The sequence below is a fragment of the Larimichthys crocea genome, chromosome X (assembly GCF_000972845.2).
Source record: "Larimichthys crocea isolate SSNF chromosome X, L_crocea_2.0, whole genome shotgun sequence".
NCBI classification, from domain to species: Eukaryota; Metazoa; Chordata; class Actinopteri; family Sciaenidae; genus Larimichthys; species Larimichthys crocea.
Window position 1 is genome coordinate 2,937,877 of NC_040020.1, and position 69,121 is coordinate 3,006,997.

Genomic DNA, 69,121 nt, shown 5'->3' on the forward strand with positions numbered 1-69,121 from the left:
AGAGAATACCCAACCGAGGACCTATATAGACCAACGGTTTTCACAGGCATTTCACCTCAAAGTTTCACATGAATCTTTATGCATTTCCTTGCCAAGAAACTTCTTACAACTCTCTTGTTAAAGGTTTTACATTCGGTCTTACTTAATGATGATTTTAGAGTAGGAATTTAACGGAAAAAAACCTTTTGCAAGCTCCTTATGATACAAATTTCTTGAGATATTGCTTCTTGCAGCAGTATCAGTTGGCTGCAACACTATGTTTGTGAAATCAAGTGTTTACTGTCATCCTCTTCAATTTTATTTCAGAATTAATAAGAAATGACACAGAGCAGAGAGAAAGTGTCTGCTCCTATCTCTATTTATATTCAATATTTTTCATATTTATAGAACTAACGTACGGAAATCATGCTGTTTTAATCAAAGGCTTTAAAGGCTTGTCTAGATTAATGTCTGACACCAAACAACATAACATTTAATTTTTCTATTCAGTGAATCACAACAGCAGTTTGTCCGATTGTTGTTTGAATGGATCCCAGCCCCGGAGAGTCACCCCCGACATTGGCATGATCGTAGGGAATGCTGCCAACTCTGCAGTGCAGCAGATACCTCCGAGTGATGCACTCTCAAGCCCTTGTTTGTTTTCCTAATGGGAATTAATGTCGGGCATAAAACAGCACTCCTTTGTGTGTTTGTTGGCTCTGATAGTGGGAGGAGGACTGGTTTTCTGCAGTGAAGCTATGTAAACAATATGAAAAAACGTTAGATAATAATAACTCATTAGAGTTCATGGTCTAATATTTAATTAGCTAATAAAGGATGAGACTGGGTAAAAGGTATGAAGCAGACCTTTAATTAAAGTGAATGAACTTTCCCACTCAAATGTGAAAAAAATAATGAATTAATACATTTACCTGCAAATATTTGGAGGAAGTCACTGATAGCAATATATGGGAAGTTTGTAAAATAATAAACTAAAATTTATATGAGCCGACACCGCCTGATAAATAAATCTAATCTGCATTATCTTCTATAATAGTTTATTGGCTATTTGGACATCAGGTTTTACAGAGCTACAGAGAAAGACAAAGTCAGATTTGAACTGCAGTATGTAGATAAACAGCAGAAATATGGGTTTTAAAAAAAACAAACATCATATTTCATGGCAAAACCTTTATTTGATACGGCATTCATGTGGTATGTTCATGTCAATCCTACAGCAAAACAGCGTTTCCTTTGATGAAAATAAACGGTAAAATATGGAATAAAACGGCAAACCTTAAACATGAAATCAACAGTACTAATATCCTTTAACCGTAATATTAGAGCAGTGTATGTGTAATAGAAATGATAACTCATTTTGATCCATTCGACATCTGTCAGTCTGTCAAAACCGAAACACTTAAACTCACGGCTTTCTGTGTCCTGAGAACGACACAAAGCTTTTCATCACTAACAAAATTTCAGAATCATGAGTGCACCCTGGTGGCCTGAGCAGTTTAATATCCACCTCATCAGTATGAGTCCCTCCCTCTCGCTTCTCATTTCCTGTCACCTCTCTACAGCTCTGTACTGCTCGCTACATAAAATGCCCAACAAATACTTTAAGATGTGTTTAAAAATACAGAATCCTGGAGAAATTCCTCAGTACTAAAACTGGCATCATGTATACTCTAACTTCTGAGACTATAGTAGAATATGTGTCTATAAATAAGGTTGTTTTTCTGGCAGCTCCGACTGTCTCATTTGATGAATGACTCGTGTTGATTCAGACTGATTTACTGCCTTATGTGCTTGTTCTTCCACAGACTGCAGCTTGTTCTCGGTGTTGGACATGGGTGCCCTGCTGTGAAGGTCACGCTGAGGTCAGTGAGGGTATGACATTGCTTCGCCCACCACCACGATGACCACTGCCATACACGACCAATCAAACGCTGTAAAAACCAAAGGAAACTCTTTAAATTTCTAATATTTTTTAAAAACTTGCTACCGTTTTCTCTCAGCCCTCTCTCCTCGTGTGTGAATGTGTTTCTTTGTCCCTCCCCCCTCTTTCAGTTAAATTAAAAGCATTCAACGGTCACACGAGAAAATGTATTTGTTGGATCTCATTCAGTTTGGCCGCATGCAGTCACTTGAGATGATGTCTTCCACCCTTATTTCTGCTTTATTTCTTTCTCTGGATTGGTTACTCAGATAGTGACCTCAGAGGGTGACCTGTGGAGCCCCGGGGTCCCCAGCTAGTTGGCCCTACGCTGGCCCCGGACGCAGCTAAACACAGAGAAGCGGCCGTCATCTCGCCGGACAAAAGGGCGAACATACCATGCTCGCCCCTCATGAGTCCAGCCAAGCGCACAGGGAGCACATTAGGACCTCTGGGTTTTATTTACCCTTTCTTTTTTGGCCCCAGCAAAGAGTCGACTGGGGCGTCAAGTTTGTCAGGTGCCTCAGCTGTGACCGTCTGACCACATCACACAGCCTTTCACATCCCCAAAGAGCTTCATGTTGCATTCTCCCGATTCACGTTGTCGGTTTTCATATTCTCCGCTCGCCACTGAAGCGTTATGTTCGAGAAAGATTTCTGTCTGGAATGAACCAGCCTCGGTACAACCTAAAGGCTTTCTCAATGAAACCTTCACACGTGAATGCAGCCTCACAAGCACGAGAGTGATTGAAGCTGAAAGGACGGCTCTCCTCATTGAATCACCAAGATGGGAATTCCAGTGCTGCTGAAGATCTTGAGCTCTTCTTGCAGAAAAGAGGAGAAAGGGGCCGAGTTAAGTGTGTGTGATGCAGGGGAATGAAAAGTGAGGTGACGACAGAAATGAGAGCAGATTTCAAACTCTGTTTCTAGTCAAGTCCTGCAGATTTTCACTCAAATTATGTTTATCAGGAACATTTGTATAATGTAACGGGCAGGTTCACCCAAATGACATAATACTCTAGTGGGATCCAGCTATGCTGATCCACTTTTTGAACAGATATAACCAAAGTAGTTAAACTATTCTCATTTTATTAAAGTAAAAGTTAGTGCCACATTGAGAATGAGAATGCAGAGTGTTCATTTATTGTTTTATTTATGTATTTTAAGTAGCTCATCTCATCAAACTGAAGCAAAATTAACGGCCATATACTTGTATATCATTTTTGTTTTGACATAATGTTTTATTAACTCATCAAATGTTTGGTTTAAAAAAATCTAAATCTCTCTCCCCACATTCCTGTCACTCTTCAGCTGTCTCTATCAAAATAAAGCTTGAAAATAAATAATCTTAAAATAAAATACGAATCTGTGAAGGAACTACAGCTGACAAATGAGTGCAGTGGAGTGAAAAGTACAATATTTCCTACCAGAATAAGTATAAGTAGCATAATAAATGTTGTACTGTGCTGAAAGTATTTAGTTATGTTACACTATTAGGGATTTCTGCTTCTGTGTACATTTCTGTTGTTGATCATCTTCATGGAGACTATCAAAATTATCAAAATTGTCGAAGTTTCTCTCTCAGATAGAGACGTCTAGTTCTCACACAGCGGTAATGTTCTGAGAACAACGGGACATTTATGGGTTAAGATCAGTCACAGACTGGCTTCTAATGAGAATTCATTAAGAAAAGAAAAATGATGCTGTGAACTGTGTTTTTAAAAATTAAGGTAGAAAGAGAAACAGAATGTGAATATGTCAATCATGGTAATGTTTCTCTGCTTTTATAGTTATCTATAAGTTACATGACATATTATAATAAATATAATAATAAAACTGTGCGACGTGTTTCAAAGAAATTAAGAATCTGAACTTTGACATCCCGACAGAAGCAAAATGTTACAAGGAAAATGTAGACATTGCACTTCCTGCTTTGTGTTTCTAAATGCAAAAAAAAGTGCAAAAATATTTAAATATCTTAATCAAGGCTTCTTTGATTTAATATATTCTTCCAAATCTGAATAATTTATTGATGTTGTCAGACTTAATGCCATTAGTCTTGAACAAAAAGGCCTTAAATCATAAATTATTCCAGTCTATTGGAGACATCTTGTGAAATGACTCACATGGTGTTCTTATTAGCCTCCTCTTTACACAAACTCCCTTTATAAACACACACAGGAACCGGAATGTATGGCGCTCTTTGTCTCAACTACCATGCAAAATTACCTGATTTATCTCGAGCACTTTCCGATGTCACACTGTCTGTGCTCGTGACAAAAGTGCCCCTTGTTGTGGCACACCAGATAACCAAACCCACCCTCCACGAAACTCACGGCACCGATCTTAAAAACAAGCTCTCTCAACCTTTTGTGTCCCCCCCTCCCCAGAAAACAAAGAACTGCACTTTCTCTTGGCAAATGATGCCTTAATTGTGCAAGTTAACAAGCTTGCTCTTTTTTTCCCATGAATAACAAAGAGTTTGGGTCCCAGTTTGTTTCTTTTTGTTTGTTGTTGTTTTGTGCTTCTTTACCTCGGAGCTTTTTTTTCTATAGTGTCGTTGCACGCCTGTTGGACTGTTCCCATGCTGCCTCCATATTTCTCAGATTGTCATGCACGCGAGAAAAAACACCAAAAAAAACAAAAAAAGACAAAAGTGAGAAAAGGCGAGGGCGTGACCCAAATGATGCTCCACAGTTGGATACACTGTACAGTGTTCATTATGTTTTCATTTCTATCAGATATATATGCTCTCGCTCCTTTAAAAACACTGCCTCTTTTATCACTCTATTCATTTTTTGGCTCAAATATCTCGGCGCTAAATGGCGGTGGTGTTGAATAGGACATCTCCATGGATTTGCATAATCTGATGGCATTGCTGGTGAGCACATGGAGGGTTGTGCCAAGTGCAAAAAGGTGAAGCCTTCATCTCTTGGCAGGGGACGGAGGAGACTGTAAAAAAATATCTTCGTCCTCCTTCTCCTCCAGAAATATTTCGCTTTCTCACTCATCCCATCAGATGCTGTCACTTTTTTATGTCGGGCTCAGCGATGCACTCTCACCAGACAATCAAAAGGCATTGATATGTGCTGTTTTTTTTCTTTCCTCCTCCTTACAGACTCCATTCATGTCTGCTCTCTTCTTACAGTGCCCGTCATTCTTCAGACGTCGCTGGTGCCAAGGCAGTAGGATGGCTGCCTCTCTCTCTCTCACTCTCTCTGATGGGAAACTGTTGCTCATGTTCTGGGTTGTCTGCCAAGTTTTGGCATTATTGGTAAGAAGAAGAGGAGGAGGGGGGGGGAGGGAAGGAGGGAGGAGGAGGAGGAGGGGTGGTGTACAGAAAGGGGGCCCTTTTAACCCTGTGAGATAGTGCTATCTGTTGTGGGAATGGTCTTCATCCTTTTCCCCCCTTTTTCTTAACACTCCCTCCATCTCTCACTGTTTCTCTCTTCTTCTTTCTCTCACCCCCCTCCTTCCCTCCCTCCTTCTCTCCTTCCCTCCCCCCTTCTGCCCTCTGTCTCTGTCCTTTCATGCTGGAGATCAGACGACCATCCTGAGGTGAACTGGCGGAGATCCGATGCCACCGGAGGACTTTGATTACCAACCAGCACCAACTGTTGGATTTCTCACAGCTTGTGTACTTCTTTGGCTTCGCTCCCAAAACTAGACTGTAACCCTCCTTCACACACACACACACACACACACACACACAAACACACACAGGCAACACAAACACACTACACCACGGTAAAGGAAAGGAGATTTGCTGTTGTGTTCTCAGAAGCTTAGCTGACCGTCTAAGCCTGACTTCAGTGCTCATCTGGGTGCAAAGATCAAAACAGGAGCGCTCAGACACTCATGGGTCTTTCAGTTCTTAAAGGAAATAAGAAACAAACTTAGAGAGACAGAGGAGAGGATTGATGCTGCTGTCATGTCTGTCCGTTAAAGCTAGTTTGCTTTCCTTGGCATATTGAGTTCAAACAGGGTGGAAAGCTCACTAATTAACACATTATATATTTTTTTTATTTATTTAATCTGTACAAAAACCAAAGTATAAGAATGATGATATGTTTTTTTAAAATGTATTGGGACAGAACCAGACCAGCTGTTTCCCCTGTCTTCAGTCTTTGTGCCAAGCTAATCAGCTTCATATTGAATGGACAGACATCAATCTCTTCATCTAAGTCTATTTCCAAAAAATATCAAACTATCCCTTTAAAGTGAAGCTATGACAGAGTGTTTCATTGGAAGGATTTTTAAGAAGATAGACGAAGTTAAAGAGTCCAGTCTTTTTTTAAAAAAATGTATTTAAGTGGCAGAAACAATAAACATAATTTTCTCTTTTATCATCACAGTTTTAAAAAATCCATCTTATAAAGTCATTTCTGTCTACAACTGAAAAACCTAATGAAATAGATCTGTGTCTGTAGAAAAAACAGTTTTGAAACAAGACAGAAGAAAGCAGGTCGCTGCACCAGCTGGAAAAACAATGAAACTAGTTAGAAACGAGTAAAAAATAAAGTCTTTATGACAGATAAATGTAATGAAGTAAAAGGTTTCATGCCTGAAATGTATCAGTTGAAAATAATATTAAACTAAAATGCTCCATAACAATACAAGAACGTGATAATCCTTATTACATCTGAAACTTGATTAACAAATTAAGTCCTGGAAAATGTATCAAAATGAATTAATTTCTCTTTTTAATTTCCTTTTTCTTTTCTTGAGAAGAAGCTTCAAAACCTTTTAAAATCAGATCTGCTGTGTTGATCCCTCACAGGGAAATTCAAGTGTCACAACAGCACAAGTAAAAGAACAGATTCATCAGTAAGTAACACAAAAACTAATAAAGAATTAAATACAAAAAGGAAGTGCAGTTTAAAAGAGTTTTCACGTGTGGATGTCTTACAATAGTGTAAAAGTCATATCACAATAAATCAACACAGAACAGTTCCCTAAAATAGTAGAATTTATTTAACAAAGCTGTTTTTTCTTGTACTTTATTGTCAAAACTCTCGTACATTTCTAAAATACAAAACTTCTTAGGGAACAATAATGTCCTGGACTTATTCCCATCATTGTCCCTCTTTCCGTTCCTCATAAACTCAACCGACACCGTGCATCATCAAAGTATAAGTTCTCCTTTGACGCTCCAAAGAGATTGTTAATGTTCAGCATGTGATATTAATGCGATAGACAAACATTCTCAAACTGAAGCTTTGCTGCTGCGGCTCAGTTTACATGACAATAAATAAAGATTTTTTTTTATCCGTGCTCAATTTATTATTATTCATGTGAGGTGCTGCGGCTAAATCTTTCTCATCTGGCTGAACATGAGTCTTTTTCTTTCCCTGTTTAGAGTCAGGATTTAAATCAATATTGGGGCTGCAGGGATCCATGTATTCCTTCAAAGCCTTCTCCCTTTTATCGTATTGTCACTTTTTTCCATCTGCATGGACACTGTCTTTCATTTCTTTCATTTGCTCTCTCTGTGCTTGTCTTTTTGGTCAGGGGCTGGTTAATGTGGGTTTATCCAACCATCCAGGCGATTAATGTGGGCTTATCCATGCATCTGTCATTGACCCAGCCACCCAGAAATGATTCTTCCATCCGTCATATCTGTCCACACATGTCAACACCTACAACACACCTGTGCATGTTGTCTTTTTTAGGAACATGCACATGCACAGGTATTACTGTCTGAAGAGAGATATGTGCGATGATTCCAGCTTTGCTTCTTGAAGGAAAACTGTCAGGGTAATGTGTTTTCTTGAACTCCTCTCGGGGAGAAACTTTGATTTCATGGTGTTGATTATTTTTCTTCGCAATCACTCAAGGATAAAGCACAAGGACGCAGAGATTGTTCCCCTTTCAGATGCACCACAATGGGGCTCCTTAGTTAAGAAAACAACAAGGAGTTCCCCCTCCCCACCTCTCCCTGCTCTCTCTCTCTCTCTTTTTTAACTTCTCTTTTTACAATCCAACACTATACAACTTACTTAAAGACAAACAGAAGGAGCCTGGAGGCAGTCTAATGCATTTATTGAAGGCTCTGTGGTTTGCATATAGCAGACACAAGCTTGGCAAAAACAATTCTCTTTTGATCAGAGTAATTCCTTCTTCTGTGGGAGGTAAAAAGGCCTTTTCTATCAGTAACTATCCCCAATATGGCTTTCCTTTAGAAAGAGGGAGAAAAGTTTAAAAAGGCTTAAGAGCTCACAGATCTGGCAGATTAATGCTGCTTTCTAGGTTCTCCGTCTGAATGAAGAAACAACAAATTTTACACATAAATAAAGCTCCAACTTTTACTTCTTTTAACACCGCTCTGAATAGTAATAACCTCATTTCCCTAAACATATGGAAATAGTCAAACTTGGCTAAAGTTCAGACAACTTTTATCCTGTTTTGACACTTTCTTCTGTAGAAAAGCAACTTTCTTTTTTTACAACAAAACACACCACAATCACTTTTGTTCGCCGTCATTATGACACTGTACACATTCAATGATGCCATGTATGACCTTTATTAGGTCCAAAAATAGTATATAGTGTATAGTGTATTGTATTCAATGAGAGATTTGAATTTTAAAGAAAGGGGGAGTGTTGGGTGCATCAATGGTTTTGTTAACAGGCAGGTTTGTTTAAGTCAGGAGCGGGTGGTCCAGTGTGAAGCAGATTCATGTGGGACCCACTCATCCCCTGGGACCCACTGTGCCACCCAATAAACCCAAAGATCAGCCTATGAACAAATCTGAATAAATATGGTGGTAAAACACCATAAATAGTGAAGTTTGAGCCCAGTCTGCCATCTCCAAATGATCCTCTCCTTCTTCTCCAAACTTTAGGAGGGTTATAATATATGTAAGCTTGTTTAACTGTTAGCTGCACACATCAATAATGTGTAGGACAGAATCACTAATAATTTACTTAAGATTTAAAACTCTAAAACGTCTTTTCACAAAGTTACACTTGATATTTTCCAAGCGCTTTATTCTCACATGGATTGTAATTTTGCTTTTCTGTGGATTTACGCACACAAACGATGATGAAACAAGCTGAGCTTTAGTCAGAAATATTTATTCACAACATTTACAGGATCTTTTTTTCCATCATTCACAAATATATAAATAAAAAACATAGCATATCTATTTACATGGCGTGTTGCGCACTGTGCAAACTAAACGTGTTTGCGTGCGTGTGACCGATGAAGTTGAAATAATGGTGATCGAGTCCCTGCACCGGTGACAAGTATCCACCGTGCTGCTGTGTGTGCGCAGAGAGAGGCACTGTTGGGTACGAGATGCCCGGGCTGCGGGTCGTGCTGTGCCAGAAGTGTCCCGGTGGACTCTGCTGGTACACGGACTCAGAGGGACTGTGGCTTTGGTGTTCCGGGGAGGAGTGCAGCTGGCTGAGGTAGTCAGACGGTTCTGGCATCGAACCGACGGAGCCGAACACAGGCTCGGTGACAACACGGGATTTCGATTGTAAGAAGGCGAGGATCCGTGCGTACTTGATGTCTTTGGTTTCAGCCCTGTCCTCTGTGGTCAAGTAGTGCACCAGGTTCTTCATACACTCGTGGTATCCGTAGTGAAAGTAGTTTGCAAACTCAGCCAGCAGTTCGCCTGAAATGAATCAAAGTAAGCAGCAGTTAGATGTGGTCTGATTCCAGTGCGTAAAGTTGGACACACGTGAGGTTAAACTAGAAACTACTGTAACACACAAATAACTCAGATGTATAGTTAATCGGCATTGTAGAGACTGTCACAATTTATGAACAGTGCCCTTTGGGCGCGTAAAGTGTCAGAGTTTACGCACCTTTTTCTCTCCCACGGGGGAAATCTGCTGAGTGGAGCGCTCGCAGGTACTGAACTGTCATTTCCAAGATTTCAGCCTTTTCCAGTTTTCCAGAATTCTGACAAAATATCAACAACAAAAATCCAACATTAGAAAATGTTTGACTGCAAATAATACATGACCAGATTATTTGATAAACTTATTCTCTCTAAGCCATAAACATTGTATCATAAACGAGACATGTTTAACACAAAATATACATGTATATTTGTTATTACCTGTTTTGCGAGTGCCATTGGTACCGTTTTTCCTAATTCGTTAAGGCAGCGATTAATGCGGTCCCGTCTCCGTTTCTCAATCACTTTGTGAGAGATGGGAGTTCTCTGTGGAAACAAGGAGAGACAGAACATGAGCACACAGTCATAAAAAAAAATCATATTTTACATCTCACTAACAATCATTTGCGTTTTTAATGAAGAGAAATTAAATGTATGACTTGAATATGAGATCTAAAACTCCGGAAGAGTTTTTGCGCGCTGCGCGCTCAGCTGCTCCAGAGCGCGCCGAGGACATCTGCGCTCTGGGCAGTTTCTATAACTCAGGAGCCTTATTGGGAATACTTGAAATCTATTTTAGTAAATTCCGTATACTATACATGTTAGTAATTAAATGAATTACTTAAATAATTTCCAAATATCCCGTCAGTGTCAGATAGGCTACTTTTAAATCAGTAGCGCTGTAGTTATCCTGGAACGCGCGCCACAGAGGCGGTGCACAATAGAGTTCCCTTCTCTAGCATGAAAGCGACTCCAAGTTGTAGTTAAACCAATATTAACTGAAAATACTGAAATGTGAAATTCCATAAAGTGACTCAAAATGTTGAAAAGTGCCGCGTTTCCAGAAATAGTTCAGTCCTCATCGTGCAGAGCGCACATGGAGCGCGTACCTTCCTGTCTTTCATTTTAGATGCCATCGACGAATTTATGTCAGACTTCTTGAGAAAAATCAGTTGAGCTGGAGGTTGGAGAGATGTGTTGCTCCGGCAGGAGATGAAGCAGACTGAAGTTTGAGGGGAAGGCTGATGCTTATAAAGGGATCATCCAAGGGACTCTCGCATTCATGGTGTAAATTATTCCATGGGATTAGAACCACGCATTGGGTAAATGTGTGCATTTAGGATCAGTTAAAGAAATAGTAAAAATCTAAAGCCATGGGCTAGCAGGGGGGCAAACCTGCTTTGTTAATCCACGTGGCTGTTCAAAAGACACGTGATTACTTTTGGAATATTATTTGCATAGTAACAACCCAGGCGGGAAATAAGAAGTGAGCGTTGGGATCGCCTGATCCGGCGGGGCGCACTGTGCGCACTGAAAACAAAGCCGGCAAAAAAAGAAACCCTCTTTCTTCCAAGTCGCGTTTCTCACACGATCGCCTGTTTACAAATCCCAGCAAGCGATCTTAACTCTCATCCAAGCCCGGTCTGAGTTTTAAGGCCTGTCCAGTGTCATTAGAGTAATTAAGTAAGCCTTTAATAGGCTGTTCCGCCAAGTTCAGGGGAGATCTTTTGGGGACGGAGTCCCCCCGTTTGTTCTCGGCGTTTCTCACACGACTTGGTGACACGTCCATCTTTTATGAGAGATGGCAAGCTTTTTGTTTACATTCTTTATTTTGTTGGACTCCTCGGCAGGTGTGTGATTAGCCCTGGCACACGAGCGTCGTCCGCGTCAGGGCCAGCGTCTCCAGCAGCCTCTGGCACACGAGGGTTACCCACCACTGGAGACTCTTTGGAGAGGCTCAATTTGTATCCTATTATCCTATAAGAAAATGTCTATTCACTCGAATGAATAGTTTCATTGGCCTAAATTTTAATAATGCTGTGAAAGAAAGGGAGAAATAAAGAAGAATGCAGCTGGTGTGAACGCGCATTATTCCCCGTCACCTGCAAGATGGGTAGCCTGGAGACCTCTATTCATTTGCCTAATTTCGGTCAACTTAACAAACTTTGGGAGAAATTATACTGCCATTGTTATGAAGGGTGAAGCTTTCTGATCGAATTAACAGCATGTTTTGATCCGGTAAATGTCATTAGAAAGAAAGAAACAATCGCGTTTAAAGGGGCCTGGGTAATGCGCCAAGTGGAGACGCCAAAGCGCAAACTGCACAAAGGGTGCTAGTAAATGCCACAGGGGACTTTTGTACCCTCACATTGCTCAAGTTTTTCCCCCCAAACAAAGGGCATTATTTTATACTTGAATACATTTCATACAACAATTGGCTGTTTTCTTCAAACATATTTTCACAGCAAGGTTAACAACAGGTTTATTGTGTGCGCTCCTCACAGATTCAAACCGCTCTCATGCGCCAAAACACTTTGCTCCGATGTTTTTTATTCCCACTGAGAACGTTTTAATCTCGAAACTTTCATCGTGTTTGGATATATTTGATCCTGTGAGCGACGTGGAAGAATTAAAAAAAAGAGAGAAAAAGAAGCAGCGGAGATCGAGGAAAGAAAGGCTCACAAGACATCTGAAGCGTTTTGGAGAGTTTTCAGAGCACCATGGAGAGAAAAGCGCAAGCGAGCGGGGACAGGGGCATAAAATCCAATTACTTGACTGTGCAGTTTTAACACTTTTTTATGTGTTTGTCCTTTGAAATATGGAGCCACTTTGTGTGCTGTTGCTTTTTCAAAAACTGAATTAAACACTGGAAGTTTTTATTTACCGACTTATTAACGTCCAAACTGTTGCGTCAGTACGAGGCCAAATGATGCGTCAGGATTTTCTTGCACTATTGTGATGTGAAAATTGTATTTCCGTGTTAAAATATTTAGTTAAATGGTCTGACAGCGATCTGATTTTATTCATAGAGCTTTAATATATTTATATCTCGGCTCTTCTGAGTAAAAAATATCTATCCAACCAAAACCTATCCACATTTTTACATGTATTTTTCGGCATGCATGAAATGGTGCCATCCTTTCTGTGATTTAAAAAAACAGCTTGTTGTTGTTTTATAAGCAACTGTATTCCTAATATGCATACATAAAATTATATTGCATTACTGCTCGTAGTGGAATTTTTTCAGAATGGCTGCATCTTTGCGCATTTGTAGGGAAAAATCATATTTGAGTTCCTTAACGATTTTCAATGTAAGTTCTGATTGCATTAATGTAATTGACCTTTATAGGGACTAATGTGTAGTGTGGTACAGTAGAATATTTAATAATATTTATTTTTTAAATGATCTTAATGGAACGACTAGAATAATTTACAGGTTACATTAAAAACAGAAATAACTACAAGAAAAATACATTTTAGTAACAATATAACAGAATTTCATTTCACTTTGAGGTTTAGGCTTTACTGATATGATGCAATATAGAAGGGCTGTGTGTATAAACGTTTATTTATTTGTCGTTTTTTGTCCCTGCTGTCCAAAACACAGACGCGATTCCATTTTTACTTTACTTTTTTGCTTCTTTTTTTTAACGCACTGTTCTGCTCTATATTACACATTGCTGCACATAAAGTCAGACTGCTCTGTGATGGATCAGTGTTTTGTGATTTCCCTGCAGCACAGAGCAAAAAACATTCATGTTAAAATAAAAGTAAAAATGCAAATTGAAAATGAGTGTAAACATAAAACTGTTGCACACTGTCAGATTGTCCTGCATGGAGAGACGTTTCGCAAAATTTGGGGAACATACTGTAATTCATAATATTAGAATAATTAACAGTACATGTTGTTGTTGTTGGTTCAGTGCAGAAACTTTTGGTGCATGCATGGAACAAACAAAACAAACAAACAATAATGTCTCGCTGCAGGCTCCCACACACTTGCACTGACGTCTGCACGCCGTCCCTTTACTGTCAAACATGAACAAGCCACCAGCCGAGCCTAATTTGTGACAGCAGCTCAGTGTGCAGCACCAGCAGCAGAAGCAGTCTGTGTAAACTGTGTGTGTGTGTGTGTGTGTGTGTGTGTGTGTTGTCAGGCGATGCGCTCTGACCCGTGGTGACCTCTGACGGTCCCGGACACAATCCTTTAGCTTGGTGCGCCACCCTCAGCCTGAACTGCAGCAGTTCACACGGTCCCCATTGAGCCTGTGAAGCTGATCTAAGCTCAGTTCAGACTGCATGGTTCAACAGCTACAGGCGCCTTTTGAATAAAACAAACACAGCAGCAATGGAGACTGAAGTTTTACTCATTAAAGCTCATAATCATGGAAGCAAAAGTATATTTCATTACTCTCAAGGAGTAAGTAAAATCACACCAACATGGAGAAGATACAACTAGCTCAACATGAACTGATCATTTACTTACAGGAATATAACAGTTTGTACTCTGGTGCAATATAAACTCACTTTTTATTACAAACTATTGGAATAATGATGCAACATTTAGATTTATATTCTTTAAAACTCACCATTTTACCACTGACTCATGATAATATAATGTTCATTGGAGGTATCTATAATCATGAAAATTGTCTGAAAGGATTTAAATTCATGAAAAGGTGAGATTATATTTAAAATGCAGGAGATATTTAAAGCTCTGATGTAATCTATTTTCAAAGTGAAAAACTGCTCCCTCCTGTGGTTCATTTTGGGAAACAAGATATTTCAGAGATGAGGAGCATCAGTCAGACTCCTTATAGCTTTATATAAAAGTCTTCACCAAACAATTAAAGCTTAAAATCTGAAACTCTCTCAAACTTGTGAACTATATTCATGCAAAAGAAAAAACAAACTTTCATATCAGAGAAAATCCATTCAATAATGCCATGTAACAGATAAAATAACAGCTGAGGATCAGGAGTTTTCTGCAAAGCCCTTAGTAACGTTGTTTTGAAAAGTGCTGTATACATAAAGTTGATTATTATTATAGTGACTGTACTGTCATTATTTTTCCCTGATGGTGAAAAATTAAGGCAGAGCAGAGATAAGGTGTACAACTCTATGAAGTAGAAAGAAGTAAGAGAAATACACCATTAGGCACAATCTCTAACAGTATCTATAATTCTGACTATAACTTTGTCTTTAAAAAACCTTTTTCTTCCTTTAAAACAAGTGAAATATCTGTCAGTGCACTCAGTTTAACTTGTTTTTCATTCAATTCAATCAAATAGAAAATGTTGGAAAGCATGTTGACACACAATTCTGAAAATTAAATATTATGAAGTGGTGAAAGAAGCAGAAGTTTTACAATTTTTACTGCTGTCCAGTAAATAAATATTTTTTTTTTTTGACAACCTGAAGGATGAAGTCCTTCTACTTAACTACTCTACTTAAGACAAATAAACGATTTAAACACTCCTGGATTAACTAGCTCATGAAAAGTTGACTTTTTAGGGATATGACAGTGACGCCACAAACATATGATGATCTTATAGGACAGGGTATAGACTTTATGGCCAAAAGTATTCACGATAATCAATATTATCTCAATATGTGTGTGAACAGAAAGTAACAGTAATAATTTAAGAGGTGCTGGTTTATTTACATAATATTATCAACATGATATCACTATTTCATTATTTTAACATATATATATACTAGTTATCAGCGACACCGCGTTGACTCCTCTATCATAGACTATGGTGTGAACACATTGCTCTCAATGTACAGACACAGATATAGACATAATACAGCTTGAATACAAGGAGCTCAACCGGTAAACATTAAACTACTATTTGCAGATAAGAATATGTATATGTATGTATATCTATATCTAAGTATAAGTATATGTAAACACACTTATAGACAGAATAAGACAATGGTGCAGAGGGCAAAGGATGTTACAATAAAAATGCTGCATGTAGCAGGTTGGTAGGTGGATATCACAGTACATATATTATGAAGAACATCTATAAATTGAGTATGCATGATGATTTATTTTATACATTTATACATTTTTATATTTAAGGAACAAAAGAGAATAAATCATTTACATACCATCATTTTGAATAGTAAACCCCTGAACTTTAACTTTGAGTAAATGTTTCTATTAATGCTCAAATTAGGTTTTGATTGCAGGACTGTTACTTGTAATTAAGTATTTCCACAGTTACTCGATTACTTAAACGCTTCTCCTTTTATTGACCAATCACAGCACGCCTCTCTCACTGTAGCCAAAGCGACATGTGTGCTCGCCCCTGATTGGCTGAGAGGTGGACCATCTGAACAAAGTGAGGACCACTCCTGCAGCTGTTGCTCGTTCAAGAATCAGGTTCTGGTCTCTCCGGATCTGCAGCCGCTCTCAGGTCAGTGGAAACACGGTTAAAGATCCACATAATGCTTTCAAACATTTAGAGTCCGTCACATGTTATTTACAGAAGGTTTCATGAAAACATCAGGGGAGGGTGGAGAAAAGCTCTGCGCTTATTGTCGCCTATAAATAAAGCACGATCTGCGTCTCTGCATCCTATCTCCGTTTATCTGTCTCATAATAATGGACAGCATGTTCAGTCCACATTCATGTCTTTATCTCGTCTGTGTCGCAGAGAAACCCGCCTATGTGAAGCCTGATATGATCAGATATATGTACACGCAGCATGTGTGAGAAATTAAGAAACTTTTTGTCTAATCTCTGCCTAACCTACTTTGCGTGTGCACACTGTGTCAGTGCACAAGATAAGATTGGACCAAATGTGAAAGAGGAACAGCATTAGAAACCATGCGTCTCTGCATCCCCTCCATGTCTGCTGGCACCGGCAAACCGGTATGCCTAACCACACATGGGCTACATGAGGAAGTCAGTAAAGCACACTGAGACCTATAGCTCGAGGTTGTTACCAGCTCCATGCATTCATTTCTATAGATTACAATATGAAACTCTATCTGCAAACTCTAGAAACTTGTTTGACTTGTGAAAAACCATCACAGTGAACAACAACAAGTCTGTATCATAGTGTAGACTTTTCAAATGAATCTGCTTTTTTAGCCAATTTGAATATCAGACATGGACATATATAAAACATACAAACATGTTTGGTGGTAAGGAGTCCCTAAATATGTTTTTAAAGAAGGTTTAATCAAAATATTTACCATATGTAATTTATATAGGGGGGTTTATGTGCTACACTATAGAGCTGTGAAACAGGAGTCACAGGTGTTTCCCCCCATTCTGTTTCCATTTCAGTGTTTTCTTAAAGCAGAAGAAGTTAGCAGCCAGCAAATATTAGGTAACTAGTCCAACAGCAAGATCGGCGAGTCTGTCTTTTAGCCTTTTTTATTTAACGAAGCTCTCGCCAACGACTAAAAGTCAGTCAAAATTACTCTTCTTCTTGCTTTCTCCTTTTCTCTTCTCAGCTTCCTCTGTCAACATCCTAATATTTTGCTTATATTGCCCTGCTTGCTCAGCTCCGGTTCTGGCACGACACGGGCTTCCAACTCCCCGTCAGCATCCTTTGGTGGTTTAAAAACACCAACACTTAACCCTCCCCTGGTGTTTTGAGCTCACAGTCCGAGTGAGCCCGGCTAACGAACTGGGCTCACATTAGATAACAGCGGCTACATTTGACTGCAGTTTACTGACCAGCAGCTGGAGGACAACAGAGGGAAAACCAGAAAACATTTTCTCCAATAAAAATATGATCCAGTTTCACCAAAATCAGTGAAATAGTTTGCGGTGTGTGTGACTTAGAGCCGTAAAGCGTTACGTACTTCTTGTGGGTGATCGTACCAGTCGCACAAAGTTACATAGTGCAGACACAAACATTCAGGACGCCATTCACTTGATGACTAGCATCAAATGATGATGATCCTATTGGGTTTATGTTGTTGGCATCATTTTTTATGATTACAACTTTGTTTCTGAGAAGATACTGAGAAAGTGAGTCCTGTCGGGTGGACAAAGTATTAGAGACTTTGCAGTAGATAAATGAGGATATGAGGGGAAACAGAGTGACTTGCAACTTGTGCACACACTGGTGTGGTCCCTTCAAGCTTCACTGTGTACATGAGAGAGACAAGACGTTATTCAGATCAAAGTTTGGACAGTTTTCTGTTATTTCCTCTCTGAGGAGAACAAGAAAACAGAAACTCAGACTGGAAGTGACTTTCAGTTGCAGGTCAGACACCTTTTTGTATCCACCCTGCTCTGAAATGAAGTCAAAGATACTGAATCACATCATATCTGAACTCCTAAATCAGTCAGCAGCGCATGTGGAAGCACTTACTTTATTTCCTTGTAAGTGCCGGCACTCGTGGAAGAAGAACCTGGGTGTGTTGGTGCCGAATAATAGTCCACTTTTTTGGGGGAGGGTATGCAGTTCATGGGCGTGCTTGGGCGCTGACGTCATGTGCATGCTAAGGAAAACTTCCTCTGACAAGAATCTGAGGAATGTAGCTCGAGGGGGTGTTTGTCGTTTTCCCTCCCTTTTTAAATAGCATTTTTGAACACTAGGTAATGCTCTGCTGTGTGGTCACATGAGCACTTACACCACAAACGTGATGATAATAAAGTAACCGTGCACTCTCTATCATGTGTTTTTTGCAGCTTGAGTACAGACACTAAAGCTTTTATGTGAGAGACAACCACCCTGTCACTGCACTGCTTTGGTTATTTGAGAGTACCAGCATGTCTGACTGTTATGAAGCACGCACTATCTGATGTTTATACAATAATCCAGAGCAGCTCTGACACAAAGGCCTTTTAAAATCAGGAATTTTAGCTCAGGGCAAGATTTAGAAAAGTCATCCTGTCAATTTTTTCCTGAAGACTAAATAGATTTTACAGGAATCATGTGAGAGAAACAAGTTGACCATCTGGCCCTACGGCATCAAATTATCAGCTTCTGCAACAGAGATTTAAAGAGAGGAATGACTTTTCTGAGGATATAATCGTCCTCCCAGTGGAACTTCTTGGAAAATATCATCCTTTTAAAATAAATCATCTCATTCTGGTAGAAAAATTTGCAGTTAAAAATAATTTACCCCAGAGTATGATGATGGAAAACTGGCTTTATATCTCTCTTTATACCTCTACTTTTCATTTAGCGTGGCTCTATATAGACTATATCTACACCTGTAACAGGTGCGTTGTTGAGCTAAAGCGATTAGTCAATGAAGTGATCAACAGAATAATAATCAGCAATTATTTGACAGGTGATTCATTATTTAAGTAATTTTTCAAGCAAAAAATGGCAGATTTTCTTTTCTAATTTCAGCTGCTCCTCAGATTTTCTTTGTCTGATCTGAGAGTAAACTGAATATTTTGAGGTTTTTGAACTGTTGCTCTGCCAAAATAAACAATAATATGTCATGACATATTGTCAAGTTTGAGGTACTGTGATTGTGGCTTGTTTTTGTTTTATTTTCTTACATTTTATAGGCTATATGACTATGAACTATTAATCAAGAAAGTAATGCAAATAGCTGTAACAGTCTAGTTTTACAACTTAAATGAATGTGGGAAAAGTAGCAGTGAACCATACAGAGTTCATTCAGCAAATCACTAAAATTAAAGGTTTTTTTGAATACTAGTAGCACTGTGGAGTAATGTTTGTTAAGTGGGTCCTCACTGTTTGTTCATGTATGCACAAGGATGTATTACACAGTAATGGTCTCACACCATTTTGCTGATTGGCATCTTTGCAAATCTTTTGGAAGGAAATGCGTTTGACACCTTGACACACAGTGTGATTTGGTGACAAACTGTGACTCCAAAGTGCATCTTTAAGTTTGAAGATTTGCCCAACCGTTGTTGTATATTTCCTTCTGACCTGCAGCGTAGAGGTCATGTATTCTGATGCTGTGCTGGTCGCCGGTGACGGGTGCATGACCTTTGTTCCACTTCACGAATCCCATCCTCCACCCTCCCTTCCCCGTATTTTTCTCTGCCATGTGACCACGTGACTGGGAGTGTGCGATTTCATCAGTGAGGTCGGGACCTGCGGTCTTGAGCCTATTTGTCTTGTGCAAGGTCAGCCTTTGTGCCCAAAAATCAGGGTTAAATGTGACTGGAGGAGGATGGACACGAGTCCGGCAGTGGGTCGACACAGATGTCGCCACATGAGCTGCAGCAGTTGTGCGGTTACAAGCAGCCGTCACCATATTTCTCAGCGACTGTGTGGTGCAGCGTGTCAGCCGACCTGCCACATTCAGTACATGCGCTGAGTAGGTTTAGGTTGTCTCTTCCTGTTTGCGCTTTTACAAGAGTGCTGCTGATCTGCCCTACTAATCAAGAATCGGTGGCCTGTGGGTCGCACTGCAGCACCCTCATGTTACCCTACATATAAGAGGACTTACACAAGAATATATTGACTCCTTGTATTCAGATTGCTTCCCTCTCTGCGTGCTGTACTATTTGTAAATCTGCTGAATTATCAATGAGGTATCGGCAGCCGGACTGAAAGATGAGTCAATAACACATGGATTTCACATGTCAGTGTTTACCGTTTTTAGAACGGGATCAATAGTGAACCATGTATGTGCATCTTTGCCAACGCATCAGAAAGTCGTCCGCAAGTTACCAATATCTGAAAGACTGTAGCAGGGTGTTGTAATGTGTCTGGGTTTGTCATCTGGGGAAGGAGTCGTAGTGTGAACACATAATCTTGACCTTGCTTTTACAATCGCTGGCAAGCATCGCATCAAGTCGGCAACTAACACTTATTTTTGTCATCCACTAAAAGCTCAGGTTCTCATTTTGTTAGTTTTACATTATGAATATCGTATTTTTATATTATGACACAATTCAATTGTATTTTTATAACACCAATTCGTAATAAGTTATCTTGTAACACTTTCCAAATAGAGCGAACCCTTTACGATATTATCCACAGAGAGCAAGGAAAAACTTCCTTTTAACAGGCAGAAACTTCGAGTAGAACCAAGCCCAGTTTAGTCCTTGCCTGAATTGGAAATATTATAGCTAGAAAAAATAACATAACTAGAAAAATCTGCATTTACTGGTTAGTTTCTACGCCTGTTAAGCTTTCCGTATGCCACCCTCCAACATGACTCATGACTCCCTTTTCCTACACCCCCATATATCAGTGAATCTACTTAGATTCATGTAGCAGCTGAGAGAAAGCCGTTTCAGAGATTTGTAAGCGAGCGTCTTGTCGTAATGGTATTAAGTAAAGTTTGTTTAAAGGCTCCGTGTGGTAATCCTCTAGAGATGAGGTTGTAGTAATGAGCATAAATCGTCTGACCTGACACAGAAAGATAACTAGCTGCTCTGGTTACAAAACTTCTTTCTTTTTTTTTTTTGATGTCTCCCCAAAGAGGAACATTTCTGAGGAAATCAAGTATGACTGACCAAGCATGTGTGTTTTTTTTGTAACTTCCTGGCTGCGGTTCAGGGCGACTGTTTCGAAACTACAGCTGTAATCTGCTCTCGAGCTGCGAGCTGCTGCCAACTAGTCCTAATATTCTGTTCTGTGTCAAATGAACCAGCTGCCCTTTTTTTTCCAGTGTCTTGTGTGTGTGGGGTGACTGACTAGCTGGCTCTGCCATTGGCTTGTCATCTTCCCAGGCCAAGTATGGAGAGTAGAGGTGGTGGCGGCGGTGGTGGGGAGGGAGGGAGGTGGAGTGTTGAAGTACCTTTGCCTTGGACAGCTCTCAGCCAAGCGGGACACCATGACATCTGACGCACTCGCAGGGAAGAGCTGCGAATCAACCATATATAACCATATTACTATAGTTTGAACTATCAAAGGGTGAAAAAAAAAACAAAAGAAAAACAGGAAAAAATAGCAAAAATTAATTAAAATTGCTAATTTGATGGTGTTGATCAACAAAAACAATCCTCTGATATTTATATTGTTTAATAGTTTCAGTATTTGTAAGTAATCATAGGCTCCAGCTTCTTCCTTCTTTCTTTTTTTATATTTCATTGACCAAATAATGTAAAAATATCAGCATAATGTAAATAAAGTAAAGAATATGTAATTTGATTAATCGCTTAGATGATTAATTTGTCAAAAAATACTGTGATACCAGTTAATACAATGAGATATCAGTTAATATAGTGGCATCTATGCCTTGATATCTCATCTTATTATCCATATGATTAAAATTTGATTTTGTAGTATGTTGGTTTGTCAGGTATTAAATTTGCTGAATCAACCAAAACTGGCATTACTTTCTGGTTACTTTATCATTAAAATTCATATAATATCAGGAAAGCCGTTTATATATGTCGATATCATGACATAAAACTGCATATACCATGACAAGGTTTAGAATAGGATTTTATTCATATGACCCTCCGCTACGTTTCAGCCTTGTAATACAGGTTTCTGCTACACTCCATGCTGACATGCGTGTGTTTTGCCTTGCCACGGCTGCAGCTGATTACACTTTACTCTGCTCTCAGGCTTGCTGTTTTTTACTCTCAGCAGAAAATGTATAACTGCATGTGTACAATATGCGTGAAGCACTCCACCCACGGTTTAATATGAGAAATAGATCGTGACAACTCTGTGTTAATCAACTGGCACTTATTACCCATCTTAGACTCTGAGGAATCTGCACACAGCTTTGTGTGTGTTTGTGTCAGTGGTTGTGCTCACATGCTCTGAGATATCAGCATGAAAATATGGGAATCTGTCAACATATCTATTATGTGGAATACAAAGACCGTCTTGTAATCAGTGTGTAATTCTTCATTCGACTACTTCGTCTAGATTGGATGCTCGGCAACACGAGATATGTACGCGCTGTGTCCAGATATGGTGTGATAAGATATTCGGCCTTGAATAAACATTACTGAAAAATGCTTAAATCACTGAGATCAGCGCTCACTTCACTCTGTGTACAGCTGTAATCCACTCCTACATTTATTGTGTTTGAGCTCATGACAGTAGCTATGTTTGAAAATCAACCTGCTACTCGTGTTGGCCTCCAGTGAGTGGCGAGCAGCTCCTCACACGTCTGTGTTTCTGTTTGAAAGGGGGCGTGTCCCTGCTATTCATAGTTGTGAGAACCTCTGAGGTCTATTAGAGGTCAGTGGTCAGTCCTTCTAATAGCAACTGCTGCAGCAAAGGGCCTTTCAGATAACTATACCTCCTCCTCTGCCTCTGGACACAGTCTCTGCCTTTCTTCATATACAGTACACACCGTGGGACTGTGAGTATGGAGATTTATTATTTGTTTGATTTATTCATAATCAAAGCTGAACTAAAAATCCATTTAGCTGCTTTTAAGTTTCAGGCATACAACTTAATCATTGCTGGTCTTTCATGGGGTGTAATAGTAACACCTGTAAGTCTTTAGTGGAGGATTTTAATTACATTTTTACAGCTTTTAATGAATCAATACTTTTCTGTAATCTTTGTTTTGATATCTAAATATGAAAATCTATGATTTTGCAGCACATTGAACAATTCACTGTACTTTGAGTTGTCATTCGAAATCAATAAAAGGAAAAAAAAAACATATGGTAATACTTTGTCCCACTTGGCACTGGTTCCATGTCACGGGCTCGGTGATAATAATAGAAGTAGGTGAAAAGTCAATTGTCACCTCTGTGGTGGTTGTTCACTTGTCCACACAGAGCTGCTACCATCTAATCTAGAGGTCAAATGAGTTGAACGTGACGTACAGAACGCTGCCCAGCCTGATAACAAATGAGCATTAAATGTTAAAGCAGTGAGTTATTAATGCATTTCCAAAAATAATTCCTGGTGGGATATATGAGCTGCTCAGCTTAAATCGGTCTTTTTCGCCGCTGGTCATCTTGCATTATACATTCACATGTAATTAGAAGGCACAGGCGGATCTTTTGACTGTCGTGTTAGTGGAAATACTGTATATCGAGGACTTTGAAGAGCGTGAGTTCATACCTTAAACATCCAGACACAACTTCCCTTCAGAAACAAGTCGTGTAGTGTTCAGTGCACAAAACTCCACGGAGGCTTGTGATGTGATAATGTGTGTGTGTGTGTGGAGTCTTGTTTCCTTCCTGTGTCTTTTGTTTCCAAGTGCACAGCTGTTGAGTGGGATAACACATCTTTCTTTTGTATACAACATTTGTGGAAGTGCAGAAGAAGAAAAAAAACATGGCTTGTTCAGCAGCACTGTTTGAGTATCTGTTAGAGCAGCGTTACTCAAACTTCAGAAAATATTCAGCTCTCCAAGTACAACAATTATGACAGATGTTAGAATACAGTAGCGTGGCCGTTCCTGTTCAGCTACAGACGGTTTACACAGGAGGCAGGTTTACAACTACTGTAAGAAGATTATTCATTGTTGACGGTTGTTGAATCCTGAACAGAATCGGGTTTTAAGATCAGGGGCTAATTTGATGTTAAAGGTGCACTCCTCTGTGTTTTTGAGCCATTCATTTTATCCCGGTTTGCTGTCTTGCCATCACATTTTAAGTAGTTTGCAACCTCATAGTTTATTTTCATTCCAAATGTAGTATTAATATGTTTTTCAAAAATATTTCAGCGATTTCTCCAAGTACCACTACAGGCAGGTCGATTATGTTAGATTGTACAAAATGTACCTAATAAAGAGGAAAATAAGTTGTAATGTACGAGATCAAAGCATTTAAACGCGACTCAGAGGTGAGGCGGTGTTAAGAGCTTCCTGCGGTCAGGAGAGACTAATGAATCTGTGTCATATGTTTTTATGTAAACAGATTTCCATTATTAAACACTTGATTATCTCGAGGCAGATCTTAATATTGCATGAGCGAAATAATCGATTATAGTCACGCTGCGAGATTGGTCGTCACTGAATCACACGGAAAGCCGAACGCTTTGAGTCGCTGTGAATCCATCCATGAAACCTTATTTTTAGTTTTCTGCTGTTTATTACATCACTGCATCACTGTCGCTTGAAGTGAAATCAAAGAGATAATACCAGTGATTTAGGACATAATCTTTAGAAACTGTCACATTTGACAGAAACTATAATCGATCATCAAAATAGTTGCTGCTTTATTTTCTGTAGATGAACTAATCAGTTAACTGTCTAGTCATTGCAGCACTGCTTTCATACCTTCTCTCCCGTCAATGCCTTTGCCTAACGATCGCCTTTCTGTGTTACATCGGATCTATTCACTGTTGCGTGCATTTGTGAACATGTTGACAGAGACAGAGAAATTGGCCTGCAGCTCTGAATGAGACTACTGTTCCTCAGTTGAAGTGGGCTGTCATGCTGCCGTGTAAACATCTCAAACAAGAGACCCATTGATTAGAAAGATGAAAATACTACATCCTGCTCTATCACCGCATCCTCGGGGAAGTCTGTAGGAACAGCTTGTTAGACCATTAAGAAAGAAGTGATTATAGCCGTACTGTTTATCTTATGTTAGAACAAAACTCTGAAGAGTTTTCAAATCTAAAAATGTTCCTGTGTTTTTTTTTCTGCAGGGTCAGTGCAGAACAATCATGCAGGCTCAGGAGATCCTGAGACAGCTGCGGATTATTCCCGAGCTGGATGATCTTCGGCAGTACGTTCGCAGCTTTCCCACCAATGCGCTCATGGGCATGGGCGCCTTCGCTGCCATCACCACCTACTGGTTCGCCTCCCGGCCAAAAGCCCTCAAAGCGCCCTGTGACCTCGGCCTGCAGTCAGTAGAAATACCAGTAAGTGATCTCTTGCCCTTTCTTCTCTCAAATGAATTCATACAATCGGGATCCTACAACACAGAGAAAGAAGATATGCTGTGTGTCAGAGGAATAACTGAAGCGTGATCCATCCACTGGAATGCAAAAGAAAGCGAAACAGCAGAGCTCATTCAGCAGGAATGTTTTCGGGATCCTCGCCAGAAACTTTACAGACAGCTGGAGTTCACAACATCCTCCCTCTTAGTCACATTTAAAGTAAATTTTGGTAAATCCAGGTCATCCTTCTGTGAGAAGAAGAGCAGCTGGAGAGGCTTAAAGCAGGATTCGGTCAGTACTAGTCATAAATCAGTGATTTGTTTGTCTTTTTTTCTTCTTCTTTTAGGATGGAGAGCTTGCAAGGAGGTCGACGCTAAACGACAGCGAAGAGCTATTGACTCACTACTACAGCGATGGACGCACGATGTATGAGGTGCTCCAACGAGGAATCCGAGTATCAAGTGAGCGCGTTCTCCCTGAAGACTCAAGTCTTTTTATAATTCCTCACACGAACACAGGTAAAGGTGAGCTTTATTTTTCTTTCACAGATGATGGACCTTGTCTGGGATCGAGGAAACCAAACCAGCCGTACGAGTGGCAGTCCTACAGAGAGGTGAGACGTGGATCACAGACCAATCCGATGCACAACGGTAACGTGGTTTATGAAGAAAACAACTTTTGGTTTTTGTCTTGCACAGGTGGCAGATAGAGCGGAGCACATCGGCTCTGCACTCGTCCACAGAGGACACGCTCACACAGGAGACAAATACATTGGCATCTTTTCCCAGAACAGACCAGAGGTACAACAAACCCTCATCGCCCTTTGTGACACTGTTGCCGTACTGTTAGTGTAGCCCTGCCTATAGTCTGTTTGCCACATTGTAATGTAAGAAAAACTGTATTTAGATGTAGACTACAGCTGTATCTGAAATCACTTCCTTGTGATTGTTTGCTACTCCCTCAATCCCTTAAAAAATCTCAATTCTTGGCTGCGGGTCACATCTCTCACCCACATCTAGGCACACCCTGCAGCTGTGACTTCCAGTGTCCCCGTGGACACGGGAGGACAGCCAGGTCCTCAGCCTTGGACATGAGCCATTAGGCTAAGGCTCCTGATGGAGCTCACTGGAGGCTGTAGAGTCAGTGTTAGGGATTTAGGCTGAGATTCCTGCCTGAGTCCACTGGAACATGCTGGAGGCTGGTTATGTGATTTGGGTTTGGCTCATGAGGATTGACAGCCTGCTGGAGCTGTGTCGCTAATTCAGAAAAACAGATCAAGTGAATAAACGCAATACTCTTCTGTAGTATATAGACTGTTTTGAAGTTGGCATTGGGTCCTGTTGAAGCTGTATTATCATCATTGCATTGTGTTGTACATTTTTTCCATGACTGACGATATGTTTTCTGTCTCTCAGTGGACCATATCAGAGCTGGCCTGTTACACATACTCCTTGGTGGCTGTTCCATTATATGACACACTTGGCACAGAGGCCATCGGTTACGTTATTGACAAAGGTAACACAGAAGGGCACCTTCGAAACACTAACCACACACCAGCGTTCTAGATCAAGGACGCCGACAACAGACACAAGCCGAGTGGATAATTCGGTGCCGTCTGTTTTTCAGCTGCCATCTCCACGGTGATCTGTGACATACCCGAAAAGGCTCGGATGATTCTGGACTGTGTCAGCGGAAAAGGGCGAACGATAAAGACGATTGTGCTCATAGAAGCGTTTGACGATGAACTGGCGGCCCGAGCAAAGGAGTGCGGCGTTGAGATTCTGAGTTTGAAGGAGTTTGAGGTGAGAATGACATCTTGTGACTTTGTTCAGGAAAATGATCTGTGGCTCCTGTTGTTGCTTTTCGAGTTACACTGTTTAGTTCAGTTATAAAACCCGAGGCCGTGTTTGTCTGTATTATCAGCATGTCACTATATGTTTTGTATTTTTTCCAGGCCTTGGGTAAAGCCAACCTCAAGAAACCAGTGGTAAGTTGTAACAGAACAGATTGACAAAACGCTCTTCATTCTTACTAAATCACTAATTAATCAGCATTAAGTCTGAGAGGGACTAAGATCTAGCATCTTGCACATTTCTAATGCAATATTATTTCAGGCTTCTTGTGCATTAGTTTAGATCTGTGATCTGATTACAGCCCCCTAAACCAGAGGACCTCGCACTGATCTGCTTTACATCTGGAACCACAGGTAATTACACAACTTGTTCCAACTTTAAGCTGTAAGTTAATGTTTTTTTACCTCATGTCTAATCATGATCATCATTTTTTTTCTTTCAGGAGACCCAAAAGGTGCCATGTTAACTCACGGAAATGTAATCTCCAACACTGCAGCGTTCATTAAAATAACAGAGGTAAACAAACAGCCACACTTGGAAAATGTGAAATTTTTATTATTCAGTGTATTAAATCCTAAGATAAATTACATTGTTTAATAATCTGTTTAATTCATGTCTGCTTGTTTTAAAGGTGGATGCTTCTTTCTTTCTTTCTTTCTTTCTTTCTTTCTCACAGCAATAAACTTTGCAAGCATCAGCAAGTGTTTAGCTTTTTTGCCCCAGATTTCAGACCTCTGCAACAACTTCCCCTAACTTGGAGGTTATTGTGGTCACACAGACTAAGAGGACGACTTACCAGAACTTTTTTTACTTATTATTATTTTTTTTTACTTTTCACAAAGTTCCAGGTCTCTGTTAAATAAACATGTGACTTTTAGTGCTTGTACTCATTAATGTCCACAGTGGAATTTTATAATTTTCTTTACGGCACTTAAAATACTGACCGAGCTCAGGTTAAATCCAAAATCTAAAGTTTTCCAAATCGGACGAAGTACTTTCCCAATAATAGGTTAGGATTTTCAGATGTTTCATGATTCTTTAAACACACATACGAGACAGTCATAATATAGTATTTTTATTTATTTATTTTTGGTCCAGTTTGTCACTGAGTCGGTACCAATGTATTCAAAACAGCTTTAATTTCAGTGATATAATGCTTTGATCCAGTGTGAATCTGATATTTAACATGTCAAATTAAAAGAAAATCAACTTTGTCCACCGACACGTCACGTCTTTTCTTAAAATCTAAAATCTGTCTGACTCAGGTCTGCCCTCTGTGACCTCTTTTATCTCTTCCTGTCCATCTTGCCTGTCTGTCGTCCTCCTGTATCCTTCCCCTTCCCCTTCCCCTTCCTCTTCTGTGTATGTCGTCACCCAGGGCACACTGAAACCCAACAGTAAAGATGTGCTCATCTCTTTCCTCCCTTTGGCTCACATGTTTGAGAGGGTAGTGGAGGTACAGTACAGTAACATGCTTGACGTGCAAACACGCATGTGTTTTTGTTTTTGTGTGTCCTCCACAGATAAACTGCATGCTGAGCCTCCATGACATTCATATATCCTATCTCCCACTAGCTCACATGTTCGAGAGGGTTGTACAGGTTCGTGTTGCACTTCATGAAATTCTTTATTTATTATGTTAAAGTTGAGTTTAGGACTACTGTCAGAATTATTGACCACAAGTCACATTACATTATTGTTTGAGACAAGATCATGTGGGAGGTTTGACAATATTGATCGCATCAGTGCTCTGCTACTTGCTTTCATTAACAATATTTAGGCTTTGTGGTGCGTTTACATGATTTACTTCTAACTTAACTTCTTCAGCTTTAGGGTGGAGTATTAAATGCTTGAAAATATGCCACAGATTTAATTTCAGTGAGTTAACACAAACATGAATCCCTTTCCATCAGTGTGTCGTCCTCACGCACGGAGCTCGAATCGGTTATTTCCAAGGCGACATTCGACTTTTGATGGATGATTTGAAAACGCTGCGGCCAACAATCTTCCCCGTGGTCCCACGTCTCCTCAACCGCATGTTCGATAAGGTCAGATATAAGTTTTTGTAGTTATGTTAAACCGATTCACTATTAGCGCGTTACATTTTTCAGGAACTTTCTCCTCTGACTGAAATTCACGTGTCTCGATTCTCACACAGGTATTTAGTCAAGCCAACACGCCGCTGAAGAAATGGCTGCTCGATTTTGCTTTCAGGAGGAAGGAGGCCGATCTTAAAAGTGGTGTAGTCAGAAGAGACAGCATGTGGGACAAACTCATCTTCAGAAAAGTACAGGTAAACATGGCATGCTCTGTTTTTGTTCAACTCTGCAACTTTAACTTAAAATAACGAGGCTTGGTCCTCTGGTATCTTCACAGAATGATAAAGACACATTGTACTTTCAGATTTTATGTTTGATATTTTAATGACAGCATCTGTCACGTCATGCAAACACCTGCCTGAATGAAAGATAAAACACCAGTCACAAGTTCCTCACAGTAATTTCAACAGAGTTTTATGATGTCTAACAAACAATGACCAGTGTTTCAGCGTCTTCCTGTTTGTTTCACACTTCGCAGGCGAGTCTGGGCGGTCGTGTCAGACTTATGATCACAGGAGCAGCTCCGGTGTCTCCAACCATCCTGACCTTCCTACGAGCCGCACTCGGCTGTCAGGTAAGACAAAGCCACACGCATATTTATATATAATAGCTGATTGTTTTGTGTCTATGACTTTGACTAAAAAATAAATAAAAAAACATGCCCCACTCCACAGTTTTATGAAGGGTACGGTCAGACTGAATGTACAGCTGGGTGCACCATGTCCTTGCCCGGTGACTGGACAGCAGGTAAAAACCTCCACAAACTGTTGCTCTTGTTTGTTCTGGTGCAATTTTTTCTTTGAATTATGAAACTGAACTGTGACTTTTGTGGCTCCAGGTCACGTCGGACCTCCTCTGCCCTGCAACGCTGTCAAACTGGCGGATGTGCCAGAAATGAACTACCTGGCTGCCAATGGAGAGGGAGAGGTGAGGAGAGGCTTCAGTAATAATCAAACACATAAACACAGTGGGGTCGTAAAATGTATTTATTTACACTGAATTCAAAAACAAGACTTTGTAGAATCACTTAACGGCATTAAGTATTACTTTAACTTATTACAGAGATCAAAACCAACAGTGAATTTATTCTATTAACAAAGTTTGTCGTACAAACAGTCGGATAAAACACGTCTCAATACTAAGAACTACTGAAAGCATATTTAAAGAGCCGTACAGTGGCGACATACAGTATTCCTTCATTATAGTGACACGGCCTGTGTAGCTTTTTCTAAAACAACTGGTGGCCGTGTCTTTAGTTGTGCAGGTATTTGGTCGCAAACATATATACATGTTTAAAAAAACCAAATGAAAAGTCAGAAGATCGCCAAAGACTCTGAGCACCTTGAATGTCTAGAAAATCTAAAGGAAATCCATCCAACAGTTGTTGTGTTCGTCTGAACTAAGTGACTGTAGTAGACTGACCGACACTACAATCCCTAAAGCCACTAGCATATCATCTCTCTCTCGCTCCCAGGTGTGTGTCAAAGGACCAAACGTTTTCCTGGGATACCTGAAAGATCCTGAAAAAACGGCAGAGGCCATCGACCAGGATGGATGGTTGCACACAGGAGACATTGGGAAATGGCTCCCTGTAAGAGGAACAGGCCGAAGGGCACTATTGTTGAAGTGGTTGATGCATTAAGTCTGGTGGAATAGCATCAGATGCAACCTTTAATTTTAAGGTTTTCTCTGCTGGTTTGTTGCAGAACGGCACCCTAAAGATCACCGACAGAAAGAAGCACATTTTCAAGCTGGCACAAGGAGAATACATCGCCCCCGAGAAAATAGAAACCGTATATAATCTCAGTGATCCAGTGGCCCAGATATTTGTTCACGGTGACAGCTTACAGGTAACTAATTCATATATCCTTCATAATACACAGTACAGTTTCTAGTTTGGCGCTGATCTTCCTGTTAATCCTTGTTGTATTTTTCCAGGCATGCCTGGTCGGGATAGTCGTACCCGATCCGGACTTTTTACCTATTTGGATCAAGAAAAAAGGGATTGAAGGATCGTACTCTGAACTGTGCAAAAGCAAGGTGAGATGTAGTCAGCAGCCCAAACACATTATTAAACAAACAGCGCCACCTGCTGTGCACGCTCACAATTTTCTGACTGTTTTTGTAGGAGGTGAAAGACACTATTCTGCAGGACCTACTGAGGTTGGGCAAAGAAGCAGGACTCAAGTCTTTTGAGCAGGTGAGTGTTGCCATGTTTGACTTCATCCTTAAAAGTTCAGCTTTTTTGTTGCATTTTATCTGGTAACAGAAACTTCTTTAAATACAGTAACATATTTGATTAAAACAAATTTTTTCTCTTAAGGTGGAGCTGAAATGATTTGTCAATTTCATATAACTCAGTAAATAAACTATTTTAATATCAGATATGTTGTTTAAAGTCCAGTTACATCTGATAAATTGTAAGAATGTTTTGCTTTTTTTTCTTCAGAGTGAAAATAATCAGCTGATTAATCGATTACAGAAAATAAACGTCACTCGCTCTTCTTTCTCTGCAGGTGAGAGACATCACATTACATCCGGAGATGTTCTCTGTCCAGAACGGCCTGCTGACGCCCACCCTGAAGGCCAAGAGGGCCGAGCTCCGGCAACGCTTCAGAGAGCACATCGATGAACTGTATGCCAAAATTAAGATGTAAACTGGGATCGAGGAGTACTGTAGGGAAGGTGACAATCATTAGAGCACACAGCCAGAACCAAATAAATAACCGAGGGGGGATTTCAGTTGATTTTTTTTCCACGAGTGACAGTTTTAACAATTTCTGGGGATTCAAACAAACTGAATAATGAATCAGTTTGAAATATGTATTGTCTCCTATCTAATTACACAAGGGCTGTACCTCATTTTGTCAGTTTAAATTGGATTTTGACCGTTCAATAAGATTTGATTTATTCTTTTCTTTCTTCAGTTCAGTGCCACACCAAACCAAGTGTTACGTCTTAGCCTACCTCATGTTTTAATGCCTATCTGTCATCTATGATCAGATTTCAGAGAAAGTAAAAAAAAAAAAAAGAGTGTGTCCTGCTCATAGTTCAGGTATAAAATCCCAGAGCACCACAGAGCGAGTCTACTGCTAGGCTGCTGGCAACGATGTCAGCCGAAGAGTGAATCGCAGTGGAGGTGTTTGTACTAATGTCTAATCTGGTTTAGACAATTTAGCAATCACTGGAGCGTCACACTGTCCATTTCTATCGGCCTTCTACACTTTAATAAACACTTTAGCCTGCCATGCTGTTCCTCCTGCACTGCTTTGTATACAATGACACCGCTAAAGATTCTGACTGACAAAATGAGTCGACTTTGAATTTTCTGATGAGGATCATTTTTGTGGAGAAGCCTTAAAAGCCATCGCTGAATAATCCATGAGTAAAAGCGGTAACACACAAAGGAGAAGTGTGACTTGCTCATGCCTTAAGTGACATTTAGTCCGTTTACTTCATGTCCAGATACACCTAAATAAACATTTCTCTTTTTTTATTCTTGGGAGCCACAGAAAAAAGAAATCAACTTGCTTTTACGGCAGTGACATATTAAATATTTATATACCGGGCTATTTAATGCTTGGCGATCTATTTAAGTTGATATTTAATGTAATCATTAAACCTGTAAATAGTGCTGAAAAGTGTATTTGTATGCAGACTATCGTGCCTGATACTCTGTAGTTGTAATTCCCTGCATTCCCATGTTTATCAATGCTGCAGGCTAAAGGACTGATAAACCTGTTTTAGTGCACAATTTAAGTTGTTAGCCTATTTGGGAATCTTGTTGCTTGACAGACTTTCTGTGCCTTTTTAAAACACTGCATGTAAATTATTTCACGTTACTATTGGATTTTCAAATTTCGGCGTCGCAGGATGAAGCTGCATGTCGTCATTAACGCGCACGACTTCAGGGTAAACGTTTGGAGCACTGGCATCACGGATCATTTAGGGAAGCCGGTTTTTCTAAATTAATTCCAATTAATTAATTTCAGCATTTCACATTTACTTTTCAGTGAAACCACAGAAGCATTTCAGCTGTTTGACACAAAGTATGATTTTAATGATGATTTGACTGAATTATGATCATTACTTGCATCTAATCATGTCTAGGCTTCCTTGACAGCTTTAAGCCATGTTCTTTTTTCTTTTTAATATTGTAATGATGTGCAGTTTTGTGCTGTAGCAAGTACAGTAGCTTTATTTGTTAACTGTACCAAATAAATACTTTTCTCCAAAACTGTGTTATGTAGTTTGCCTCTTTTTAAAATGAGAAATATATTTCAATGGTCCCTAAAAAGGGCATCCACGATTTTTACAAACAGATTGTTGTAATTGTAAATAAAGTGCATTAATCCATGTATAATGGCAACACTTCTGGTTTCCATATTTATCACTCAAACACTATGTAAACATTAATAAATGGTTTATAACACTACGTAGTTACAGGAAGCTATAAAGGACAGAAAGACATTTTTACATTATTACCTCAGAGTGTCTGGGTGTTCACAGGAGGAGTTGTTAGGGTTGCAAAACTTGAAGTTATAGTGTTATAAACCATTTATTACATGTTAGTACACTGCTTATGAAGCTTTACGAGTATATTTGATGCTATACAGCGAGTGCAACACTTCAAAACCTCACCGTTACTTGGAATCAAAATCCGCCATGCACGTGAGCAGAAGCCGATCAGGAATCTCCTCGTTGTTTTGCTCAAAGTCGTCCAGACTCTCTAAGTAGTCCTGGTCATCCTGTCCGTCTCCCCACGCATCAACAGAATCCTCCCCTGGACGCGCTCTGCTCTGTGCTGGAGCCTGGCTGGGTTCAATGTTGCCAGCATCGTCCATTAAGTAAGCCTGGTCTTCATCATCCTGTCAGTGGACAGAAGACACGATCGTTGCTGCTATGTTGTGATGAACACCATGTCTGAGCATTAAAAGATGACATACAGGATTTCCTGTGTTTACTTTGTCGGGATGCTAGTTAAAAGTGAAGCACACAAACCAGCGTCATGATGTAGCTGACGCAGATCTCCTGGGGCAGTGGGTAACCTGTAACATTAGAAAGGTTTATCTCAGACACTATTGTGAATTTTATTAGCCCACAGACAGATGAGCTGTTTCAAATAGAAAGAGTCAATATGACAGCTCTTGCGGTCTCGACATACTTGAGGACCTGAAGTTCCTGCATTCAGGATCATGACACTTCTGGTACCACGCTTCTTCTTTGAGATCCACGACGATCCTGCAAGAGGCGGATGAAACCAAAATCAGAAGGGCCGACAAACAAAGCATGTGAAGAACTTGATAAAACCACGAAACATACTGCACGCACATGATGTTGTTGCTTTTATGAAACCTTTTGACGTTCTCACACCAGCGGTATTTTGCAATGTCGTAGACAAGAAGTTGCTCAGAAGCAAAGTAGTTCCATCGTCTGATGCCTGTTGGAGTAAACGTAACAGACCAAATGTTCACAGCAACGTAAAATACTACTAATATTTTTGACAGCCATTCAGTGGCCCACTTATTAGGTACATCAAGCTAAAAAAAAAAGCAATTTAATACAACAGTCCTGCAATAAATCCTACATGTATGTTCAGTTTTGATGAAACTGTTTCATAGAGGTGTTATACAGTATGGAGAATGTAGATGGTGGTGATTCAGAAATCAGAAATACTTTAATAATCCCAAGGGGAAATTATTTTTGTTACAATACACCAGTTTAAGTTAAACAAGTATGTATTGAATTAAATGAATTAAATATGTAACAAGTATTTTATGGACAAAAACACTTGTTAGTATAAAACAATTCAATTCATCAGCACCACAAACTTCATCCTCCAAGCCAAATCATACTTCTGTTCCCTGTTTTTTATATCACTCTGAAATAATTATCTTTGGACTGAACACCTGAAGTTTGGTGTTTACAAATTCGTGACAGGTATTTTAACCTTTTTCTGACAGATTTTAAACCAAATGATTCTGCACAGATTAATCTCTAAAAGTAAATGATAATTAGTTGCGGCCCTAGACAAGTTATGATAGCGACACGTCCTTTTGCAAAAGTATATTTTGTAACCGACACTTACTTCCACGTATTCCATCCTTTTCAACCAGCGTTAATACAAAGTTGTCCACTTCTTGATGAGGGGACAACAGGCAACCAGAAAGTGTCTCTGCCATGACGGAAAGTTAAATACATACATTGTAAATAAAAAATGACGTTGAAAGCTATCAAGGTAAAATATCGATATGCAATAAAGAGAGAAGTCTCTGTTGTCAGTTCAGTGTTACCTGTGTTTGTGGCTGATCCCTGCTGGCAGTGAGGCCTCGAGGTTTTGGCTTCTTTCGTTTCTGGGACGTCCCATGTAAGAATCCTCTGACCTGTGAAACTAATGACACACAGAAATAAGCTCTAATGCTGATGGTAACACTTTCAGTGTATAGAAAATGGAGTTAAATATGTTTAATCTACCTCAAATTACAGACTAAGGAAGCCAAGAATACACTTTCCTCTGCAGAAATTCCCTTCTCAGGTTTGGCAGTAAACTCGTTGTCGTCTGCCACCGTGAATGCAGCGTTCTTTCCGACTTTTGATGACTTGTAAAGACGGAAATTTCTGTTCTTGGTGTAAACACCTGTTTTTGTAAATTGTAATCATAAATATATATTCATAGGTACATGACGTCAAGGTTTACAAAAGAAAAAAAAGGCTCTTACCAAGATCAACAAAGAGACTGTCTTGGCCATCCTTTTTTTTCACCTGCAGAAACCTGAGGTCTGCGTCTTCCTGTTTGCGCCTCTTGGTCTGTGGACTCTCAGACATTTCACCTGCTTTTGCTGCCTCCCCCCTAAGAAATGTTGTCAGTACACAATTGTGAAAAATTAAACAAAGTGATGACAGGAGAGATTTTAAAATATTTATGTTCACAAGTCTGAAAAACAAACCGTGTCTCTGCCATCCCAACACTTTTGGATGTGCTCAGGATGGGTTGAAGAATTTCATGGATAAACCTTCCTAAAAGAAACAGAACAAATGAAGTCACGTTACATTTGGATTAAAATATATTTAAAAAAAACAGTATTTGTTGCCTCCATACAACATGGAACATACCCACGTGTATGTTGTCTTTGAAAGCTGCATTTTGGAGATTGAAGATGAGATGCCGACTGAACTTCTCTTCTGTGCTGGAGTCAAGGTTGAGGACGTTTTTTGAGGTGCATTTAATCCCGTAAACTTCCAGCAGCTTGTCGCAAACATACTGTCAACACACAAAAACACAAAACAGGTAAATATGTATGCGTTTCCTGGTTTGCTGGTTGGTTTCATGTGCGTTGGCTTGGTCACTACATTCAAGCAGACTGTCACTAAAGAAGGGAAACGTAACCCACCTGGATAAGTGAAGACACCATAGTTTTCCCATCGGCTCCTCTGTTGGAGGGCTTGTGGAACTCCAAGTCAAAGTAAAGTTTACAAACAGCGCCCTCTGGTATCACCTCATAGCAGTGCATCAAGGACTGTGTGTAAGTCCTGAAAGAAATCAAGAGACAAATCACCATCACTGCACATCATCATACTGTATCACACACGTTTTGCTATGAAGAGCTGATATTTACCTGTAGTAATGCCACAGCTCACTGTAACTCGTAACCAGGTAGATCCTTTGACCCAGGCCTGCCTTTTCTTTTTCAAGTGCAAAAACATGCACAGCCTAGGGAACGCAAAAGCAACAAATGTCAAATCTAAAAAGACACAGACTGACGAGATATTCCAGCATCCAGTCGGGTCTCGTGTCACCTCTCTGCAGCTCTGAGCGAAGCCGATAGCCATGCTTTGACGAGGGAAGAGCTTCCAGACGGAGGAAGGCTGGCACGGCCACAGTCGAGGTTTGTATGGCGATGCCAGAGGATTGAGGTGGAACGACTGAGCGAGCTGCTCAACCTTCTTCAGTCGGTCTCCCCACTTCTTCATCTTCTTTGTGCTTCAATGCAACTTTTTAATTGCACCCGCAGGACAACTTGTTCATCATTCGACTTCCACCAAAAGCAGCGTCACAGGTCAGCGCAGAGCCCTGGAGACAAGGTCACTTCAGAAACAGAACAGATTCTTATGGATAGATTATTAAAACACCCCAACACCATATAAAGTACACTGGCAAGCATTCAACCAGCTACAACATTAAAATAATGCAGTACTTGTACTTACTTGGTTTACCTGTAGCGGAATATATAAAGTATGTATTGCAGTTTCAGCTTTTATTATGAGGGGTGGCAATAAATAATAGTCGAGATACAGCATTTATAGCTGACCATTTAGCAATAATAACATTTATTTCTGTTGCAAAATGTTTGGTTTTATGTTTAGACACACCATCTCATCCAATGTTTTTATTTTCTACATTGTTTTTTAATGAAAAAATAAATAAATAAATTTCCAGAGTCAGAACTGTTCTGTGTTTTTCTTGTATCAACACTAGTGATCACCAGAGCTATGAAATATTACATCATTCTTACTCAAAGTGCATAAACTGCAGGTTATAAACACGCAAATGTGAAATTATTGGTTATCTTATCGATATCGGGCATGAGGAGCTGGTAATAAAAAAGCTATTATGTTAAAATATGCATAAAAAACATAATTGTGCATTCAAAGTAGGTTTAAAAGTGTATTTTCCCACAAGAGTGAGACAGGAGTAAAGTAAGATGTACTTACGGTGACTTAACTAGTTCAACTTTAACTTTATCTTTATGAAGTGTCTTCACTGAACTCACCGTACAGATGTTGTTGTTATGCAGTCACATGTCACGAAAACCTGAGAGACACTTCCTTGTTTTTCTTTTTTGGCGCGGAAACATCTACTGTTTCCGGTTACAAATGAGGACTTCCGGCCACATCTTTAAAAAATAAAAGCCTTTGACTTTTATTTTTGTATATGGATGTAATGTGTGTGTATATATATATATACATACACATATATATACACACATATATATGTGTATGTATATGTATGTATATGTATGTATGTATGTATGTATGTATGTATGTATGTATGTATATGTATATGTGTATATATATATATATTATATATACACACATAGAATATACAGAGTAAGAATGGTATTAGCACCAAATAACTAATAATAATAATAAAAATTAAATAAGTAAGTTTTAATTATTACCACTGATGTAAACAACATTTTAATGTGTGTTTACATTTTAGAAATGGACAGAGGAAGATTGGTATAAAGTGTTGTTTGAAGTTGGAACAGTTTTGGCAACAAGTGAAAGTGTATGTTGACGGAGGGAGGGGGAATAATATAATAATAATAATATATATATTATATATTATAATTGTTATAAATATAAATATATTGTGTTTGTGTGTTGTGTGTGTTCTTTTGCTTTTCTTTTTTTAGTGTAAATTAATCCCTCATGGATAAGAAGTATACCTGGCAGTTACTTTACTACGCCCGGGACAATACCATAAACATCTTCTAACTATTGTCTTAACTACCTGTGACAGAAGGAATCTGCTGAAACAATGAAAATGATGGACCGGCCCTCAAAGTCCTGACCACAACCCCATAGAACAAATGTGGGGCGAGTTGGAAAATAAACTGGACAGATATATTGCACATTCAAAGGAAAGCATTTTGGCTTGAGTTACAGAAGGCATGGGATAACATTAGTGTTGAAGTTCCAGGAAATATATTGACACAGTGCCAGAGAGATGTGCCTGCTTGTATATACAGTTGAAACCAAAGTTTTACATACACATGTATAAAAAGACACATATATGCTTTTTTTTCCTCATGTCTGACAGATAATCAGACAGTCACTTTTCCTGTTTCTAGGTCCGCTGGATTACCAAAATTATTTCTATTTGCTAAATGCCAGAATAAAAATAAGAGTTTTTTTAGACTTTTTATACTTCTTCAAGTCAGAAGTTTACATACTTGCATTGTATTTGGTACCATTGCCTTTAAACTGTATGACTTGGGCAGACGTTTTGGATATCCATTCACAAGCATCTCACAATAGTTGGCAGGAATTTTGGCCCATTCCTCCTGACAGAACTGGAACCAAGTTTGTAGGCCGCCTTGCCGCACATGCCTTTTCAGCTCTGCCCATAAATTTTCAATAGGATTGAGATCAGGGCTTTGGGATGGTCACAGCAAAACATTGACTTTGCTATCCTTATGCAACTTTGTAACCAGTTTACAGTATGCTTCGGGTCATTGTCCCATTTGGAAGACCCATTTGTGCCCAAGCTTTAACTTCCTGGCGGATGTCTTGAGATGTTGCTTCAGTATTTCCACATACTGTCTTTCCAACTGATGCCATCTATTTGTGAAGTGCACCAGTCCCTACTGCAGAAAAACACCCACAACATGATGCGCGCCCCCCCTTATTTCACAGTTGGGATGGTGTCTCAGGCTTGCAAGCTTCCCCCTTCCCTCCAAATGTAACAATGGTCATTATGGCCAAAACGTTCGATTTTAGTTTCGTCTACTACAGGACATGTCCCAAAAATTAAGGTCTTTGTCCTGTGTGCATTTGCAAACTGTAATCTGGCTTTTTTATGTTTCTTTTGGAGTAATGGCTTCCTGGCAGAGTAGCCTTTCAGCCCATGTCGGTACAGTACTCGTTTTCACGGTTGATATGACACACTCTTGCCAGCTTCAGCCACAATCTTCACAAGGTCTTTTTGCTTTTGTTCCTGGGTTGATGTGCACATTCAGACCAAAGCACGTTCATCTCTGGGACACAACCAGTCTCCTCCTGAGCGGTATAATGACTGGACATTCCCATGGTGTTTATAACTTGCGTATAATTGTTTGAACAGATGAATGTGGCACCTTCAGGCATCTGGAAATTGCACCCAAGGATGAAACAGACTTGTGCAAGTCCACATTCTCTTTCTGTATCTTGGCTGATTTCTTTTGACTTTCCCATGATGTTACACAAAGCAGTGTGTTTTCAGGTGTGCCTTAAATAACATCCACAGGTGTGTCTCTAATTAAACTCAAATGTAGTCAATAAATCTATCAGAAGCTTCCAAACACATGACATCATCATCTGGGTTTCCCAAATTGTTTAAAGGCATAGTAATCTTAGTGTACGTAAATTCTGACTTTGAAGAAAGAATAAAAATTGTCTAAAAAATCCTTCTCTCATATTCTGGCATTTAGCAAATAGAAATAATTTTTGTAATCCTAGCGGACCTAGAACAGGAAAAGTGATTGTCTGATTTCATGTCAGACGGTGAGAAAAAAAGAATAGTGTCTTTTTATACAGTGTATGTAAAATTCTGGTTTCAACTGTATATACATATATACACTATATAGACACACACACACACACCACACACACACACACACACACACATATATATATATATATTATATATATATATATATATATATAGATAAATATAGTATAGAAGTAATGGAGCCTGGCAGTGCCTGACAACATGTTGTTGATGTAAGTTAACTCCTCCTGCTCCTCCTACCCTGAACAGTTATCAGTGCTCTGCAAATCTGAGCTTCAGTATCCACAAGGAAGGAAGGAAGGAAGTTACAGAAGGTGGAACATTACTTTGCAGATTTAGCTACTCTCTCGGGAACGCCAAAGAACACAATGCACAGCACATAGTCATCAGTTAAGTATTTGAACAGAAAGCTTATTCATTTATCAGAAGTGCAGTATGGAATCAGCATCAAAGAACTTTTTATCTAAAGTAGTAGTACCAATATTTCCATACTGAATGCCATATATGACTGCTTTATGAAGTATATTATAGCTACAAGGAGCAACAGAGTGATTATTGTCTAGTCTACCCATTCAGTTGAACAAAAGGAAATTTTTGGTATATGAGTTTAGGATTATCACATTTCTCACAATCACAAAAACACATTAAATTAACTTAATGTGTCTCATAAAAGCTAATTTTCACTTTTTTTTATTAATTCTCAAACTTTTAATGAGTCACCGTGGACAAACACTCCCCAACATGTTAGTAGGCACAGACCTCTGCTGGTAATCAGCCAGAAATTGCTGACATGGTGACAGCTAAAACAAATGACAAAACACTGCTACAAATTCAGGCTTGTGAAATGAAATGCTTCAAAATGAGTAAAGTCTACATCTATTGTGCTTCACTGCTAGAAAACCTGGACGATAAAGTGTAAAGCTGTCAGAGCTGGAAGCTGAACTGCTCGAGTCAGCATTCACAACTATAAAAAAAAGGAAGAACAAATCTGTTGCTGGGCTGAAACATTTGGGTTTATCTGGTTTGTAAAACACATCTGCAGCAAATAAGTCTCACTCAGCAGCTTGGGCTCAACAAATAACTAGACATCAGTGCTCCCACTGGCACACTACATCCTTCCACAGGAAAGGAAAAGGAGTTGCTTGGAAAGATAATGTTATTCACGTCCCACACTGGCAGTGTTCTGCAGAGAATGATCACACTCCTTTGACTTTAATGGGCTTGATTTGTTGATTTACGACCAAAAACTTTTCCTTCCTTAAGGTAAGTGCATTTCAACATTCATTCACCGGTTTTATTCAGTCATGTTTGTCTTGTTTGCCTTATTCTAAGGAGGGAAAAACCAATGCTTGAGGGCTTGTCTAAACAAAGCATTCCAGATCATTCCATTACTGAACTGTGCGTCACAGATTTGATTCAAGTTTTGTCCTGTTTCAGACTTACTGTGCCTACAGAAGACGAGAACAACCTTTTAAAATGTGGCACACGAGAAAACTGCTTTTTGTTGCAATCATTTTTACAGCACTCTACGACAAAGTGAGTATTATTTCTCTTACAAATATCAAATTTGTTGTGATGTTATGTGAGAAAAATGCATCTATTCTCTTGAAACTATAGTCTGAATTCTATCTAATTCAATTTCAGGTGACTGCACAATTACTGGACATGGCCCCCAATTCTGGAGACTTCCAGTACAAAGCATGTCGTGAAGAGGTTTTGAAGAAGATTATCGATTCAGGTCTGTTGAGACAAGAGCTACAACAAAGTCAGAGTTTCCAAAAAGCATGGAATAAAAGTAGCACTTGTTCAGAGCTGATCCCTGGAGGAACAAAAGAACACACCACTGCACTTCTGACGTATCTCAAGGCGGATGAATATTTTATTACAGAGTTTAAGCAAGCAATAGAAACAAACGGTGCAAACGAGAGCACCTATGAAAACAACTTCCATTTCAAGTCTCTGCACTTCTTAATCATGGATTCACTGATGCTGCTTAAACCAAAGGAGTGCAAGACTGTGTATCTTTCCCTAGACGGACGGAAAAAACTCCCATTAGGCTCAGAGAAGAGACTTAGAGGATTCACCAAAGCTTTCTTAAGTTATAGGGATATGATAAAATATGACGATACTTATGATAGGAGCCTTTTTAATGTCACTTCTTGTTTTTTTGCCAACCTGGGAAAGAACATTTGTGCCCGAGAGGATGTGGCACTCTTATCTCAAGCTGAAGTGTTCACTGTGAAGAATGTTAATGAAATAATGACAGATGATGACGAGCACACTGCGATCGTTTTGGAGAGCGCTGGTGAGCGAAGCACGGACATCTGTCACATTTTTTCACGGTAAGACTCACATCCTGTTATTTTTCTCAGCCCCATGATTATTAACAAAGTATAGTGAGCTTTATTATGAGGTTATATGTGAGTTTGTTTGTGTGATCTTTGCATGTAACTGAGTAATTGATGAAGAGCCATAAAAACTAGGGGGCACACATAATGAGGAACAATATATTTTAGGTGCTCTTACATCTTAAAGCATGATTAAATCGGGTTGTCAAGATTTCCATGATAATGTTAAAGTACAAAAAAGACATATTATAATGTACCAAGCCAATAATAACAACACAGCAAAAGTTCAAACTCTCCACATGCCAACAATGAGCCTTTAAACTCAGTAACTAATGTTTCGTTTTTATGTTTTCTACAAAGAGATCTTTTATTTTCATGATGTATTCTAGTTATGTGTAAATAAAAACAGATGGAGTTTTTTTTTATCCAGAAAAGATCATTTCTGATTGGCACTCAGACGTAGGTGACATCATCTTCATGCAGCTAAACCTCAAACTAACGTTGTAGGACTTTGTTGGTCAGAATAAAAAGATGATTGATTGAGAAAATAGGTTTTTTCAGGAGCTTTAAGATATTTTGATGGTAACTGTCTCCCTTTCTTTTTACTTCCATCTCTCCAGTTCCCCAGCAGATGTCTCCACCCAGTGGCTTGTGTTGATGCTCGTGGCTTTATCTCTTTTTGTCTTTAACTGCTGAGCAAAAATAACTGAGAGGTCATTACAGCACAAAAAACGAGTTTGTTTACAGTTGAACGTTCAAGTGTTTTGCTGTGATGTCTGCCGAAATGCTGCAAAAATATTTTATCACATAGACAAAATCTGTTTTTCTTTTCTTTTTTAAAGCATACCAGCAACAATATATAGGTAAACCTTTATTCGAATAGTCCTAGTACTTGTTTCGCTTTATCTATTTATCTTTGGATAATATTTGACAATTCATGAATATAAACCAACAAAGATGTTTCTCTGTGCCTAAACCTAACCAGACTTTTACCACAGTGGTTGTTGAATGTTACTAACATGTTCAAAGTGTTAATGTTAAGTTGTGCCTTTATTGTAGTGTACAGTGGAGAGATGACAGGAAATGTAGAAAGAAGTAGAGAAAGAGGGAACAGGAGGAGTGACGTAAGTTCAGACGAGAACTGAGTACATGAGTGCGTGCAGTTCATGGATGTCACCTTAAGGGCAACACGGTGCCCCAAAAAAAAGCAATTTCAGATCATTAATATCAGCTTTTGAGATGTATGAGCTTTGAAATATGTAAACAAATAAACAGCTTGAACTGCCCGTGTCTAGCGTCATCCTTTTCACACCTGAATATGTGAACTTCATCTTCTCACTACAATGACAGCAGGTTGCACACAGTGAAGTCCCAGCATACCACCAAACTGACTCTTAAAAGTTTGTTAGACACCTCAACAAATGTACATTTTTAAGTTGAACCAGCTTGCATTGATGGTTCAGAAATTGTTGCTAAAGTACCAAGTGTGTAACTGCACAGCTGAAGCAGAGGTTACTGGGTGGGACGGGGGCATGTTCCACATCTATCACTCTTTCTGAGGATGTTAGGAGGGCTGTGGACACCAGGAAGGCAGCAGGACCAGATGTTATCAGTGGGCGAGTCCACAAACTTTACTAGCGCCATTGTTCTCTATCAGTCTGTCATACCTACATGTGTATGTTTACAAGTCCACCATGACTCCTGCCTGCCTGAATGACTATTTTGAGCGGACGCACTAGAGTTTGCTTACTGTCCAACCAACAGCTCAACAGAAGACGCCATAGCACAAAACCTCCATACCTCCACCCCGTCCCACCTGGACGAGCAAGGGAGTGAGATTTTTGTTAATTGACTAGAGTTTAGACTGATCACAAATCTCAAGGACATGAGACTAGACATATGCATGTGGATCCTAAATAAGAACAGTTTAAGATTAAGATTACTTATTTACTCCTGTTATAAAAAAATAGGAGTATACTGATGTGCAGACGTTTTAACTCTTATAGAGAGAGTGTGTGTTTTCTGTCTTTTGCATATCTCGCTCACACCCCCTTATCTGGCATGTGTTTACTGAGGCTGGTAGGGAGAGATGATTAAAAAATAGTTTAATCATCTCTCCCTACCAGCCTCAGTAAACACATGCCAGATAAGGGGAGTGGACAAGTTTAAGGACAAGAGAGACAGGTTAGGGGAAGTATCATTTTGGACAAGAAACACAATGTCCATTACGAAGTGGAAAACCAAAAAAGGAAATTGTTAGTGAGGAGATGTTTTCGAGACAGCCCATTTTACTAAAATTGTATAAGAACCAACTGTTAGAGCTCCTCAAGGAGCCTTTTCTCTGTAACCCCTTAATGTGTGTTGAACTGTTCAACGCTCCTTTTTGTACAAGAATAATAAATTCAACTTAAACTTTGATACTTTGAATCCAGTCCTCTTTATTCAAGGGTTCTTCCTTAAAAATCTTCGTAACAACTCCCATTCTTTTTATAATCTTCTTCTATAATCTATTTGTATTACTGAATTTCTGTGAGGAGCTCAGCTTTGGCGTGATATAACGACCCATCAAGTTTGATTTTGATTAACATAGCACAAAGTGCATCAGTGTACTACTGTGTTATGTCATTGGTCTACTTGCTACAAAACAATATATAAATGTTTTCTGATCTTCTGTTCTACTGTCATTATACACAATGCAAAAATAAATAACAAACCGGTTGATCACAGACAGAGGCAATATGATAATTTATTACATTTTTACATCATAAAACAACAATAAAACACAAATCCACCATTGTGTCTATGTGCGTTTGAGCCTGCACACAAATATCAAAATATTCTATCACATACTTGTACGTACACTTATATATAAACAAATAATCACTGACTCTTAAAACTGTTTTAAAATGGCACATGCTTTTTCCCCACTGACAAAAACTACAGCAGCACTTGTGAATTTACATTCTGTCATGAGACACAGGTAGCAGCCAACCAGGACCATTTAATATCAGTGTCATTAAAATAGATTTAAAGGTATTATCTCTGGCAGAGCAGCATTAATACCGCAGATATTGTTGATGAAATCCACCGAGAAATGGTCTGATGGCATTAAGTACACGCCTACCGTGAGTACTGTGTTCAATCAAATGCATATACTACTATGTTATATAATATAATAACATGCTGAGTGTAACACTAAACAAATGTGATTACAAAATGTCAAAAGCAGCTTAAAGTATTATATATATATATATATATTACTCCACGATGCAGACAAAGTATCTCAATTTCTTGTGGCAAAGAAATAACACTTATGTATAAGTATGTGTTGTTTTTAAAACAAGAGGTTTTATGATTTTTGGATACAATAAAAAGATATAAATTAATAAATAAAAAATATATTATTAGAAACATATATCAATATATTCAGATCTTACAGACATTAAAATATCTTGGCTCAGTCAATCGTGTTTCACAACAGAAGCACCAAAAGCTTTCAAATGATTATAGTAAAATAATCAAACTCAAGAAAGTACAAAAACATTTATAAAGAGAAATGATGGATTTAGTGACAGATGTGTTTAAAAAAATGCTTTACTGCAATATTAAAAATCTACATATACATTAATTATAACAACTGTATCTCACTGACTGGTTACATTTTGGGGGGATTTTGCTAAATTGAATTTTGCCTCACATTATTTTGTCTATTTATACAAACGAGCCCACAAAGATACATTTTAGGATACAAAATAAATAAATAAATAAATAAGATTGCACATAGAATGTTCAAACTAGTGAACAGCAGCATTTCATAATTAAAAACAATAAACATAAATCTATTTAAATCAATGAAAGGCATTCATGTCAAAGGATAACAGATATTTTGTTAATATCTAATACCATGATGATACACATAACTAATTAAGATTCAATTTTGACAAGGTAAACTCCCAAAACCCTGTATTTGTTTGCAATTTGGCAAACTGGCACCATTAAAAAATGCCAAATTAGCAGTTCCTGTTTGTGATGTACTCATGGATGTGCAGACAGATCACTGGAGGACTTTAATAATAAAGTTTTGCAGATGTTATTTTGAAGATTTCTAATCTGGTTTATGGAAAAATAATCTCAAAATATGTGTATCATGTCAGTTCAGACTGGGTTAAACAGCATTAATTGCCTCCATGAGTTTGTGTCACTGCTGCAGCTGCTGGTCAAATCATCAAACCTCAGTAACTAACTTCCCGTTCGAACACCGACACCTGTCCAATTCAACCTAATGAGTGTGTCCAGTGGAGACAACTAATTGTCTTTATGATTGGGCTCAGAGTTGACTTGTGACCTGTTTCCACGGGAACAAGTGCTCTTCTCTTTGCTGAGGATGCTGGTGTCGACCCGAGAGAGGGTGCACATGCTGCTCTGGTGACCCGGTCGAAGTCTTGTGTTTCGGAGCTCCAGCTCATCGTAGCTTGACACCCGGACAAAGGGACACCAACGGAAAACCCGCTTGAAACCGGCCCGGAACCTGCACGCAAATCAAACCATGCAGCTGTGCACTTACATGTGTGTCTTTTTAGGGTGTGTGTGTGTGTGTGTGTTTGTACCCACCTGCTGTTGAGGCAGCAGTAGATGATGGGGTTGTACATGGTGGAGCTCATTGCCAGCCACAGCACCGTCAGGTAAACCTGCTGGATGTACTTCCACTTGCTCAGATGCTTGTTGAGACCCGTCACGATGAAGTAGACATGATAGGGCAGCCAGCAGAGGGCAAAGGTCACCACTACAATGATCATCATCTTCACCACCTGCAAGAGCAAAAGCAGAATATTTAGCAGGACAGCACACGATTTTTTTTTGTTTGTTAGTCCAATGTTCACTCCTTTAGCTCTGGTTTTGGTCTCCAGACAAATAACATGAGTCTATTTAGACATTAATGCTTCTGCAGCTAGTTTTTTTTTTTTCATTTGCAGCATTTTCCATTGTCATATTTGTTTTGGATTTTTGTGCGTGTTCCTAAATTGGCATTATTTCTGAAGCTGCAGGCTATCTCCACCCCTAATGGATGCTTTGAGGGCCATTACTGCCCTCTTTTGCCACCGTAGGCTAGAGGCCGCTGTGTCTGAAAATGAGGTTAATAAATGTGGCAAGACTGAGAAAAAGAAAAATATGAATTTGTACTTTTTTTTAGATTAATGTGGGCAGAGTAAAACCAAAAACCATCAGTTGATAGATGCTAAAACTCTCCACAGAGCTTGGAGGAAGTGCAGTCGCATGGGGTTTGTCACAAAAAAAGGATACCTCTCACAGTAGATGCAATAATTTGATATACTGTTAACATAAAAGTTTTAATTAGTGCAACTTTTTCCATGCACCGTGTCCATCCAGCATCAAATCAAGGGAGAAAAACATTTTTTTAATGCCACTTCACCGAGATCATGAATGGTTGAATCAAAGCCAGCTCTTTCTCTGCACTTTGTCTTTGAAGTCATGTGTCTGTTGCCTGTTTCCCATCATTCTGATCACAATGGTGTGTCTCCAGTTAATGAGTTCAGGATGGCTGCCGTATGAAGAGAAGGAAAGGTCAGCGATGACGCACCGGACCCAGCGGGTTCCAGGTAGGATGGATGAGAAAAGCGACACAGCGCTCATCAACGTGTCGCAGCACAATACAGAGCTGTAGAGGGTTAAAAGGCGCAGGCAGCTATTATAACATCAGCAGAAGCTCATCTGCTAGACGGAGACGAGAGCGACTTCCTCTTATCTCCAGCCCAGATGGCGACTTGTCGGCGCGGCTCTTTGAATCAAGCCTGACATTGTCTTGTAGCTTTGTTTCATGACATTTATAAATCCCTTTTATCTCTCACAGCTCAATTTTGCAAGCAATCCGAGCCTCTGATGATTTATTTTTTTCTATAAAGCCCTCTAAAAGATTGCAAATGGAACACCTGCACCTGTTTCTGCCTCTCTTTCTGTGCAGTGAATGTGTTTGTGGCACCAAAATAATATTCCAATTAGTGCAATGGATCATTAATTTTGTTTTATAGTTTGCATTCAAGTTTAATTCAGAAGAAATAAGTGAATCATTTCACAGTTTATGAAATGATTTGCATCATTTATTTTGAAATTTTCATCCCAAAAAATTATTTTATCACTTTAAATAACCCGAAGTGTTAACCTGCAGTATTTTTTATGCTCAATCAATTCTTTTGCATTAATCTGTCGTGATAGATGCTCGTCATGACAGCTGTGATGACCTTAATCCCTGTATAACCCGACCCTCGCAGTAGCTGCTGGCTGATGACGTCTAACTTCAGCGGAACAAGTGCCTCTTGAGGCTGTACTCTTCTTCTAGGCTGCAGCTGAAATTGAAAGTTATTTTGTCTTATTTTTGCCTGTTAAACATGACAAAATAAAGTTTAGAGCGCTGAACTGGTTTGCTTTGCAGCTCTGCATGACGCATTTTACTGATTAAAGCTGTAAGAGTTCCACAGTGCTTTGAGGCCACTGTTTTATTTGGCTGTGAAATGTGTTTTGCTTCCTCCACGACCAGCAGAGCTCTTTCCCAACATTTTTATTGCTGTTGGGGACAGCTGTGTCTGATCCTAGGAGAGTATAATACGAGCACAAGTTTTTGTGTAAATGTGCAAGTTGAAAGATACGAAAACAATTAGAGCTGGTGGCTTTCCTCTCTGTTTTTTTATGGTTAAGGGTTTTTTTTTTGTTGCTTGTTCATCTTTGTTTTCTACAGGAAGGGAACCAGCTTAAAAACCTTTTTTTCTTAGTAAAAGCAGTAAAAGTAAAAGTTTGGCTTTTCATTTTCAAATAAAGCCTCTCAATGTGCAGATACTTTCAAACGAAGGGCCTTGAACTTCAGTCCTTCATCGCCCTGTAGCTTATTCTTTATTCTTTGATTGGATTTTTCTTAGCTTCCACAAATTTGTCACTGATCCTTCTGTGGTACGCACAAAAATAATAATACAATTAAAAACCCAACTTATTATTAATAAAAAAACAAGTAAATGCAAAACAAGACAAATATTAAGATCAGAAAATAAGTGAAAAGTCTTGAGAGAGAGAGATACCTTCAGTAGAAACCAAATCAAAATTGTCACAAATACTCAGCAACTTAAAAAAAATAAAAATAATGTTGATGTTTGATTTATCATATCAGTGTTTTACACATATAAACAATTACTGTCCAGGTAAGTAGGGATGTTAACTACTTTTTGAAGCAATATCTTATCCACATGTTCAATTAATAGTAAAAGTGTAAATGCATCAAATAAATGTGGTGTTTACCTTACGTTTGGCTCTGAGCTGTCCATGATAGTTATCAGATGAGTCTCCTGGGATCTCCCCTCCCCACAGAGTCACCCCCACGATGGTGTAAGTGATGCCCATCACCACTAAAGGCAGCACGTAGACCAGAACTGTAACTATGATATGATACCTGCAAAAGTGGAAGTGGGAACACAAAAGTATTTTAACAGCAAAGCCGAGCTTTGTTATAATGACGATGAAGCTTGACATAAGCTAGAAAAAGAAAATTCGGTTTGTCAGAATCACTGCTGTTCTCACATGAAGGGGTCATCGACCGGGCGGGGCCAGGCCACGTAACAGAGGGTCCTGCGGGGCAAAGCTCGGATGGTGGAGAAGTAGCAGAGAGGAAAAGCCAGAACCACGGCCAGACTCCAGATACAGACAATGACTCCCAAAGTGGCTTTCGCCGGCAGACGAGGCTTCAGAGGATGAATGATGGCCATGTACCTGCAGGGTCAGAGGTCAGAACGAAGGCTTGAAAACCGGTTTCAGTCTTTTGCACTCAATGAAATCCTGATAGGCTTTTATAGCTAGGCCGTTATCACTGCAGGTTACTGTGACTCACTGACTCGTGGCGCAGATGAATATCTGTGCAAAGACGTGCTCAATAATAAAACGGGTCACTAGTTCAAGAAAATGTGTGCAGCACTGTAAAGCTCATCAGTGATGAGTCATCGCTGATTTCACACGAAGGCGTGAACGTATATTTCTTAGGCATGCACGCTCTGATGTAAACATGTGAGACAGCTTTTCTAAAGGATGCATTTGCTTGAACTGAATACAAGAAGAACAGAAAACAACAAAACATATAAATGATAATATAAAGTTGGGGTTCAATCTGGACTTCGTTGTAGCCTTTTGGATGAGAGGTGGGGCATCTCACACGGATCACATGGAAGTCCAGTTGCCCCCGATTGAACCTGACCCGGACAACTGAGAACCTTCACAGACTAACAGAAAGTTTTCTCCTCTACATAATGATTAATTAGGATAATCACTTTACAGAGGTCATGTATTGTATTTTCGGTGGTGATGCTGATGTTTGAAGAGAAGTTCCGCCGACACCGTCTTAGTCGTATAACAAGTTTATTACAATAAGCACAGTGTCGAAGCAAGTAGAAACTACTTGGAGAGCTCCTGGCCGAATGATGAGAGACTCTCCCGATCTATGCAGGGGAAGCCCTTATATAGTCGTTTAAACCCCCATACCATACAATAAAGTACCTTGAGACAGAGAAACAGATGAACAAAAGAAATTCCTTTGCCAGGAAAGACCACCTGAATGCTTAACCTTTGACCTGATTCCTTATCAATGCATCTAAAGAAGTCTTTACTTCTCCTGAACATCTGGCAGGGCTCCGGCCTGTCTGACGTAACTGACCCCCTCAGTTAGGTAGCCTCTGCCCCAGGAGTGGACAGGATATCAGCCTGTGACTAAACATGTATTGTAAAGTAACCCCCCAGTTACATAGCCTCTGGCCCAGGGGTAGTCTAAACAGGTATCTTACAATAAAGCACATGTCTACAACTATGCTAAGACTATGCATCTATGCGCAGACACCTCAGTCACAAATATTTTACTTTTCATTTCATCTTTAATTCAAAGAAGCTTAAATTTAATGTATTTTATTCTTAAACGAGTAAAACAAGTTCATTCATGAAAGTTATTTCAGAATATTTGTTGTACAATGCACATTTTATTGCACAAAGTTATTATACAAAGGTATATGTATATTTTCTTTCGCATATCTATCTATCTATCTATCTATCTATCTATCTATCTATCTATCTATCTATCTATCTATCTATCTAATGTGTTATCTTGAAATAAATCCCATTAATGATACATAATCATACTCATTCAGTCTCTACCTGTCGAGGGCTATCGCGCTCATGGAGTAGATGCTGGCGAACACCGCAGTGACCGGGAAGAAGTTGTGAAACCTGCAGTACACTTCTCCAAAGTACCAGTCTCCGTGCGAGGCGTAGACGAAGTTAATGAGCGTGTTGAAAGCAGCCATGGACACATCGGAGAAAGCCAAGTTCAGCAGGAAATAGTTGGTGACAGTTCTCATCCGCTTGTGAGCCAAAATAATCCAAATCACAATCAAGTTTCCGAAAACCGCCACAGCCAGCACGGTGCTGTACGCCACCGACCAGAGCGCGATGCGCCAGGCCGGCTGCACGAACTGGTTGGTCAGATTTCTGGATGTGTTGGATTCATCCCGTTCAGATGCCATTCCTCAAAGAGTCCCCAGTCAGGATCTGAGTCAGTCTGCTGCTGCAGGGCGACATAAATCACTTTGGCACCTCTGATGCGCTACATACGCGTAAACACGTGACCAAACAGACTGAGAGAGAGAGAGTGGTCCTGACGCAGCCGCTCATTCATTCACAACTGATGAGAATAAAACCAGTTGATCAGGTTTTAGCCTGGCGCAGATCTTGATCTGATAAATCCATCAAAGGCTGCCAAGCTGACCTGATCTGATCTGAGCATGTATCAGTACTTCATGCTGATATTACAGCAGAAATATAAATTTATAATAAATAAAATAAGTGTTGTTGTTTTAGCAGGTTTTACGCACACATGCAGGAAGTGTTCAGAGCTTACTTATGCAGAGAAATGTGCTGTGACTGTTATATAATTATAATGATTTCATTGTGCAGTAGCTGGTTGTGGTGGAGCTATAACTATTTTGTATGAGAGTGCATCTACTGATTATTTTCTTCATGGATTCATCTGCTGATTAGTCTCTCTATTTATAAATTGAGTGTTTGTTTGTACAAAAGTATAGTTGTAATAATAGAAGAAGATCTTTACAATCACACAGAAATGTGAGATGCCAGGGGAGCAGTTAGGGGTTCAATATTTTGAGAGCATGGATACCACCACCGCTTTAGGTGAGAGAGCATGTACTTCATCTCCAGTAAATGCTGGACTAAGAATCCTCTTTACCACAGCAAAGCAGCAATTGGCAACCTAGGTGAAAACCTGGGATCCTAACCGCTAAACCATATGGGACTTATAACCCAGAACCCAATAGTACAATAGTACAAACCACCAAATAATAAAAAAAAAAAAAATCAAAATGATCAAAAGCAGCAAATCTTTACATATGAGAAACAGGCAACCATGATATGTATTTGCATGAACGATGGGTGAATGACTTTTCAGTCAGTTGACAATTTATCAACTAATCATTTTGGTTCTGCTCTTGTAGTTTAATGTCATTTTGTAAAATGACTAAAGCTGCTGTTTGTTGTGAAGTAAGGCGTACATTATTCCCTCTGAAACGCTGTGGAGTAGAAGTAGAAAGTAGCATGAAACACACAAGTAATCCTTACATTTGTACTTTGTTACTAATATAAGAGATTACATTACATCCATCAGGGAGACAATTCAGAATAAATGCATCCATCCTCGTCCTTCAACCTGATCTAAACCTGATCCGCAAGTGTGCATTGTGATCCAGCCCGTGAGACTAGCTACTGTTAATGTCCGTACAGTTTCATTTCAAAGACCGTTTTCTGTCCTGCATTAGAGCTTCAGTCTGACGGAGAGTCTGAGTGTGATACAGTTAATCCTTAATAACTGTGCCATCCAAATAAAGCTTATAGCTTCAGGATTTTATGTAGACTGTATTATATAACCATAAGCTCAAGTGTAAAGGCCATTAAGTCTTTTGATGTTGTGGATCCCTGCATGTAACTTTTACTCTAAGAACAATTAATTCAAAGACAACTCTTCATGATCCACCTCCAAATTTATCTCCAGATGTCTACCGAACATCCAGAGGCTGTTTTCTGTCTGCAGTCTGAGGAAAACATGAAACCTTTTAGTGAACAGAAAGGCTGCAACCACAGCTGCCCCATACTGATCAGGAGGGAAGAAAATCAATCAAATCATCAACAAAGAGAAAATGACATTAATTAAGATTTATCCCAGGGCGGGTGATCACAAAAGTGTCCACTTTGATGTTTCTACAACAGATTGTTAGGATGTGTTTGTGTTAAGATGTATGTGCTTAGATAAGTTGTCCTGTGTAAAAGCATGTTTGTATTCATTCATCAGTTTGACGTTCACACATCTGGTAGAGCTCTCAGCGGAGGTCTAAGAAAGATATATTGGTGTTGTTCTTGAAGCTTGAGGATGAGTAACAGATCAGGCTCAGTAGGGGACCCTAAATGCTAATAAGAGCTACAGAGGGCCACAAAAATATAAAGCCATTCCAGATGTGGAGTTTACCAAATGTATATCAAAGCTGTATCTTTCTATGTTGAATGGAAGTGTCTGTGATCTCCTCAGCACTGATATTAAACCATCAACTAAGATCAACTTGTCTGTTGTGTGGCTTCCCCAGGCCAGACGAGCTATATAGTTCCTCCAGCAGGTTCTGGGTCTACCCCGGGGTCTCCTTCTAGATAAACATGTTTTGTATCTGTGATCTCATTCTTTAAGTCGCTACCCATGGCCATAGGTGAGTGTTAAAATGTAGATGACTTAAAAAATCGGTCCATAACATCTGCAATATCACACAAATCTGCTGGTCCATCTCACGCCCCATTTTCCTATTGCTCGTGAACAAGACCCCAAGGTACTTGAACTCCTTCGCTTGGGGCAGCAACTCGTTGCAAACCCAGAGCAAGTTGCGAAAGATGCCTCATCAAGTCATCAAACAACTCTCTGTAAACGCTCATAAACTGTCCCATCTCTACCATCCATCCCAGATGACGCAAACGTGGCAATAAAAACATTGTTCTTTGACTTGAAGTGAGTCATTCTGTTTATAGAATAAATTAAAAGATTTATATTACTGGGCATCATCCAAAAAAATAAAAAATCAAAAACCAAAATCTCAAATCAGACTTCAAACTGGGACCAGTGAAGTGAATCTGCCTCACAGGGAAAGTTTCCAGTTGGTGTCTTTTTTTCTCCGACTGCCAATTAGTTTAAAAAGTACCCGCTGTGCTTGTTTTTATGAGCTGTTATGTGTTGTTTCATGTCGATACTCATATTGTCACATCTGGTCTGCATAGTTTAGCATCCCCTAACATTTTCTGAGCACACGGAAGTATATTTAAATTTATGGGTCAGTCTCTTTGGAGCACACAAACACATAAACACAATCATGCTGTGGAAAAGACTCTCATTAGCCAGGGGGGGCAGGTGTTTCAGGCCACTCCCTGACTCAAATGTCACTGTTCAAACCTTTTCCAAACACACCCTGTCCCCCAAAAAGGTCACAGGCTATTAAGTAACAGTTTCAAAAATATTTTCACTCAATTTCATATGAATAATTGAGGCATCATTTAATCACAAGGGAAGCAACAGCAGGGGAGATGAGTGTGTCTCTTTGTCTGCTGTCTGATCTGTGTGTACGCAGATGACGTTGGTTTAAAGCAAATAACACCGACACTGACTGACAAGTAGTTTTGTACAGTAGTGCGGTCCAGTCGGTATAATCCTGTGGAGAAAAGTAAACTTGTAAAGAGGTTTTGCATCATTTCAGTCTTTAATAACGTCGCCAGCTGTGTATAAATGGATGACTTTCAATCTGTCCTGTCAACTAAAGCAATTTGTCTGAAACTGGATGGCTGAACATCTCTACCGACACGAGGCAGTTGCTACTGTTGAGTGGAAATAAAGCTCTCTAGGGCACCCATGTTGTTAATTCAATGGTTTGTATTGTCCCCTGACTGTTCATCAGTAGCAGCAAAAGTTTCACAGTCATGTAGTTTTATTGTTAAAACCTTTTTTCCCACCTTTGAAGCCAACTGGTATGAAAAATAGATTGGAAAAACTTTCTTTGGGTCAACACAGACATCAGAAACAAGACAAAGGGCCTCAACTACATGCTTCATGTTTCTAAAAGGAAGTATAGACTGTATACCACACAGCCAATACCGTCAGGCACGGTATTGGCTGTCAGTCAAAGCAAAAAATTCTGCATTAATTTAAGGCTAAATATAATTTGAACAGGTGAGTTATTTAGAAATTCAGCCTCAGTACGGTTGAAGGCCTGAAACTCTACCAAACAAGATTTCTTTCATAACTTTATGAAAGCTTTAGATTAACCAGTTAATTAAGATTTACTCAAAACTCTACATGAAGGATAATTTACACCCTCACAGCTACAAACTGCTACACATACTGTACATCAACCCACGTAAAATACGAATGCTCTGTTACCTTTAGTAGCGTCAAAATGACCTGCATCAGATCTGAGGACACTGAGAATGAAATGGCTGAAAACAACTCACAGAGTGGACCCACTTTCACCGATACCGATCTCATTCCTTTAAAAATATAAACTTCTACATAAATTCTTACACATGTTATTTTTTGCATGGAGATATTGACGATGTTATGTGATCTGTCTGGACTCCTTTAAACCTGATCCTGTTGATTTATTTTCTGAGCTATAAATACATTGTAATGCATGAGATAAATTGATTTCCATTATAATGTTTCTAGTACGCCAGGAATTCAGCTCAATAACACAAGAAATACGATGCACACAATAATAATGAAGTCCGTTTTGTTCACAAAGTGAATGTTTGTTTTGAAAATTACTTTTTGCACCTTGAATAACTTGAGTAATTTTTATGTGGTTTTCAGGAAGCACACTGTGATTTAGCTTCTCTTCACATATTCCTCAGAGGGCATTCAAGGTGAGCTATCCAGAAAGAAATTGTTGCATTATACTACAAATAAAATGGCAAGTCCATTAGTTTCTCCTCTGTCAATCCTATCATTTCTCCACTGGGGACAATTATACATTTATTGTTGGGCTTGAGAGATTTTACACCATCGTCTGCCAGCAAACATAAAGCAAAATGTGTGTTACCACCTGTGTTACCTCCAAAATACAATACTGACTAAATGTAATCCCTGTTTTGCATTAAACGGTCTTTAAGTCTTTAAAGGCTTTTTTTTAGTTTTCATGACTTTCATGCAGTTAAAGCTTGTTGGGTTCAACTGAAGTGAAATGAAATCCACTGGATTTAATTGAACAGACAGAACGAGCAGATGAGAGACTGACTGACAGAGTGAACGAGTGAGAGGAAGGAGCTTATGATCAAGTAACTGATCCGACAGGATTACATGTCTAAATGGAGCTTAGGACTTCTCTTGGAAGAGGAAGTGTGAGAGAAATGGCAGAGACCGGAAGGGTTATATGGAGGGGAAAGATGTGAGGTAACCAACATTTCAACATTTACTAGATTAGTGTTTTCCAACCTAGGGTTCGGCGCCTGATCAGTGGGTAACATGATGTGTCTGAGGGGTTGCAAAAAGGTTAATGGGACAGAGAGAAGAAGAAGAAACTAAATTCTTGTGTTCAGATGTATATTCATCTTTTAATCTTTACTCTTATGTGAAATATTAGATATCTCTGCCTCTTCAAGCCTCAAACATTCATTAAAATGAAACAGTCTGAAATGTTTTAGAGGTGAAATCTTGTAGCTCCTACAGTCAAGACAAATATGAAAAGGGATTACATGTCCTCAATGCTTTATGCTAATGCTTAAGAGTCGCAAGTGAAAAAAGGGTGAGAAGCACAGTTCTAGATCACGAAAGAAGAGTAAAAGAAAGCAGAGATAAGCGAAAATATGTTGATACATGTAAACTGTTTGCACCAATATCACTGCGATGTGTGGTCAGGGTTATTTTCTTGGGTCACCAAAACTAAATTAAATGAACTCTTACCTCAAAGCTCCCATAATTAATTGACTTCAAGCAATCATTATTATTATTCTATGATAAATCTGCAATTTATATTTAGCCATTGGGAATTATTTTAGTGTTTCATAGAGCCAGAGTATTATTATTCTGTTTCATAAAGACTGACCTAAATCATGGAAACTCATCCCTCCAGACTAACCAGTGTCACAATCAATGTGCCAAACTGGTGCGAGTGGGGCAACAAGAAGAGGACCCAAATGCAGACGATGGAGGCAGAGCAGAGACACAGTCCAAGACAGACAGAAACAACTAGGAGCAGGCAGGAAGTCTAGAAGTTCAGGGTCAGGTTTGGGTTCTGGCTTGAACGTAAAGGCATGGCAGCTTTGACAGAGACACTGACAGAGGATCTGAATCGGTATATGTACTGCTGGGCTGATTATGGGAAATGGGAAGCAGGTGAGTGAGTGAGTGGGTGGGAAAGGTCAGGCAACAGCAGCCCTGCAGAGGGAAATAGGAACTGTCGAAGAGGTGGGTGATGAAGATCGGGTGAATGAATAAAAAGGGATTATTGCAGGACAGGGAAAGGAGGGAAGGTGGAAATGTGTAAGGGCTGGTGGATGAAAAAATGCTGTTTACGTCACATATTAACATGGGATGCACTTGCAACCTATGTGGTTTTAAACACTGATGTTCAAAGATCTTCAAAGATATGTATGAGAATGTCTTTCTATAAAATAATTACTTGGCTGTGGTCATATTTGTTGCATTAAAGTTGTTCAATAGCATGAGTCAGTTGAGGTCGTCTATACAGTCGTCTCTATCAGTTGAGGCTTCTGCTTAACAGCTTATGTTACGACCCGGCTCGGTAGGTGAGCCGTAACATTGAAAAAGATAAGAAATAAAGGGAAAATGACACTTGCTCTAGGCTTGTCGGTTTATTTTTCTTAATTTAACAAAAGGAGGTGAGGGAAAAGGGAACAAAAAGGGCACACGAGTGCTGTTCAAAATAACAAACAAATATAACGAAAAGAGAACTCTAACAGAGCCTATATCTCACTAAATCACAGAAGAAAAGCATAAACAAAAACCTCACTATTCAATCTACAGTTGTCGATAACAAAACACATCAAAACAGCACCCCTTAGACTAGTGAAACTAACAGAAAATCTCTTCATGAGTAATCAGTGTTTAAATCAAAACTAAACCCTGCCCAATCCCAAAACTTCTGACACCAACTTTAGACACAAAATACGAGGCGAGCTTTTGACAACCACACACACACACACAAAGCCGCCCTGATGCTCCGGCGGCTGCAGTTTAAATGTCCTGGGCCAGGACAATTGGACACGCGGATTGGCTAGGCCGGAAGAGGATGCAGAGGGCGTCGCACCAATCCCAATCCTCTGGGCTTCCAGCGACCAATCCGTAACCGTAACACTTAACATACCAAGAAATGTTGTGGTTGTTGCTTTTGTGGGACCTCAAAGTTGCAGAGCACTCAGAGCGGCTCCTGCTGGTTTGGTGGAAAATAACACAGAGCAACTTCCTCTTACACCAGAATATGAAATCTGATCTCAAGAACATAAAGGGGAGAGCCGGAAGAGGCAGGACAGAATGAAAGGGAGTAGGGAGGCTGGCTTTAAACTAAAACAGTCTGTATTTGTGTATGGACCAGTTTGTGGTCACCATTCATTCATGTCTGTGCACGTGAACAGTTAATGTCTCTGACTGGGAAGTAGCTCGTAGATTGCCTGCATTGCTTTGTTTGCAGGTTATGATATCTTGTATTACTGTTGTTGTACAACTTCCCCTCCTAGTTAGAAAGGTTTCTGAAGTTCAGTGAGTGTCCAGGAAGCACTTTTTGACAGAAAGGTAAGAACACTGTGTCTTCTATATATTTTGTATACACATTTTGTTGGTGAAAGTTGATTTACATGTTAATAATTCTCTTTCTGTGCTTGTTGTGTAACTATCAGTGGAGACCTGCCCTTTGCTCTTATGCAATACACGAGAGCAGATAACCAGCTGTTGGAGAAAAACACTTTGTTTTTATGTCTGTGCTAGTGTGTGTTATTAACTCTTTAAAGGCAGACAGTCTCACACATTTCTGAAAACTAATATGTTTCTTCTCTCCAAATTAGTTTCTCAGTTAGCATTGTTAAATCTTCTGTGTTTTATATTATTACAACTACATAATACTTAAATACTTAAATCTGTTTACACGCACAGTATGTATATGTATGAAATGTTTATATACTGCCTATAAATGCTAAAAGGAAAGGTTAAAATGAAAGGTTGCCACCTTTTTCTATAGAAATAGTGCTGACAACGTGCAGGGGTTTATTACGTTCTCCTGCTGATGTTGAAAAATGTTTCAAGGAGTGTGCTGGCAGTGACGCTCTCTGATACTGAAAAGTCGACTCAAGTGTCACTCACACAACATCCCTGCGTATTGTCGGAGCAGCGATTTATGTACTGCATGTAAAAAAAAAACATATTCATGATTTATTTTCGCAAAGAGCAACATTTTCGCTGAAGTTAAAGTTACGTAAGGTGAGGCCTCTAACAGCAGATGTGTGGACCCTTGTGGTTTTGAGTGCTGACCTTGGAGGGTGAGAGGTGATCCAGGGGAGATCAAAATGCTCTTGCATTCAAAATGTAGCAGTCAGACTTCAGATTAAAAATCACTTTCAAAACGCTTGATGATTTGCTCTCTCTCATATTTCTGAACTTTTAAGACTGTGCTACACACTCTTCTTTTAATCAGGAGGCATTCATTTACCAAATGAATAAGAATTCCTTTTTCTACATGGTTTGTAGTCATTTGAATGTATTGTAAATGGACTGTACTTATAAAGCGCCTTTCTAGTCATCCAACCATTCAAAGAGCTTTTACACTACATATCTCATTCACCCATTCTTGTTTAACTTGTTTCAGTTGTCCCTTTCCTGAGGCATCAGTTGACCTTTACCTTTTCTCTGGAATTCTCTCAAACTATAGTTAAGAGAGCAAACAAGGATCTCAAAACCATTGTTAAGTAAAGTCTTGCTAACATTAAATTAAACAAGTTTTATTTATTTTCCAGTTTCGCCAAAATACATCATTAAGGTATATTTGATATGCAAAATAATATGCATTTAAGCTCAACAAATTGTAATTTATTGATTCAAGAAATGTCAAGTGTATTTAATATCACTACATGAATGTAAGTGTAAGAGGAGAGTTGTGCATTGGTCTTGCAAGCAGCTGCGTTTTCGTGTTATTACCGGACATAACACCAACCACATACAACCATTCAGCTCTGGAAGTGCTTCACTGAAATTACCACTAATGTGCAGCAGAGAGGTTGCATAGACACTGCTGTGACTGCCACAGGAACCACTAAAAAAGAAAATCATTATGCTTTTAAAGCAGTGTTGGGGGGAACCCTTTAGGTTCTCACTTATATTATACAACCTTAAGAAACATTTAAGGCCTGTGACTCAACCCATAAATAAACAATAAAGGTCAGCAGCATCTTGGTCTCTGCTTGAGTTGCACCAAAGTCCACAGTCCGTATCTCATTTACTGGACTGTTAACAATAAGAAGGACAGGTCAGTCAATGGTCTACTAAAGTTTGTTGTGTCTGTGTGATCATTCACAGATCAACACACTGAAACACAGTTGTAATAGTAAATACAATGTTTATTTAGAGGTTGACATATCTACTGGGATCTCGTTTAATGAGCGTAAGACTGGGTCAGTTATTAAATGACTAACATCCAGCAATGTTTTTGCACTTTTAATCCCACCAGGCTGACCCTGAGGCATCCAGTATCAGGTTAATCTCATCCGTCTGGTTTGTCATGTTTACATCTTAAGCAGGTTTTGTGAAACTTGTGAATCTTTACCTTATATTTTAAACGTGTTGGCTTGGTCAGACAGGTCAGACAGAGATCAGACAGAGGAATAGGCAACAAAACGGCACTTATCTAACAACCACTTTTTTCTACGCCAACAGATGGAGCACATCTCTTTCCCGCCACTGTCCCGTGTTGCCATTTGTGGCGGCACCCATGGAAATGAGATGTCTGGGGTGTACATGGTGAGAGAAATGCAACAGAAACAGAAGGCAGATCAAGTTGGATCAGTTTCTATAACCACCGTTTTGTCAAATCCACGGGCTGTGGACGCTTGCAGAAGATACATAGACAAAGATCTCAATCGCTGTTTCACAGATGACCTGCTGAGGTAACTTTAACAATAAATCGGCCTTGTAATAGTAAACTAAAACTGGAGACAGCTCAAAATCTGAATGTATGTATGTATAAGAAAACTCTTTATTCCATCTTCTGTCTTCCAGTGCACCCGTAACAGACTCTACACCCTATGAGCTGAGACGAGCCCAAGAGCTGAACGCTCAGCTTGGGCCCAAAGGAAGCCAAGAGGCCGTGGATGTGGTCTGTGATCTCCACAACACCACTGCCAACATGGGCCTCTGCTTCATCTTTTACTCCTTAGACTGGATCACCATGCACATTTATAAATACATAAAGGTATGAGTCATCCAGACAAACATTTAACTTGTTTATTTGACTTCATGACCAGCAGCTGTCTGACTTTAACTACCAAAGATTTAACAAACACAGAGCATGACGTAATGGAACTGCAGGTCTTATAATCTTAATATAATGACTGATAATTGACCAATACTCAACATTTGAGAGTTTAAACAATATTATATCTGCAGCTAGTCACTTTTTACATATATTTTATATAAATTTTGACCAACAGAGAAAGACGATGAACTTTATTGATTCCCCTTAATGGGGATATTCCTTTTTCAGTCGAGTTTGGCATATATAGGCCTGAAATACAACCACACGAAAAAAGGGCTTGCAAATGTCAAGAGATGGTAGACGTGATGGCCATGTAGCGTGCCCCTTGGACCTTGGTTGAGGGCACCTTGGCAGTGCACCTCTCCAGCTCCCAGTCTTGAACCAGTCGCCCTTCAGTTCCTAAGCCAATTTCTTATAGGATGATCTATGATCAAGTTTTTGTTGAGATATTTTATTTTGGACCAAACTGACTGTTCAAGTAATCTTTACTTAGCATTTTGTCATTATTGTGTTATATGTTGTTTATCATCCATACTAATGGTCTCAAGTTAATAATAATTGCATGAACCTCAGTGCATGTTAAAGCTCAAAGGGCTGAACTTAAGTATGCAGAGCTGTCAACAGCCGACTCATTTGGTTTTCAGAGCAAAATTACCTCTGCGCCTGTGAGAGCAATCCAGCTGGATATACCCATGTCTGAGGCTTATTCCCTCGAGTCGGTGGGCAAACATGGCTGTGGTAAGTGTGTGTATCTCTCTGCCTGCATCTGCATAAAGTTAAAGACTTCTTTTTTCTGAGCATCGCATCTGTTTCTCTTGTTCTGTAAAGCCATAGAAGTTGGTCCTCAACCCGGCGGTGTAGTCAGAGCTGATATCTTTAACCTGGTGAAAGAGGCACTGGATCTCACAATAGAGTGGCTACAGGGATTCAACTCTGGTAAGAAACAACCACTGGTATCTAAGCGGGAAAGATCACTCACTATGTTTTCTTATTTGAAGTTTAAGACTTGAGCTTTTGCTGTTCTGGGTCCTACATTATGGAGCAGTCTCCCTCTGTTGGTCAATTCAGAAAACTTTGTTGAGTGTTTCAAATCTCATGCACCATTGCCCTGTTGTGTTGTTATACTTTAACATTTTTTGCTTGTCTTTCTTTTTTCACTCTTGGTAACCCTGGTTTGAAACAATTTATATCAATGTAGTTCTCTCGTGGTATCTAGCCATGGAGTTTTATTTGTCCAGGTTTTTTCTGACTTTACCCCAAAAATCTAGGAAGAACATATCTCAAAACCTGGACCCAGTCAAAGTAACATTATTCCACCAGATAGTTTGTTGTACAGAACCATCTGTGAAGTCGTCGTTGGAAATTGAACATATTTGGCATGTGATTTAATGAACCATCTGTCTATCATTGCTGATCATGGGTGAACTTCAACGAGTTAAATCAACAAATCATAAACATAGTCAAACTTTTACCAAAGCCAAGCCTAACTGAACCTCTGTGGTTTGGACAGAAGCACATAGCTTGAAGCCTTAAGATGGATCTTGTGACTCCAACTGTCTCCTCAGGTTAAAATAACTTTATAACTCGTACTTCCTTCCTTTGCCAACAGGAAGTACTTTTGAAGGAGGTGAAGTGGAAGTATACAATATGGTGAAGAGTGTAGACTACCCAAGGGATCCTACAACCAATGAGATTACTGCTGCCATACACCCCGAGCTACAGGTACAATACAGGACATCTGAGAAATATGCATGCACACATAAGCCTTCACTTAAAGCGGCCAGAATACATGTCTTTCCAATAAAAAATGTGTCAAATGACAACTTTATAATACGTTTCGGCTCATTGTTTAGCTATCTGGCCTAAATTTTACTCTTCTGATTCAGTGTAATCACTCTCATAGTAACTTTTTTGGCAACAGACAGCTGTTTTTAGCCACAGTGCTATAAAAACCCACTCTACAGACAGCTGTTTTTAGCCACAGTGCTATAAAAACCCACTCTACACTACCAACAGACAGATACTTTTCCCCCCAGAAGAATTGGTAGAGCCCAAAAATAGAGCTAAAAGAGTAAACTATTGGACAATTTCTTTAAACAGTGCAACATATAGTATTTCCATTTGCACGCCTGAAACCATAAAGCAAGGACCCTGATTCATGGCAAACAATGAACTCCATATTTGCATTCAAAAGCTGCCGTGGTGAATAATGACGTTCTCCGCCTCTTTCCAGGACAATGACTTCAAGCTTCTCCACCCAGGCGACCCCATGTTCCTGAAATTTTCTGGCGAGGCGGTGAAGCACGAGGGAGAAGAACTCTACCCTTTCTTCGTAAATGAATGTGCCTACTATGAGAAGAAGATTGCTTGCCATTTAGGCAAAAAGTTCAATATAACCATCCCGTCCGTAAGTGTGAAGAAGGACTGAGAAGACGGAGGCAGAATGAGATGAACTGGAGAGGTTTTTAATCATAATAACTGACAAAGTATGTGAACTACATGTATGATCACTTTTGAATGTCAAATGAGCACACCTATGCAACGAATGACACAATTTTATAAATCAATATAGCAGCTCAGTACTGCCTCTGTGAGGTTCAACATTTAAGACAGGGAACATGTGCAATAAATGCATTGCACCAGATATGCTAATTTCCATCTGTTGTCTCTCATGTGTGATACCAAAGATGTTTTTTCACTTGAATGTTTGATGTTGCACAGGAGGTGGAGTTATAATTCTCCACTAAATTAACTAGAGGACTTTTTAGGACTGTGGCAATAATGTTCATGTCTAAATAAATGGAAACTTAGATCACTTTTAAGATGGCGTGTTTTGACTTGACCTTTATGTGTTAAGAGGCAGAGAAGGGAGAAAATGTAGATTAGAAACATGTAGATTGAGTCTGGTATGTTTTAGCAACTTTAATATGCACCACGTTCAACTTAATATAGCATGTTTTTACCTTATGTTTGCCATTTAGCCCTGAACACAAAGTACAGCTGAGGCTGGTGGTGATGTATTTGGACATAAGTATTGCAGCATCTAGAGTCTCGTCGTTAACGTGGCTAAAAATAATAAAAGCAAAGCGTCTCATATGACAAGTCAATAGCAAAAGATCACACGAAAACAACTACAGAAGTAGCCAAATGTCAAATGTATTAATACAGAGACAAATACAGTGTGCTTCAGGACACATAAAAACATTTACAAAAGCCAAGAGTGTACACAGATCGGATGAGTAACAAAACGTCGTGACAAGAAAACATCACAATTTGGATTCCGGTGCAAAAGAAATCTGTCATTTTGAATTTTGACAAACAAATGTTAGACGTAAAAGACGTAGATGGAGGATTTTCACTTACAAATTTACAAATTCCATTGTTATCCAAAATACTCAGACTGTGGAGTATCACCAGCAAACATTTAATTCGATGCAAAAACCTGTATTTGGTTGTCAAATCAGTGAGGTAAGGAACAAGAACTGCCTGCAACCAGGATTAGAAAAACACTTTGAAGTATTTTAAAAACAGTGAAACTTTACTGTAACAAGTGTTAAATGGCAGTAGTATAATTTGGGGCTGAAACATTAGAATTTAAAATGTTACAAACGCGTCACAGGTTTGGTCGAGTGGCATCAACTCAGTTTTTTTTTAACATTCAAATTAACAGCATTAATAAATATTAGATCTGTAAACAAGGTTGACAATAGGATGCGAGTGGTTACATTTTTAGCGAGTGACATTTTACTGACATTTACTCAACACATACCACAGACTGAAATCAACAATTACCACAGAAGTCGCAAATGTCAGTTAAAAAAAAAAGGCATGCAGAGCAAAAGGATCCGTATTTAAGATTATACAAAACTCAAACAAAGCAAAATAAAAAATAGGCTTGGGTAACACTTTTCATGCACTAACAGAGAAAGCTATCCTGGTTTAGTTCATAACTGTAACTGCGAGTCAGAAATTTGAGTGACAGTGCCAGTTTGTAATCTCTAACTGATTTAAGGGCAATGTGGTGAGCAGCTTTAGAAGCAATGGCGACAGAGAAGAAGGCATTTTTAAAAGTACTGCACACCAACACGGTTAACACCAGGGGGGAAAAAAAAATCATCCTTAATATTAGGGTGTTAACAGACATTAAAGAACATGCATCTTAAGTTACAGGTTAAAGCTTAAAAAGAAAAAACACAACTCAAACATAATCAAATCGCAGTTTATGAGCACTTCTGATGATTAGCTGCAAATCGGTTTAGTGTATTGCTGCATTTAGGTCTGTGATATCATGTTATTGTGTTCATCTATTTAGAAATCGTTACAGAAGAAGTGAGAGGCTCCAAGTGGAACTTTTTTTTTTTTTTTTAAAGTCCTCACATCAGCTGTCTCGCTCTCTCTTTAGGCCACCCTGTAAGCAGTCATGCGGGTGTAGTTTTTGCGGTGGCTCCTGGCCGCCCAGAGGAACAAAGCAGCTGCCATCATCTGCAGAGGGAAGGAGATGAGGGCGAGGTAGAGGGACCAGCCCAGCGAACCCTCCACCCCTTCTGGTGGCGGGGAATACTGGTGGAGCAAATCCACCCCGGCCAGGAAACAGCAGACGGTGCCCAGAGAGCACAGACCTGATGAGCGGAGGAGAGACATGAAATGATGAACGACACAAAACACGCACAAACGCAAAAGATGTTGAGTCATAGATGGAACTAAACAACAACCAGACATTAATGCTGAAGCTGATACCGAAAAAGAAACTCCACTAGTGAGAAAATCAACACTATAAGAATTTATTTAGCATAAAAGCAAAGTCACAGCCAGGTGAGGATGACAAAGAACTCACCTTCCGACAAGACGGCTACACGCAGCACCACCAGTCTGATGTTAGAAGTTTGATGACCACCAGCTGGACGCGTGTTAAGCACAAAAGGTGCCGGCGGCTTATGACGTGCATTCACACACCCACAACGTTTTGTTTTTTTCCTATGTAAGCTCAAACACCGGCGTCATCGTGTTCAGTGAGTCAGGATACTTCTTATTTCCGAGCATCCACAGGTCACAGCTTCAGAAATATCTGGATATTTAACTCATTTGCTCCTTTGATCGCCACGTTCTGCCGTGTTATCGGCGTAAGCTGACACACGTGAAGTGATGCAGCGCCAAACGGACATGTGCTTTAATGTCAGTAGATATTTTTCGATTCCAGTTATTTAAAAGAAGAGCACAGCAGCAGCTCTGACTCATTCTGGCTCATTATATAAAAAAGGGATATTGTACATTTGCGAAGGTGTTTGTTTGACTGTCACAATTAGTCATGTTGCTTGCGACAGTACTTGGCCCCGCCCCGTCATTTGTGTTTTTCTTGTTTACATTATTGTCATTTTGTCTTACCTGCAAGTAGATGGAGTATTCCCACACCCAAGGTGGGGGTGAAGCTGCGGCACAGGCAGGCGCAGACCCCGACAAGGCCACTGAGGAACACCAAAGCCAGAGACACCAAGGGCAGGAGGAACTGGCACCTCCACAAGTCTGGATGAGGACAAAACAATAAGTAAAAATCGACATAGAAAAACAAGGACGCTAAGACAGTGAAGGGAGGGGAAAAAAGACTTACTTTGTGACCATTAACACCAGAAAATGATATTCAAATGTAAGCAGGATAAAAAAAGGATAATCTTGTGTCATCTACAGACATGTGGGTGGACTTACATGTTCTCAGCAGATCTTCGTCGCTGTTATGGTTTCCTGGGTATCTGTACTTTGGACTGAACTGCTGAGGAAGAGTGAAGCTCACACACTGAGTCTCCATCTTCGGATCTGAAGTCAGAAAAACAGAGAACAGGTCACACGACTGAGTGATGTAAAGCAGCAACGAAATACAGCTCACTGTGAGACAACAAATGTGTTTATCATCAGAGACTTTGTTATATTATTTATTAATTGTACAGAGACAGGTACAGACAAGATAATATTACTCATCAGAGACGCTGTGGCACCAAAGTTGAGTCATCAGTCTTGACATCATGCGATAGAGCAAACGCTGAAGTTGATTGATTGATTTTAAAGGAATTTAATTCATTGAGATTCACGTCTGTTTATTTCATCAAGACATCGTCGGTTAGATTATCGTTAAATATAGAAAATGTGATTGATAAGATTGGTAATATATTGTTATAGTGATTTACAACACTTCGACAAGCAGCGCAGAGAAAGAGAGAAGACGCAGCTGTCGGCAATGTCAACTAGAAGTCGCTGACGATCTATATGTAAAATTACTTAACATATTAAAACATATTTAACTTAATAATGGTCAAAACTTCACTGTAACAGATACATTGTGGGTAATCTGTGAATGTCTGCTCTCTAAAATAATAGATATTATTATTTGTATCATGGTCACTTTCTTTGCAATATTTCTTACACTATGGTCACTTTACATTACAATACTCTTTTCTATATACCATGCCACTTTGATCCTCAGTACCTGTCTGTTTTGAAGGTTGATTGTTTTTCGTGTTTATTGTGTAGGTTATAGATATTTCTGTCTGTTTATTGTGTTTTTTTTTTGCCTTGTCTACTTTTTTCTAATTGTATAGTGTGTGCTACACTTTCCTCTGCTGCTGTACCAAGTACATTCTGCCATGGTGGGATGAATAAAGTATATCTAATCTAAAA

At 39.4% G+C, this 69,121-nt stretch overlaps 8 protein-coding genes across 18 annotated transcripts in view; 4 read left to right on the top strand and 4 right to left on the bottom strand.

Moving 5' to 3' along the window:
* cfap97 (cilia and flagella associated protein 97) overlaps positions 1-5,582 on the top strand; it is a 34,236-nt gene extending 28,654 nt beyond the window's left edge. The window contains exons 5-7 of one of the 3 annotated variants that reach the window (XR_003462924.1): positions 1,806-1,872; positions 5,067-5,192; positions 5,463-5,582. Coding sequence is in view for 1 of the 3 variants with exons in the window: in XM_027282403.1 (XP_027138204.1) it covers positions 1,806-1,849 (44 nt within the window). In the remaining 2 variants the exon portion in view is untranslated. Of the gene's footprint in view, positions 1-1,805; positions 2,042-5,066; positions 5,193-5,462 lie in introns of those variants that run through there. The other 2 variants (XR_003462925.1, XM_027282403.1) reach the window with 2 other exon arrangements.
* Positions 5,583-8,990: 3,408 nt separating this feature from the next.
* Positions 8,991-10,780, bottom strand: helt (helt bHLH transcription factor). The gene is made up of 4 exons (XM_010744923.3): positions 10,658-10,780; positions 9,990-10,094; positions 9,733-9,829; positions 8,991-9,539 (listed from the first exon to the last, which is right to left on the bottom strand). The coding sequence occupies exons 1-4, from the start codon at positions 10,682-10,684 to the stop codon at positions 9,067-9,069; spliced, it is 702 nt and encodes a 233-aa protein (XP_010743225.3). The 5' UTR covers positions 10,685-10,780; the 3' UTR covers positions 8,991-9,066.
* A 5,094-nt stretch (positions 10,781-15,874) lies between these two features.
* Positions 15,875-33,462, top strand: acsl1a (acyl-CoA synthetase long chain family member 1a). 3 transcript variants are annotated; one of them, XM_027282402.1, is made up of 21 exons: positions 15,875-15,973; positions 25,040-25,255; positions 25,620-25,734; positions 25,822-25,886; positions 25,972-26,073; positions 26,689-26,788; positions 26,900-27,075; positions 27,228-27,260; positions 27,428-27,479; positions 27,569-27,642; positions 28,505-28,582; positions 29,040-29,174; positions 29,285-29,419; positions 29,704-29,799; positions 29,900-29,972; positions 30,064-30,152; positions 30,700-30,816; positions 30,932-31,075; positions 31,164-31,265; positions 31,354-31,425; positions 31,742-33,462. In XM_027282402.1, exons 2-21 carry the CDS (start codon positions 25,058-25,060, stop codon positions 31,880-31,882), a joined length of 2,097 nt encoding a protein of 698 aa, XP_027138203.1. In that variant the 5' UTR covers positions 15,875-15,973; positions 25,040-25,057; the 3' UTR covers positions 31,883-33,462. The 3 variants fall into 3 exon arrangements, with proteins under 3 accessions (XP_027138203.1, XP_019127021.1, XP_019127019.1); XM_019271476.2 differs by lacking the exon at positions 28,505-28,582 and adding an exon at positions 28,650-28,727; XM_019271474.2 differs by lacking the exons at positions 15,875-15,973; positions 28,505-28,582 and adding exons at positions 22,661-22,787; positions 28,650-28,727.
* On the bottom strand, positions 31,073-38,092 carry primpol (primase and polymerase (DNA-directed)). Of its 4 annotated transcripts, none has more exons than XM_027282405.1 (15): positions 37,997-38,092; positions 37,023-37,296; positions 36,842-36,936; positions 36,617-36,755; positions 36,339-36,486; positions 36,173-36,242; positions 35,945-36,075; positions 35,700-35,862; positions 35,519-35,616; positions 35,314-35,400; positions 34,557-34,665; positions 34,390-34,466; positions 34,227-34,273; positions 33,867-34,093; positions 31,073-31,206 (listed from the first exon to the last, which is right to left on the bottom strand). In XM_027282405.1, the coding sequence occupies exons 2-14, from the start codon at positions 37,194-37,196 to the stop codon at positions 33,869-33,871; spliced, it is 1,563 nt and encodes a 520-aa protein (XP_027138206.1). In that variant the 5' UTR covers positions 37,197-37,296; positions 37,997-38,092; the 3' UTR covers positions 31,073-31,206; positions 33,867-33,868. The 4 variants fall into 4 exon arrangements, with proteins under 4 accessions (XP_027138206.1, XP_027138205.1, XP_019127023.2 ...); XM_027282404.1 differs by having other exon boundaries at positions 37,023-37,311; positions 37,997-38,076; XM_019271478.2 differs by lacking the exon at positions 37,997-38,092 and adding an exon at positions 37,938-37,973 and having other exon boundaries at positions 37,023-37,311.
* A 3,439-nt stretch (positions 38,093-41,531) lies between these two features.
* Positions 41,532-44,131, top strand: si:ch211-145b13.6 (NAD(P)(+)--arginine ADP-ribosyltransferase 1). Its single transcript, XM_010744925.3, has 4 exons — positions 41,532-41,760; positions 41,935-42,033; positions 42,142-42,839; positions 43,466-44,131. Exons 2-4 carry the CDS (start codon positions 41,974-41,976, stop codon positions 43,539-43,541), a joined length of 834 nt encoding a protein of 277 aa, XP_010743227.2. The 5' UTR covers positions 41,532-41,760; positions 41,935-41,973; the 3' UTR covers positions 43,542-44,131.
* A 2,280-nt stretch (positions 44,132-46,411) lies between these two features.
* On the bottom strand, positions 46,412-52,503 carry tacr3l (tachykinin receptor 3-like). Of its 2 annotated transcripts, none has more exons than XM_019271479.2 (5): positions 52,041-52,503; positions 50,427-50,615; positions 50,148-50,298; positions 47,457-47,653; positions 46,412-47,373 (listed from the first exon to the last, which is right to left on the bottom strand). In XM_019271479.2, the coding sequence occupies exons 1-5, from the start codon at positions 52,406-52,408 to the stop codon at positions 47,151-47,153; spliced, it is 1,128 nt and encodes a 375-aa protein (XP_019127024.2). In that variant the 5' UTR covers positions 52,409-52,503; the 3' UTR covers positions 46,412-47,150. The 2 variants fall into 2 exon arrangements, with proteins under 2 accessions (XP_019127024.2, XP_019127025.2); XM_019271480.2 differs by having other exon boundaries at positions 47,220-47,373; positions 50,153-50,298.
* Positions 52,504-59,425: 6,922 nt separating this feature from the next.
* On the top strand, positions 59,426-66,555 carry LOC104926981 (N-acyl-aromatic-L-amino acid amidohydrolase (carboxylate-forming) B). The gene is made up of 7 exons (XM_019271481.2): positions 59,426-59,727; positions 61,858-62,087; positions 62,200-62,392; positions 63,100-63,193; positions 63,284-63,391; positions 64,065-64,177; positions 64,689-66,555. The coding sequence occupies exons 2-7, from the start codon at positions 61,858-61,860 to the stop codon at positions 64,881-64,883; spliced, it is 933 nt and encodes a 310-aa protein (XP_019127026.2). The 5' UTR covers positions 59,426-59,727; the 3' UTR covers positions 64,884-66,555.
* cldnd1b (claudin domain containing 1b) overlaps positions 65,592-69,121 on the bottom strand; it is a 4,776-nt gene continuing 1,246 nt past the window's right edge. For 2 of the 3 annotated variants that reach the window (XM_019271484.2, XM_019271482.2), the window contains exons 3-5: positions 68,156-68,263; positions 67,838-67,975; positions 65,592-67,074 (exon numbers count right to left, since the gene is read on the bottom strand). In XM_019271484.2, coding sequence (XP_019127029.2) covers positions 66,854-67,074; positions 67,838-67,975; positions 68,156-68,263 — 467 coding nt within the window. In that variant the 3' untranslated portion in view covers positions 65,592-66,853. The remainder of the gene's footprint in view (positions 67,075-67,837; positions 67,976-68,155; positions 68,264-69,121) is intronic. The other variant, XM_019271483.2, reaches the window with a different exon arrangement.

Bases quoted from the DNA above. Each gene is read 5' to 3' on its own strand.
- helt (XM_010744923.3), bottom strand. From the start codon at position 10,684: ATGGCATCTAAAATGAAAGACAGGAAG. The intron at 9,830-9,989 runs GTAATAACAAAT...ATATTTTGTCAG, and splicing joins CAATGGCACTCGCAAAACAG to AATTCTGGAAAACTGGAAAA. The intron at 9,540-9,732 runs GTGCGTAAACTC...GATTCATTTCAG, and splicing joins CCCCCGTGGGAGAGAAAAAG to GCGAACTGCTGGCTGAGTTT.
- acsl1a (XM_027282402.1), top strand. From the start codon at position 25,058: ATGCAGGCTCAGGAGATCCTGAGACAGCTGCGGATTATTCCCGAGCTG. The intron at 30,817-30,931 runs GTAAGAGGAACA...GGTTTGTTGCAG, and splicing joins ACATTGGGAAATGGCTCCCT to AACGGCACCCTAAAGATCAC. The intron at 31,266-31,353 runs GTGAGATGTAGT...CTGTTTTTGTAG, and splicing joins CTGAACTGTGCAAAAGCAAG to GAGGTGAAAGACACTATTCT.
- primpol (XM_027282405.1), bottom strand. From the start codon at position 37,196: ATGAAGAAGTGGGGAGACCGACTGAAGAAGGTTGAGCAGCTCGCTCAG. The intron at 34,467-34,556 runs GTGCGTGCAGTA...CGCCTCTTGCAG, and splicing joins CATAAAAGCAACAACATCAT to GATCGTCGTGGATCTCAAAG. The intron at 34,274-34,389 runs GTATGTCGAGAC...CTAATGTTACAG, and splicing joins CAGGAACTTCAGGTCCTCAA to GTTACCCACTGCCCCAGGAG.
- si:ch211-145b13.6 (XM_010744925.3), top strand. From the start codon at position 41,974: ATGTGGCACACGAGAAAACTGCTTTTTGTTGCAATCATTTTTACAGCA. The intron at 42,034-42,141 runs GTGAGTATTATT...ATTCAATTTCAG, and splicing joins TTACAGCACTCTACGACAAA to GTGACTGCACAATTACTGGA. The intron at 42,840-43,465 runs GTAAGACTCACA...CCATCTCTCCAG, and splicing joins ATCTGTCACATTTTTTCACG to TTCCCCAGCAGATGTCTCCA.
- tacr3l (XM_019271479.2), bottom strand. From the start codon at position 52,408: ATGGCATCTGAACGGGATGAATCCAACACATCCAGAAATCTGACCAAC. The intron at 50,616-52,040 runs GTAGAGACTGAA...CTGACCCTGCAG, and splicing joins AGCGCGATAGCCCTCGACAG to GTACATGGCCATCATTCATC. The intron at 50,299-50,426 runs GTGAGAACAGCA...CCACTTTTGCAG, and splicing joins CCGGTCGATGACCCCTTCAT to GTATCATATCATAGTTACAG.
- LOC104926981 (XM_019271481.2), top strand. From the start codon at position 61,858: ATGGAGCACATCTCTTTCCCGCCACTGTCCCGTGTTGCCATTTGTGGC. The intron at 62,393-63,099 runs GTATGAGTCATC...TTTGGTTTTCAG, and splicing joins ACATTTATAAATACATAAAG to AGCAAAATTACCTCTGCGCC. The intron at 63,392-64,064 runs GTAAGAAACAAC...CTTTGCCAACAG, and splicing joins GCTACAGGGATTCAACTCTG to GAAGTACTTTTGAAGGAGGT.